This window comes from Salvia miltiorrhiza, chromosome 3 (assembly GCF_028751815.1).
Source record: "Salvia miltiorrhiza cultivar Shanhuang (shh) chromosome 3, IMPLAD_Smil_shh, whole genome shotgun sequence".
Lineage (NCBI taxonomy): Eukaryota > Viridiplantae > Streptophyta > Magnoliopsida > Lamiales > Lamiaceae > Salvia > Salvia miltiorrhiza.
In genome coordinates this window covers 56,372,527-56,436,497 of record NC_080389.1, presented here as the reverse complement: position 1 = coordinate 56,436,497, position 63,971 = coordinate 56,372,527, and the positions used below count along the sequence as shown (strand labels likewise).

Here is a 63,971-nt window from a genome sequence, read left to right as displayed (position 1 = left end):
TCGAGATCGATGAATCCGGGATTATTCTACAAGATCATATTGTGGAAAAAGTCCAGGGTTTCCCAGAGGATCTCAAAGAGAAGAAGCAGCTCCAAAGTTTTCTCGGGGTTGTCAATTTTGCAGGGATGTTTATCAAAAACCTTGCAGAACACAGAAAGGTTTTCAGTCCACTACTGAAGAAAGATGTTCCATTCATTTGGAAGGAGGAACATCGAGAGGGTATGAAGAAGTTGAAAGAGATCTGCAAAAATCTCCCAAAACTTTCAATACCACAAGACGAGGATGATTTGGTCCTCTACACCGACGCGAGTGATTTCTGGTGGGCAGCAGTGCTCACAAAGATCACCCCTTATGGAGAAGAACCTTGCAGATACTGTAGCGGTCTTTTCTCCGACAACGAGGCTGTGCGATGGCACATAAACGAGAAAGAGTTTTTTGCAGTCAGAAAGGCGTTCAAAAAATGGCCGCTATTCTTACTTGCTAAAAAATTTGTTTTGAAAGTAGATAACACTAACGTTAAAGCTTTCTTAACTAAAAAGATTGAATCTAAACCTGAAAAGGCTAGATTGATTAGATGGCAAGCAGAATGCCAATATTATGATTATGATATTGTCATTTTGAAATCTGATCAGAATGTTCTTGCAGATTTCCTTACAAGGGATGGAGCTCCCTGAAGTGGAGGCCATCGAGGCAATACAAGGGCAGCTCTTTGAAAGTCTAGAGCTGCTACAACAAGAGTGGCACAAGTGTGTGCTGCATACCAAACAGGCAGGAAAGATACAAGCGGCTGACGAAGCCAAAGTATCTAGCCAAATCGATGTCTGCTTCATGAAGATGTTCAATCTTCAGGAAGCAACCAACAAGCCGCTCTTGCGCGCTGTCCGTGAAAATCGGGCTAAAGCAATGCTTTCCGTACAGGGCGGATTACCTGTAGCAGGGGATTCAAGTACCCCTAGCACAAGTCCTGAGATAATGGTTTCACAGCCAGACTCTCGAGGAAAAGATGTTGTTAAGGGGTCACACCCTGAATCAACATGTCAACCCTCCACCTCTGGGGTAAAAGAGGGAGAGATCAATCTTAGGCCCATGACAGGCCAAGTTAAGATTGATACTGACTTTATTGAAATTTCTCATTCTTGGCAGATGTACCAGGACAGGTGGGAGAAACTTCTCACAAGGAAAGGCATTAATCCGGGAAATTGCCGGGTTGATGTTGCCGGAAAATATCCAAGGGTTTGGACGACTCCAGGAGCCAATCCAAACGATGTCAAGGAATGGTATGAGTTCGTGGCTTTGGCCTCAGTTTATACCACCGCCCCAGCCTTCACCGAAATCAAGGGTCTACCAAAATGGATCCAGAAAACGGTGTTCGACACATGGGAGAACAACGAGTCCCTCAAAAGGGGAGATGTTCTGGAATTGTACTGTTTCAGTGCAGCACCAGAGCCAGTCGGAAAAGGAATCCGTGAAGCCTTCCACTTCATTAAGCTTCGGAGACCTGATACGGGAGCCCTTAACAGGATCAAAGTTCCCGAATTCCAGGCCGCAATCGTCTCAACATTCACGGAGGATCAAATCTCCACTAGACGAGCATGGGGTCTATGGGTCTGTCTCACAGAGATGGACAAAATGAAGTCCAGATTCAAGTTCTATCAAAGCTCGGATCTGGGAACGTTCCTAGTTAATACAATGACAGGAACAACAACTCCTTTTGCCGAAGAATCCTTCGAGAAGAAACGGCAAATGATTTGGAAGAACAGGATTGCGGGGAGCCAGGAGACTCGTCGCAAGTTTTGCAATATGGCTCATCTAGGCCATTGGAACGATAAAATCTGCGACCAATGCTCATCGCAGAAGGAGCCAGAATTCGGCAAGGGATTCTTTCCAAAGCCGGATAAAAGGAGGTTCCGGTCTTATGAACATGACAAGCATCAGACTCCAAAGGGAAGGACACCTCGGGCACCAAAAAAGTAAGGTGGCCGACAAAACTTAGTGAATCATGTGATTCACAGCCAGGATCGCACCCACAAAAGAAACGACAAAAGTGGGTGGAAGAACAGGAGGACCACTCACCAAAACGCTCCAAGACAAAAGTGAGTGGAAAGAAAAGCAGCCGGCCCCTACCAGCATTATCACAAGGCGATAAATCAAGGGTCCAGCACCATGTGATGCCACTAACAAGTGTCGGCAATCAAGGCCGACAAAAGAAGGTGGATGTCATGTTCAAGCAAGCTGGCCACGAAGATGGAATCCGAGGCCACCAACCAAGCAATTATAGAGGGGATCACACCTCTATATAAACTCAAGTGCTGGAGAGAAGAAGATCATCGGGAAAATCACAACTCATTTTCACAAAACATTTTCTCTCTCTAGAAAAATTATCTTTGTATTTCTTTTAATTCTTGTTTTCAAAGTATTTTCGTTTTTAGTTTAGTTTCCTTTTATTTTTATGTACACAAGTATTAGCTACTATGAGTAGCTAAACAAGTTAGTCTCCTCCCTTGGGGAGTATTTTATGAAATAAATTAAATTTTATATAATTCCTCTATAAACGCTTAGTTTTTGTCCAACTATTCCGGGTTGAGTAAAAATATTTTCTTTATTTTTCCAACATATTATTTAGTCGGCACTTAGTGAAGGAAAAGGGTTGCAACCATCTCTTGCGAGTGTGTGGTTGGTGCGTGCCGGGTGGGCAGACGAGCCGTAAAACGCAACAAGACCGATTCCTGAAGAAGACCAGTCGACAAAGGTATAATGTTGGTTAAATTTAAGATTTATTTCGAAGTGTTACGGAAGCATGTTGGGCCTGATTAATTGTTAAACTGTTTTAGAAATCATAATAAAGGTATTTTGTCTTGGTTTGTATATGTTGGGGTTATTCTGCAATTTTGATTATTTTGGGGTAGTTTTAGAATTTTCAGAAAATAGTCATGGGAGAAACTAGAAGAATCATAAAGGTGGTGTATTATGGAGCAAAAACTAAAAGTGATGTTATATTCTAGAAAATTGGGAAAGTTGATGTATTTATTGGCCAATACCCCATATATATATGCAAAAGACCATAGTTTAATAAGGGGGGGATTAGAAAGCAGGTGGCTGAAATATTTAAAAGGTGATTGAAGTTTTTTGCTTTTGCAAATAATGCACACAAACTTTACAAAAGCAAAGCAGCTTTGATGAGAATATATGGCATATATATCTTTTTGTTTGCCATGCACTCATCATAACCGGCACCAATGTAAGTGGATATGAGCAATGGCAGTCGAAAGTAAACCCTGTGAGTTTTGATTTGTGGACTTAGGGTCCCCAAATTTGAACTTTGTGGACAGACAATGTGAATTTTGGTCCATATATATACCAACACAGAATTGGTGACTATTTGGTATCAAAAAATGAGAATACTTTTGCTCCCAAAATACTTTGAAACGTGCAAGGTGATCTTGCGGTCCCATGCATATAGCTACAGTAATGGCGCGTATAGCTCACCTTTACTCATTCAATTACAGTTCATCTTTTGCTAGTTAGAGTTTTTTAATTTCTAATTAAAATTAATAATATCCAACAAAAATAAAAATTACTAATAACAACTAAAAATTAATTAAAACAGATACACATCGTGCATCTGAATTAATGTAGCATAGTGTGACTCACGGCAATACACATTTGTGATCGATCATGTCATGTTTTTGTACGTGTTTAACATTGACAATAGTAGTAATATGATCAGGCAGCGATCTATGCTAAAATGAGGCAAAAGAAATATTTCATGTTAATCAATTAACACAACAATAATTACACCACTGAATAAATTTACATTTACTAATTAATTAATATTGTCTCAAAATTTGTAAAACATATGATACTACAAAACAAGAAGATTATAAAACCTTAAAAATAACTATATGTATATAATTTTTTTTTTTGAGAAATTACAAGAGATATCTATTATATAATCAAATAAGTCACATGCACCCAGGCGTAACCACTACCCACACAAAGGTGGAAAAATTAATCGCACGCGCGCGGAATCGCTTTTCACACAAAGGTGAGAAAATTAACCGCACGCATGTGGGATTAAGTCCAAGACCTCTCATAAAGAAGAGTCTTTGAGTGTCTGAACTTCGCCACTCGAACTAGGCTTTATTGGTATATATATATAGGGTTAGGTTCTACAAGAAAATAAACTTATACAAGAAAATGAGAAATATTGAACATGTCAGTAATGCGGTTGAACATACCAATAATTTTATTGAAGGTTTTGTATTTTTGGGGTTCGAAACCTGGATCATGAATCTGAATTTGAAATTTAATCTTAAAAATTGGCCGTTTGATGGATCATGATCAATGACTGATATTGTTTCTCCTTTCTTTGCAAACATTTATTTTCCTATTGAACTTCCTCATATATATATATATATATAGGTGGTCTTGGGTACACATGGATGTACCGTACAACCGGGTTACACCTTCACTTAAATTTTGACCTGCACCTTGATTTGAACCCATATCCTAATCCAATCCATATAAATAATACTATTTTGGGTACAGATCACCCCGGTTGTACGGTACACCCAGGTGTACCCAAGATTTTGTGATATATATATATATATATATATATATATATATATATATAAAAGGTCAGCTTCAATGGAGACCACTTCACTATATAGAGAATAGAGACCAAATCAAAGCCATTGATCTCACCAAAATCAATGAATCAGATTAATCTGAATTCTTCAAGTTTAGGAAATCTCGTAAATTCCTCATTTTCCAATTCTGGGAACCAACGAACATTATTATGAACTTACGAACATACTAATGTTCGTCGATGTGTTCGTATAAAAAATAAATGAACATACTAATGTTCGTCGATATGTTCGTATAAAAACAAATTAACATACAAATAAACATGCTTATGTCCGTAAGTTCATAATAATGTTCGTTGGTTCCCAGAATTGGAAAATGAGGAATTTACGGGATTTCCTAAACTTGAAGAATTCAGATGAATCTGATTCATTGATTTTGGTGAGATCAATGGCTCTGATTTGGTCTTCATTATCTATATAGGGGAGTGGTTGATAAACACTCATTTTGCATTGTTTTTAAGAGTGTTTAAGTGCTCAAAGTGCTAGAATTATGCTTGATTGTGATATCAATTGGTTTAAGTTTCATATTCTTTTGTGATATTGCTTTTGGGTATGGTTTTGGTTATTTTGCTTTAGGTTTGAGTGTTTTGAAAGCTACATATGGATGTTGAAGATCCAAATATTAAGTTATAAGTGTTCCGGATGCGAAAATAGAAGAAACGAGCTTGAAGAGCTCGAAAAAGGAAGAAACGGAGCAGCCGGCGACCGCCGGCCAAAGAAGAAAGTTTAGGCAGCATTCGACGACTAGCCGGCGACCGCCGCGCAGCCCGCCGAGAAATCGGCGTGGCCGGCGATCGGGCGGCGCCCGCCGTGAGCCCGCCGCAGCCAAAGGAAAAAGTGTGAAGAAGGCGGCGACCGCCGCCTACCCGCCGCGGGGTCGCCGTTCGTCCGTGTTTTTGCTTTTTTGTGCGTTTTTCAAGTTCTTTTCGAGTTCAAACTCTGTAGTTTACCCTGGTACTATATATAGGTATTCTTTTTACCTATTGAGGGTTCCCAGACCTAATTTTTTAGTGTTCTAGCTTTAGAATTTTATTGTTTTCTAGTTTTCAAGGCTTGGATCAAGATTGAAGATTCAAGCCGCTACAATCGTTCTTATTCAGTTTTTATATAATTCAGATTTTTCAATTGTGTTCTTATTAATTATGTTTATGCTTTCTTTTATTATGTCTGGCTAGTTTCGTTTAGCTGATTCTAGGGTTTGTAAATAGTTGATTGAATTTATGTGATTTATTTGTTAATACCTTTGTGCCTTCCAATTTATGATTCATAATTCCTGGTGCTTGTTTTCTTGTGAATTATCTAATCAATAGTTTGCATGTTTAGCTATTCGGTTTGAGACCTAGCGGAGATAACTGTTTAGCGGATTCAGGAATGTATGATATGATCTTAACCTTGAGACCTAGCGGAGATAAGTGGATCATAGGGAGCTATTCTTAGGAGCTTTTGGGAGTTAGTAGATTTTCTTGAGACCTAGCGGAGATAGAGAATTTACTAATCTACGATCGTTGCTGCTCTTGCGAGAGTGATTGATTAATTAAGTGATCTCTCATCATATCTGGATTAAACTGGTACATAGGATTACTAGATTAATTGCGTAGATTTAGTTAATGAATTTACTACCCTAGGATCAGTTGTTTTTAATATTTGATTCTTCTACGTGCTTTTATTTATTGCTATTTGCGTTTTAGTTTAAATCAATCAATCTCTACTTTCTGTTGCCTGTCTACTGTTATAGTCTGTTTAGGAGATAGCTAGAGTTGTTTCGTTGTGTCAGTCCCTGTGGATACGATACTCGATTGCTGTTTATACTACGATTACACCGTGTTAGTTGCGGTATTTTTATTGCTAATAAATTAGTGATCAGTGGTCTGCATTGAACTCTTCCCTATATATATATATATAGAGTTAATATATAAAACTATCCACTTTCATATTGTAAAGATAAAAATTGTCCACTAAGATAAAAATATTAAAATCTGGCCAGTTTTTGAGCGAAAAGACAAAAATGCCCCTGCCTCAAAAATTAAAATTTCTCTCGCTGTACTCTCTCTTTCTCTCTCTTTTTCTATCTCTCTTCTCTTTCTCTCTCTAGGTCTCTGCATTCTCTCTCTCTCTCTCTCATCTCTCATTCTCTTCTCTCTCTCTCCACTCTCTTTCTCTTTCCTCTCCCTCACGTTTTTCGACGGCGGCCAACAGTAGCAGCTCTCTGCCGCCCCGTCGCCGTCCTCTGATTCTCGGAGAGCAGCAACTACAAGGCTGCCACCACCGCGTCTGCCTCCAGTAGTATCATCTCCTCCGGCGGCGGAGATTACTCGCTGGACTACTCATCGGACTTCGATTCTCGGCCGCCGGAGGCCGAGGAGTCCCCACCGCATTCGTTGCTCTGCTACACCAGATCTCGCCTCCTCCTCCATCCTTCGAGATCTCCTCCAGCTCGCAACACCTCCTCCTCCGCATCGACGCCACCATCTTCACCTTCAAGTCAACAGCCCAACCAGCTCGTCTGTCGCCAGTCACCTCAGCGCCACCGATGTCTTTCACAGCGGCGAACAACCTGCACTTTCATTTTCTGTTTCTCTACTATCTTCTATCTTTTTTTTCTTTCTTCATCAGTCATTCTCATCTCTCTCTTCGTCTTAATGATCTCCTGGCATCTTAAAAGGTCTAGGTAATATACATTTTTTTATGAGATTCATTGAATGGACATTTAACTACATGATTGGTTTGTTTTGAGAATGGAATTGGCGAATGCTTAATTTAATTTGAAGTCAGAATGGTAAGTGATATAAGTGATAGAGATATTATTTTTAATCTCAAGTCTAAATGTTAGTTTTAAATTAATCTCAAGTTTGAATGTTAATTTTAATCGAAAAAAAAAGACATAAGTTATAGAGAAATTATTATGATTATCATTGTACTTGTATTGGTAATTTAATTAATAAACTTAACTGATATTTTGAGAGTGTATTGATCGATTGAAAGAGAAAAATAGATTTTGCATAATTGATTAATGATGTTGAATTCACAATTAGCTCTATGAATTCACATTTTAATGTTCTTCAATTCACAACAAGATCTATGAATTCACAACATAATATTCTTGAATTCACAACCAGATCTATGAATTCACAACTTAATGTTTTAGAATTAACGACCACATCTATGAATTCACAACTTAATATTCTTGAATTCACAACCAGATCTATTAATTCACAACTAAAACTCGAATTCACAATCAAAATAAATTACAGTTTTAATTGTGAATTCAAACTTTAAAAATTCAAACTCACAACTACTTGAATTCACAACCAAAATAAATTCTAGTTGTGAATTAAATTCAGGTTGTGAATTCGACTGATTGTGAATTCACAACCAACATAAATCTGACTGTGAATTAAATTTTGGTTGTGAATTCGTTTGTTGTGAATTCACAACCAAAAAATTCTAGTTGTGAATTAAATTTTGGTTGTGAATTCGACTGGTTGTGAATTAAATTTTGGCTGTGAATTCGACTAGTTGTGAATTCACAAACAAAAAATTTTGATTGTGAATTCGACTGGTTGTAAATTGAAAATTCACAACTAGTGTGAATTCACAACCAAAATTTTTTGGTTGTGAATTCACACTGGTTGTGAATTGCGGGATTTTTTAAAGGGGTGATGTAAAGTGGACATTTTTTTAATTTTTAATGTGAAGGGTATTTTGGTAACAGTGGACATTTTTTATGTTTTTTATTTTAGTGGACATTTTTTATCTTTACAATATGAAAGTGGCCATTTTAAAAATTCACTCTATATATATATATATATATATATATATATATATATATATATATATATGGGAGCGCTCCAATGAGACCCCCTATTTTTAGTGAGACCTAGACACGATCTCGTGCATTTATTTCATCAATCTTATGGCTGATATTGTAACTAGAGGGATAATTTTTTTCTCAGGGTTCGAATCCTGGAGGGAGCGAAATATTTTAAATTTCATTATTCATCAGTATATACTGCCTTGTTCATCGGTATATATTGTCTTGTTCATCAGTTTGTATGTCTTATTCATTATCAATTTTTTAAAATTTATTATTCATCAGTATATACTGCGTTGTGGCCTTTGTTCATCAGTATATACGTTTTATTCATTGTACTCAGTGTCTCACGAAAAATAGGGGGGTTTTACTGGAGGGCTGCGGTATAAACACTTCTTAACCTATAAAATACGAACTAACTAAAATGTATGAATTATATGTATAACACGTATGAATTTGTTGTGTAACTGTATGAATTGCGAAAAATAATTTTTTTTGCTACCTATGAGATTCGAACTCGAGATCATGAATTCATCCAATAAGGTGATGCATGAATCAACCGTAGATTTGAAAATGCTTTGCAACTGGTGTTAATGTTGAAAGTTTGTTGCTTTCGCAAACCCAAATATGTTATGTAGAATGATCAAACAATTTACTCAACAATCTATAGAAAAGCATAATGCAGCGGAAAAATAAAGTACGCACAATAGATTATTTTTATACTGCAATATTAATTAATTGCAGTTGTATGTTCATTATAAAAATCTCTTTTACAATGAAAATACATGAACCATTCAATATAATCCCTCTAATTGAATGGAGTTGAAAAGAAAAGAAATCTCTTCTAATCCTATCAACTAATGCTAGCAACAACTAGACTTTGATGAAGCTAATCTATAAACACAAACAATCAAACCTGCTGACTAGACCTAACAAACGAGTCTCCCACTTAAGAATTGTTAGACACACGTGTCTCTCACTCAATTTGTGTTGCGAACTAGATGTCGTGTTTGATGTTTGAACATTAGCTTCTGAGCTCCTGCACTTGTGTATCTTCTAGTTTCAACTGGTACCGAATGCAATGAGCTTTGCCCCTATTTATGGATGAGAAAATAAGCTTGATTGGCAAGAAAATGTGGTTGATACATTAGAGTTTCAAACGTGCTAAGGTTTAGCACTTGCTCCCCAAGTTTGGAGATTGGTAACCATATTAACCAACATCCTCTAAAACTAAGGAAGACCTAGTCTTCTCTCTTCTCTTTACTCTTGGTACCCGATCTTTACTTCTCTTCCAAATCTTGATTTGATACGTCACTCCTTGACTTAATCCATATTTGTTGATATGTCCTTGATTAATTTTCGGCACTTCCAATTGTTTGATTTTGATGAAGTTAAATTCCCTTAAAATACATGTAATATCATATTAATTCTCTTTATTTAATAATTAATGAAGAAGATAAAACCATAAAGGTATTAATTCATAAAATGAATTAATTAAATTATTAGAGTTAAAATAACTCTAACAAATTTTGTATCCCGATGCCATCGACAAATTTCATAGGTATAAAATAACATATAAAAATTGATTTAGATGCATTTGTTTTGAATGATACGATAAATTAATAACATACAAAATTGAGTATTTGAAAGATAAAATGTCAAACAAATTCTAAATTAATCAATCCATATCAAAATAAATGGTATATTAGCATGAAATATCTTTATCTATCCATCCTATCACCCAAAGTAAACATTCATGTAATGTTTGCATAACTCATTAATCGTTTTGAAATGTACAATTGACGAAGCCGTCATTTAACTTCATGCAAATAAATTTGTAGTCATGTATTCACAACCTATTTTAGTTAGTGGGTCCAGGGCCGAATCCACATGAAACTGATTGTAACGTTTATAGTCACAATGTCACTAAAATTAGTTTGGATTAATTGTACTTTCTACTATGACTACTCTTGTGGGTAAAACAATAACTAAACTGAACTGATACAGAAAAGTGATTTGGTCAAAAAACAAAGAGAACATGACTTGGATTCAAATCATTAACATGAACATTACTCGGTCATAGGTGCAATCACACTCACTACACGCATATGTAAATTGATTATATATAAGTCAAAAGCAATAACACCCTATTGTCACGCGTCAGGCACGTTAGAGCCCTCAATCCAATTTTTTTCCTTTTAGGGCTCGTTTGGTTTTCAGTAAAGGATTATGTAGGATAATTTGTAACTAGGATATTTAGCGTGGATAATGATAGATTATTAATACTGAGTTGGTGTTTGGTATCATGACTAAATACATAATATCCTGGTTTAAGTTAATCCTAGGGGGAGGTGGTATTATTAATCCTAAGAAATCTGGATTAATAATACTGGGTCGTGGGATTAAACCGGGTCATCCGTATTATTACTAAATAATACCAAACACTAGATTGATCTGTACTAAATTAGCTTATATAGTGTATTAGCCAATATCAAACACGCCCTTAGTGTATAAACCCAGAAATTATCAGTTAATGGATTTAACTATTATGTCCAAAATGCCCTCCACATTGGCCTCGTGCTCGATGGATCATACCTAGAAAGTATTAAGATTTAGAAAGACTCAATTCAGTTACACATATGGTCAAAGCCACCAACCGTGATTAATATTAGTTGTACTCTTCGGAGGCTATAATTCATTATGCCTTATGCCCAAAGTTTACTTGTGGTCAAGACTGCTTAACCAATTAGTAATCACTTAATTAGTATTAAGTTTTCCAACCTTTGGAAGCAAATCTAATGTATCGGTAACATAATCATGTAATTATTATGCCCAATTAGACCTCACGAGTTTTAAGTATTTATGATAAAATCATCTTGCCCAAATCATGCTAATAAACTCAACTAGACATAAATGAAATGAATCGAACAAAAGATATAGAAAGCTTACGAAGTCACAGTTCTTATGGCTAAAAGTGTCAAGTAAAACATGAACTGAAAACTAAATTACCATGCCAAAAGCAACAACAGGTAGTCTCTCAATATATTCGCATTTGGCTTGCAGCTGCGGTATTTATAGGTGCGGTCTTGGGCTCCTGAAGGCCCAGCCTAAAGGAGTAGGTTGGAGCAAAGAGTTTTTTTCTTCGCGATTAATCCATATCTTTAGGCTTAATTTCACATATTCGGATCTTGTGGGATAAGGTATAAGTTTAATCTTATTGGCCTCTTCTTGGATTACTGCATCATCTTTTGTCCGTATCAAGCGTCTATAAGTATAGTCTTACCACGTCCGCCTGTTGTGCTTGCTTCTGCCCCTGACCTTCCGTCCAATGTTATTGGATTATGCGATGTACTTTGGTCAACGGACTGGAACATTTGAGCAGTTTCACTTCTGGATTTGGCTTTCATGCCCGACTGCTTTATGCACAGAAATCCTTTGATTTGATGATCACACATCTCTCGCGAAATGCAGCAGCATTATGCCCTTATCTGCACTTGTTACGCCCAAAAAGCCCTCATATCTAGATTGTGTCCTCTAAGACACAAGATGTACATTGACAAAAATAAGGAAAAAGACTCATTTCAATTCAATAGGCCACATGTCCTTATTTGTACGTCTCATTTCAATAGGTTACTTGCTAAAATTGAGAAGCAATATATAACAAAAATACTCCCACATAACTTATTATTTACACCAAATGTCATTATGGCTCACAAATAATTATCTTTATTTTCACTTAAAAAGAATATTTTCTTTATTTCTTCAATTTTTTTTGACAATATACCTTTAAAAAAGTTATTTTATAGTATCTCCTATTGAATTGGGACAGAGGGAATAGTAGTCCCCTAGTCTACGAAAATTATTTCTCAATGAAGTGGACATGAGTTTTAAGATTAGTTGTGTATTTATCCAGTGGAGAAAAGAGAAAAAAATTGTTATAGTTAATAAATTTATGTGAGTCTATAGTGATAGTATGTTTAAATTTGTGAGAATTTTAAAAATAATAGTGAAATTATTTCTAAATTAAAATGTACTATACAAAAAGTTTTTGTGAACGAACGAGAAAAAATTAGTAAGAGTTTTTTAGTATGGATGAGTATGATGTTTGAAGGGACAAATTTACAACACATTTGAAAGGTTAGGCATTATTAAATGAGTAAAATTTTGAAATAGCCAAAATGAACCATAAAACACAAATTATGGCCACTCATTGAAAAAACATAAATTTTGGCCATTTTTATAGCTTTGAAACGTTTTTTGTTAGGTCCTGAGGGTCTTGAATAGGTGTATGGGGAGGGGGGGGAATACACCTATAGGCTATTTTTACTTAATCTACTGACCTCAATCAGAGGGATCTCAGTCAGAGATCAAAGTGAAACTTTGCATGCAAACAAGGACTCCTGTTTTACTGAAATCAGTTTTGACCAACAGGGTTGACGACTGATACTGAAAGCTCTTCAGTAATGAGTTATCAATTAAGTTGCTGGAACTTAACTGATCCAAGCAAGGGCTTCAGTCGTGTTTGCTAAAATAGAGATGATATCACTCTTCCTGACTATCAGAGGATAGTTCAGTCAGATCGATATCATACGCAGCGGAAATAAAACTTAGTTTCGTAATAGCCTCGGTGGAGCAAGTTGTTGGTTTAAGGTTTCTCTTTGCTGTTAGTCAGTGTTCAGTTTTATCAAATGAAATAGCACAAGTAAGAATGTAAAACGGAAAGCTGTAAACAACACAGAGACTTTTACGTGGTTCGGAAAAACCCTTTCCTACATCCACGGTTGGTTGATCAGACCAACAATCCACTCCGCAAGTGCTTCACTGGTGCACTGCAAACCGTACCCGTGTGCTTGCCTGGTGCACACAACCGTAAACTGAAGAAAACCCTTCTTCAGCACCCACACTTCACTCGCGTAGGATTTCCCTGCTAAGCACACCTCGTGCTCAGATTTTTCACTCAGAGTTCAGAGTACCTTCCTGAACTCCGAACCACTCAAACACTCTTATGGAGGGGAGGTTTGAACAAGTGCCAACTATACTTACAAAGAACAAGTTCTTTGAAGCAAGTTTGACCTTTGGCTTCTGGGTAAACAGATATATGCCTAGGGTCTAAGAGAATGTATGTAATCAGCAGTGACTGATTTTGGCTTTGGAATTCTCTTCTTCGATTCAAGCTTTGGGGCGGTTAAGCTTTAGGCTGAGTAGCAATTTTGGCAGAGCTTCAGCTTATATCGTTGAATCGGTGAAGGTTGAAGTGATCCTCGAGCGCTATTTGTAGGAGAACTCTTGAATAGATTCGTTGGCGTAAATCGTCCTCAAAATTTCTTCCGTTGGAGAGCAATTCGAATTTGGGCTGAGGCTTCAATCTTCGAGGTTCCTTGTCTGTGTGGAAACGGCTCTCTTTGATGGACAGGAGATGTGACGTCTCTGAAAAGTAACCACCAGATAGGAATGACCTCTGCAGAGATAAGATATTCTGAGATCTCTGCATTTAATGCGGATGTACTTGTGCGTGCGTGGCTTCCTCTGAACGTTGGAAGATCAGTCCTAGGAGGAATGTTCAACTGATACTTGACTTTAGTATCAGTCCTTTGCGCGCATTAAATAATCAGTCTTCAACTGATTCTTCAACTGATACTTCAGTTGGTATCTATAGTCTTCAGTCTTCAGTCTTCAGTCTTCAGTCTTCGACACCGCAAGCTAAACTAGAAACGAACTCTAACACTTGAGTTCAAAACGATTCTAGTCTATTACAGTTAAGTCCTATGAATTTTGGTATCATCAAAACAAGGGTTAGGATATTCCACAAGGTTCCCAACATTTTTGCCCTTAATTGGGCGGACTAGGTAGGGTCAGGAGCGCGGGTCGCGTGCTGGGTAGGACCAGGCACGCAGGTCGAGTTAGGCACTTATGGCACTATTAGTGCCAACGAAAATTTTATTTTTACTCCCCCTGCCCTGTCTACCCCCCAGACCCCCGACCCCACCCACCCCCAAGCCAAAAAAAAAAAAAAATTTACTCCACCTGCCCTGTCTACCCCCCAGACCCCCGACCCCACCCACCCCCACCCCACCCCCCCAAGCCAAATTTTTTTTTTACTCCTCCTAGATAAAAATAAATCAAATTTTACTTTTGTTATTTTATTTTATGGCACTATTAGTGCCATAAGTGCCAACGAAAATCCAAAATAAAATAAAGTAAAATGGTCTTTTTAGCACTTATGGCACTATTAGTGCCATAAGTGCCAAACATGCAGAACAAATATAGAAACAACAACATCATTTAAACCCTAAATGGATAATCTAAACCCTAAATGGAACATCTAAACACTAAATGGATAATCTAAACCCTAAATGGAATATCTAAACCCTAGGGGAAGTGTTTAAAAAGGTCCTTTTGGAACTTATGGCACTAATAGTGTCATAAGTGCAATAAAATAAAATAACAAAAGTAAAATTTGATTTATTTTTATGTAGGGGGAGTAAATTTTTTTTTTGGTTTGGGGTGGGTGGGGGGGTGGGGTGGGGGGTAGGCAGGACAGTGGGAGTAAATTTTTTTTTTTTTTTGGCTTGGGGGTGGGTGGTGGGTGGGGTCGGGGGTCTGGGCGGGTAGACAAGGCAGGGTAAGTAATTTTTTTTTTTTGGCTTGGGGGTGGGTGGGTGGGGGGGTGGATGGGGTCGGGGGTCTGGGGGGGTAGACAAGGTAGGGGAAGTAAATTTTTTTTTTGGCTTGGGGTGGGTGGGTGGGGTCGGGGGTCTGGGGGTAGACAAGGCAGGAGAAGTAATTTTTTTTTTTGGCTTGGGGGTGGGTGGGGTCGGGGGGTCTGGGGGCAGGGGAGTAAATAAAAAAAAATTGGCTTGGGGCGGGGGGCGGGGGGTGGGGGGTCAAGGAGTAGATAGGGCGCAGAGAATTAAAAAAATAAAAAAATAACTTTTTTTTTATTTAGGGGTATATTAGGCATATTGCCTAATTAATGGCCATAATTTGTATTTTTTCAATTAGTGGCCAAATATTGTGTTTGCATCTTCAATGTGGCCATTTGACACCATTGTTTCTTATTAAATTATTTTAAAGTTAGGCATTATTAAATTATTATGTTTAATTTACGTCAATATCCTAAAGTTGGGACTAAAAATTTGTGGTTTGGTGAGGCGACGGTACATGTGGCAGACGTGCTCCTTTGTTCTGCTGGCGTTGAGATTTTATGAGACTCATCTACAGTGGTCGTGTATCGAGATGAGTCTTCACTATTTGGCTTCTCACTTGCTCCTTCATTTTCAGTTGGGTGTTCTTCGGTTTTGGCTGTTTGGCTTGGCAAGCAATCCACGGCTGGAGCTCTCGGCATTGGGGCGGTGTTTTTCGCCGTCAGCTGCTTGGGCTGGTACACTCGGCCTTGTGCGGGTGGATGTAGTCTTTTTTTTGTTTTTTTTTTGTCTTGTTCGTTTCTATTTTTGTTGGTTAGAGTTGGGTTGTTTGGGGTCGATGGTTATAGGCCGGAGTTTCTGAAACAATCCTCCCGCTCTTCCGACATTTTCTTTTCGTCTTTTAGACGAGAACTCTTTTTTCTTTTTACGATTTTTCTCTTTAAATTTTCTATAGAAAGGTTTTAATGAAGCTCGGTCTTTAGTTTGCGTATGTGCTTTCAAAGGTTCTTTCTTGGGTTTATGTATATATATAATCACATTTTAATAAAACTTAGAATATGTAAAAATGTCACTTGCGAATAGCGTCAAGGAAGTACATTTTAATCCGTCACTGTTATCAATCAACATTACATATGAGTCATTGCACTAACTACGAATTTGATACTATACTAATATATTTTTTTCTTGTTTTAAATTAGGGGTTTCGATTACTTTTTTTTTTTTGATCAATAAAAAATTCATTAAAAAACTGGGGTGGTACTAGGAGTACCAAAAACATCAAACAAGTGGTGCGAACTCGTTAGAGCACCACAAGGTAAAAGAAACATTGAACTCGACAATATGGTAGATTTTGTTCCAGCTCCAAAGCCTCCCTTTGACCTCATTAACAAGATTGGACACCTCCCAATTCTTGTTCTCAAACCTACTCTCATTCCTATACTTCCAGATCAGCCAAACAGTCCCAATCCAAAGAGCTTTAAGGAAGTTCTTGTTTCTTTTACCTCTTCCTCCTCCAATGAAAGAAATGAAATGATCTTCGACTTTTTGTGGTTTAGCCGTTTCCATTCCAATCCATTGATGGATTTTGTCCCACACGCGATCGACTTTCGGACAATGGAGAAAAGAATGTTCAGCTGTTTCCTCCCTCCACACACATGCATTGCACCACTGTTCTTCGGCTGGGATGAGGACATTCCTTTTGAGAAGGTTTTCGCAGGTTGGCAGCCTGTTACAAATGCTTCTCCAAGCTGTCACTCTGGCTTTGTGAGGAGCCTGTGCCGTCCACATTTGGGCAGTAGCTTCAATGTGTCTCCCAAAATGATCACCTTCCGCCTTTGCGCACTCCTCATAGGCCGCTTTAGTCGAGAAGTTCCCCCCCGCTGCGTTCTTCCAGCTCCAGCCGTCCATAAGTTCTAGGCAAGGAGAAAGCGCCCCAATGACTGTCCTCAAATTTTCCTCCATCTCCTTCTCCCTCTCCCTCAGCTCCCTTCGCCACTTGAGATCCCACACCCATCCTTCCTCCGTCCATTCCCCAGCCTCCTGCACATTACCATCTTTAAAGAGACTAAGATTAAAAAGTCTAGGGAAGAGGATCTTGAGGTGGCTGTTCCCCACCCACGTCTCACCCCAAAAACTGACCTCTCTACCATTCCCCATAATCCTTTGAATATTGCCACTAAACCACTTTTCTTCCTCCCTCCCTGCTCTCCCAACAATTTTCGACCACCATCCCTTCATCCCGCCCCTTTTCTCCACCCTCCACTCCCCTCCCACCCCTCTTGACAAATCCCCGTACAAGGATTTAATCACCCTGACCCACAGCGCCTCCCTCTCGACCAAGTACCTCCACACCCATTTAAACACCAAGACCTTGTTAAACCATTCAATGTTTCGAAAGCCCAATCCCCCTTGAAGCTTGTCGACACACATGTCTTTCCATTTGAACCAAGCAATAGACCTAGACACGCCACTTCCCCCCCACAAAAATTTTCCAAAAACGGAGTTGAGGTCGTGAATTACCGATTTAGGAATGAAGGAAAAAGACAATTGAAACACTGGGATGGCTTGAAGGACCGACTTCACAAGAACGATACGCCCTGCCAAAGAAAGAGATTTCTTCTTCCAACCTCTGATTTTCCTCAACACTTTTTCCACCACGCAACTCCATTCCACACTGCTATTCATCCGTCCCCCAACCTTGATACCGAGATAATTGAAAGGAAGAGATCCCTCCTTACAGTTGAGATATCCTGCCCACCTCCTTAAACACGCATTCTCGACACCAACTGCCATCAAGTTGCTCTTGTCGAAGTTGATTTTGAGCCCTGAAAGGAATTGGAAGAGAAGAAGGATCCTTTTAATTAAAGTCACATTCCCCTCGTTAGCTGCCAACAGGAAGATTGTGTCATCTGCATATTGAAGATGCGACACAGAAATTTTATCCATCCCCAGAACAGCCGGAGCCACGAGCTGGAGATCAGTAGCTCTCTCCATCAGGGCATTTAACCCTTCGGCGACGACTAAAAAGAGAAAAGGGGACAACGGATCCCCCTGCCGAAGACCTCGTTCCATTTTGAAGACACCTGTGGATGATCCGTTCACCAGCACGCTGCCTGACGCCGAGTCGAGGCATCCCTTCACCCAATTCCGCCATTTCTGATTGAAGTTCATACGACCGAATAAAGCATCAAGAAAATCCCATTGAACGGAGTCGTAAGCTTTAGCAAAGTCGATCTTGAAGAAAATACGACCAATCTTCTTTTTCTTGGCTTCCGCAATTGCTTCGTTGAGAATAACCACTCCATCAAGAATGAACCGACCTTTGATAAAAGCGCACTGTTTGTCCGAGATAATAGACCCCATCACCATTTTCAGCCTCCCTGCAAGGATTTTTGCAATGATTTTGTATAAGCTATTGATCAGGGAGATCGGTCGGAACTCATCCAGCTTCTCTGCCCCTTCCTTCTTCGGAATAAGTACAATGAACGAAGTATTGCTTCCTTTGGGGATCCTCCCGTTCTCGAAAAACTCTTTCAGAACTTGGAGAAGATCATCCTTTACTGTCGACCATGCATTCTTCCAGAAGGATAACGTGAACCCATCTGGACCCGGACTTTTGTCGCCACCACAGCTCCACACCGCCTCCTTGATCTCCTTCAAATCGAACTCCCTACACAGCCAGTTGCTCTCCTCATCGGAGAGTTTTTTCTTGAGGAAATCATTGGGGAGGTTTGGCAGATTCCGTGTCCTTTTTTTGAAGAAGACTTCGAAGTGTTCCCGGACTTTGGATTTGACCTCCCCTGGATTAGACACCCACTGATTTCCAAAGTATAATCCCAAGATTTCATTCTTTTTCCTTCTCCCAAGAATCGCTCGGTGATAGAAACCCGTGTTAAGATCACCGCTTTTGAGCCACCGAACCTTGGCTTGCTGTTGCAAGACCCTTTGTTTGTCTTTCAGCTGTAGAAAAATATTCGCTTGGATTTCATTTCTTCGAATGATTTCAGACTCCTCAATCCCATGCTCTTCATCTTTCTGGTCAAGAGCTTGCAATTCAATCTTCAAAACCTGTATCCTTTCATCAATATTCCCAAAAGTGGATTTATTCCATTCTTTCAATTCCGTTTTCAGTTTCTTCAATTTTTCACTGACCACGAAGCATCTCCATCCCGTCATTCCGTTCGCCGTCCACGGGACGTGGTCTGCAGCGCACCATTTCGGATCATTGCCCTATTGTTTTGGTGTCAAAAGCAGAAGATTGGGGACCAAGGCCTTTCAGATTCCTCAATGTGTGGGGGTCACATCCGGAGTTTGAACAACAGGTTAGGAAAGTGTGTTTCGATTACTATCTTAAATGTTTCCACAAAATAATTGACATGCATATAAAGAAGTACGTCTAGGGCATTTTTTCAGTTTCTCCATACTAAAATTTGGAATGACCAATTTTTTTTATTTTTTTTTGATAAATTATACTCCCTCCGTCCCGCGAATTTTGAGTCAATTCTTTTCGATACGAAAATTAAGAAAATACTACTAGTATTTAGTGTGTTAAGTGTGGTAGATGAAAAAGTGAAAGTGTGAATAAAAGAGAATTTTTTTGCCAAAAAAAAGAAATGACTCAAGATTCGTGGGACGGCCGAAAAAGAAAAGTGACTCAAGATTCGTGGGACGGAGGGAGTAGTATTAAATAAAAAAATTTAAAGACTGCGTCACAGGGACTCGAATACAAGACTTTTGGTCTTAGATTTTAACCCCTTACCGCTAGGCCAAGACACCGCTCGACAAATTTTGAGCTTTTCAAAAAGTTGTTATTTTTTTTTTCTTCCTAAAGGCCCACTTAATTATTAAAGAATACTAAGTTTTTTGTACCAACTGTACTGCACTTTATGGTATCACGTGCTTTAAATGTTTAGTTAATAGGAGTAGTTGTTTATCAAAATATCTAGTAATTTTATTTTATTTTTTTGATATAAAAATATCTAGCAATTAATGACGAAAAAAAGTCTTACCTTAAAAGAAACAGTCAAATCTTCTTAAATTCTAATCAATCCTAATAAATGTTCGCCGTACTTTTATCAATGGACTAAAATTGTGGTTAAATGATGACTTTGGTCAGTATATGAAGTAAAATGAGCATGTACGTATATATACAATCCTATTAGGAACATAATTTATTTAAATGTGCCCGGTTTTTGTTTTATATTTTCCTTGAAAAATGTTAATACCACATCTAAATATTAGTAAAAGTATTTGAGAGAGAGACTTTAATTGGACAATTTTCAGGATCAAAAGTGAGTTTTGAACAAAATCACCAAAAAATCATGCACGCTATTTATCAGCATGTGCAATACACTTGCAACTATTAGACAAATTAAGAGGCTTTTTCTTGCTTGAATTTTTTAGTTAAATAAACGTCGTATCACAATGAGCTTGAATTTGAGACATTCAATTTCATAGTATTAATTATATATTTTCAAAAGATTTTTTTTTTCCTGTCTTTCTTTATTCTTTTGTTGCAGTATGGGAAATATAAGGATTAATTACTTTGCATTTTATTCCCAATTCAAAGATTAAAGGGGGACATTTAGGGGATGATAGAGAGGTGTAACATTTTTTTCTTAACGTAGATATAGTTTTAAAAGAAATTGTTATATGAGATTCCATTGAATAATCTTAATTCCAAGATCTACCTATCGATAGCAACTTTTAGAGCTGTATACCACAATTCACCGTTTTTAAACAATAAAATGACTAAGGCATATATCATCAAATCCAAATATATATTATATCATCAATTCATAATGGCAATCTCCCATGCATGGTAGTTTGCCTTATTTCCGAATATCAATTATTAATTCGGTTTTCTAGTAAGAGAATCTCCAAATGCCAAAAGTATATACTCCCTCACTTTTCAAATAAGTATCATCGCACGTTAATATACACATGCTAAACAAGTGAAGAATTTTACACTTGTTACCCTTAGTTTTTGTGTGGAAAATTGACCACCCAAAAATACATAATTCCCCTACTCTTCGAATAAGTGTCAGCTAAAATTAGAGCACACGTGATAAAGAAGACTAGAATTTTACAAATGTATATGACCTCCAATTATTGTGTGGGAAGCTGAAAAGATGTTTCATAACGATGATAACAGTAAAAAAGGGAAGTTTTGCATTGTTTTATAATAAATTTTTGAATTTTTTTTTGAAATTACAAGAGGTATCTGAATATTGAACACAAGACCTCTTACAAATAAAAGTCTTCGGATGCCTCAACTTTGCCACTAGAGCAAGGCCTCATCAACAATAAAATTATGATTTTTTTTAAAGTTGACAAAAAAAAAATCATTTTCAAATAGAACATTTATTTGAAAATAAAGGGAGTATTACATTCGCAATTTAATGAGGAATGAGGAGTAGTGTCTTTCCTCCGCAGGGTAATGAAATGAGACGAGGAAAGCAAGAAAAAGAAAGAAATTGTATGATTAGAGATTCGAAGGAAGATTCTTGGATGCCAATCAATCTCTTGTTAATTAGAAGTCAACTAATAATAGATCGAGTCAGATACTGTGCACTTAGTTTATAATTTAATAAACAAATTATTGACGTCCTATCATTAAAACAGAATTTTATGGCACATATCATTAGTTAATATATGGAGTATCAACAATTCGCGAGAGCATATATGTTTTGTCTTCCTTTGGATGAAAACTAGGGTTACTTTAATTAATTTGTAAATGAATAATAATTAATTAAGCATCAGTGGATACTTTAACATTTGGTGTAACATGTGGTGTAATTCTATACATCCAAGGGTAAGTCTACTTTAACATTTGGTGTAACATGTGATGTAATTCTATACATCCAAGGGTACGTCTACTTCGATGAAAAGAAGAAAAAAAAATATTTTTATTATTTTTTCATTATTTTTATATATTTACTATAATATAAAATTTTCTTCAAGTAAAGCAAAATATTTTTTCGAGTAACTCGTTTTCTCTTATTTTCTTTTCATTGTTGGATAATATTATCTTTAAGTAATAGTGTGAAAATATATTCCAATATTTTTCAATATTTTCATATCTAATAAACACATGATAAAAAAAAAAGAAAAAAAATACTTTTCTTATATTTTTTTATCCATTATTTCTCAATAAAAGTTTTATAATCAAAATAAACACACCCTAAGTAGCTATATATTTATAGCTTTTAGACACTATCCTGTAATAATTAGGGTTAATTATAGTTTATAGCCTTACCTTTCAGCAAGTTTCAGTTTATAGTCTCAACTTTTTATTTTTTGTATAGCCCGAACTTTGAGAAATTGTTTAATTATAGCCACAATCACATCAAAACTATTACATTAGCTCTTCTTTGTCGAAATTACATATGAATCAATGACCGATTTTCACGAAATTAGAGTCTAATGTATTCTATACGAAAAAAGATTTTCAACAATAGGTAGCCCATCGTCATCGGAACACTAATAAAGTCGGAATCGCCTCTAAAAGTTGACATCATTTTACTAACTTTATAGTGTGATTCCGACTACACTGGTGGCCCGATGACGATGTGCCACCTACTGTTGAAAACATATTTTCGTGTAGAATATATTAGACGACATTTTTATGGCAATTGATCATCATTATAGCTGTAATTATGATAAAGAATAGACTACTAATATAATTTTGTGCAATTGTGGCTATATATATTAAATAATTTCTCAAAGTTGAGACTATACAAAAAATAAATTAAAATTGAGGCTATAAACTAAAATTTGTTGAAAGTTCAAGCTATAAAGTATAATTAACCCTAATAACTATTCATTATTTCTCTTTCTTAATACTATTCTCAAGCATGAACCTTGAAAAAACAATGCATGACCATTGACCACACATCTTTCTTTTTAAAAAATTCTTTAATGCCTATCGCCCTATAGCCCCTGTCGGCGGCTATTGTTCCGTTCGAATTCAACCAAGTGACTTAACATTTATGGCAAAAACTAAACTAAAATTTCCAGCTCGACAAGACTTCATTATACATGAAATTGAAAACTCATATTTTTCATGTGCTATACGGAAAGAATGGGCTCACATTCATTAATACACACGATTAATTATTTACACTAAAACTCTTCACAGATTCCATTATCTTTCACTAAAGACAGATATTTAAATAATAGTGATGATTAATTAGTAGACAACATCAATAAAACAAGTAGTATCATGCCGTTGTAGTATACAGGATCGGAATAAGTTATGGTATATATTAATCCTTTTCTTATAGGTATTATAGTTATATTTCAATATGGTAATATTTTTATGTAATATAATTATGCTTTTTTTCATGACAATTGTTATTCATATATACAAAGATCTTATATAAAAAAAAAGTGTATATATGATCCAATTATGTATTACTTTCTTCGTCCCAGCTTTTAGTATCCAATTGAAAATGACACAGGTTTCAATAAAGTGATTATAAGAGTTTCACTTTATAAGAGTGTTAAAATAATTGAAGTGAAGTAAGAATCTCATTTACTTCTACTAAAAATAGAAATAGATACAAAAATGTGAGATAACAAAAAATGAAAATATGAATGCTAAAAGTTAGGACGGATGGTGTATATGATTTAGAATAAGCATTAGGTATACCGTATACATAATACTCCCTCCATCCCCCAAATAACTTCTTAATTTTTCTTTTCGACCCATCCACAAATAATTTCTCTTTCTATTTTGGGACACAATTTAATTTTGTGATTATTAACGAGAGTTGATTCCATCAATTTAGGGTATATGAGTATTTTTTATCATTTGATTTTACGTTTATTAGTTAATAATAGGTTGATAAATTCAAAGTCATAGTATAAATACTTTTTAAAAATTTTAATTTTTTAAATAAAAATTAAATATAATTCACAGTATTATAATAAATTTTATTTTTATTAAAAATATTTTTAAAATATACTATAAGCATGGGACACAGTGGTACACACTACATTAGCACAGAGGATCCGATCCCATTTGAGTTTTGCGACACCTATAGTTGCTGAGCAAATTTTGCTTTTTCTTCCTTTCGGTCTTTTGGCAATATCTTTGTGATCTCCACGTTCTTAATATGTAGATTCTTTTGCCTCTTATGATCAAAACTTTTCTATTTTGGTAGATTCTCTAGATTTTATTGATATTTTTATAAAGGTAGGCTAAACGATTTCGAAGTATAGTTGATTTGAATCACCAGTGCGTGAATTATTTTATATTTTTTCAAATAAAAAAAGAGGTAACACTTGGAGTTCTCATCTCACCCAAAGCTAAGGAGGTGAATGTGTCATTTTATAAAAGATTATTTCCTTCCTAACGTTTTAATTTTCTTTCTGGTGAGGAGCAATATATGCAGAGTAGGGAGAGAGTACAAATCAGAGGAACCACTCTCATCAGAGGAGCCGTATGGGTCAGAAGAACCATTTATACCAGAAGGATTTCATCCATCAGAGGAATGACTCTAGCCAGAGGAGTCATCCGCACCAGAGAAGTCATTCTTGACAGAGGAGCCCTCTCCTCCAGAGAAATCATCCGCGCCGGAAAAGTCACCATCGTCAGGGAAGTCATCGTCATCAGAAAAGTCAACTCCATCAGGGAAGTCATTACCGCCAGAGGAGATGCCCTTGCCAGAGAAGACGTGTTTACCAGAGGAGTTCTTCACGACAGAGAAGACGTGTTTACCAGAGGAATCCCTCATGCCAGAGATGTCAATATCACCAGAGAAGACGCCTTCGCCAGAGAAGACACTTCCATCAGAGGAGCCAATAAACGCGCGGGAAGGTCTCCCGCGTATTATCGAAATTACCAACGTACCCTTCCACCACGCAGGACGCATGCACCGAAGATGTTTTTACTATTCTACCCCTCCGCTTGTAAATCTATAAATAGGGCCCGAGCTCGTGTATTATTTTTTACGCTATCTCATATTTTTAATACAACAGTCATTTTTCTCTCTCGTATTAAGTTCCCGATCATTCTACTTCGCTCTTTCCGATCAGTTCCAATAGGTATAGTTTACTGTTTCATCGTGTAGTTTAGGTGTTGGTTTCATTAAACACCAACTGGCGCCGTCTGTGGGAAAGCTACTGAATTAAGACGTGAGATTACGGTCGCCGGCGTACGCAGATCTGTGAATTCAATCGGATTTGCGGGCGTTGACACCGATTGGTCCGAATAATCTGGATATCCAGCTATGTTTAATCGTTTAATTGCGTTTTCTGGTTTAATATGTGGTTAATCTGTTGAGTTCTGCGTTGATTTGTGTTTTGGGTGCATGGGGAAAGGTGGCGATGGGCGTAAAACATGAATCAGGGGAAATTTACGTTTATTCACCGTTTGTTTGGGGTAGTTATCTGCGAATAAGGGGTTCTCTTGTAGAATTGAGGTTCTCTTCGCCGATCTAATGTTTTGCATGAGGAAATTGTGATTGGGTGCTCTGTTCCGATTGTGTTCGTCGTTTCCTTATGGATCCCCGATATTTTGGGTTTATGTTGCTTGTATGTGGTTGTTTTGCGCATTAGTGCGATAATTGTGGGCGATCTTCATGTTTTATCTTGTTTGCGGTGAAGCGTGTGGTTATTACTGTTAATTCATGGGTTTGCATCGATAATACGCCGATTAGTACTTTGTTTCTGTTGTGCTCGGGTTCGCGTTGCTAACCCGTGAGTATTCTTTGTTTGCGATTGATAATTACCGTTACTTCCTATGTTTTGGTGACTAATCCTCGCTTTGTATCGCTGAATCGGGGGTGACAATCTGTTTTTGTTACGTTAAGTTTTGTGCCGGGGGCTTATAGACGTTTTTCGTTAAGGGAAGGGGTTTATGGGCGTTTTCCATATTTTTCGTGGTTGATCTTCGATTTCGATGATTGAATTGGAAGTTCTGTTCTGTTCCTGATATATTGAGGTTTCTTGCTGAGGATCTATGGGTTTTGTGGCTAGTCTTCGATCTCAAGAGTATTTGTGGTCGTCGATGCAAGGGATTTATCTCAGTAATATGATAATTAAACACTTTGTCTTTGTTGCGATGAAATTCGTATTGCTATTTTGTGAATGATCTTCACTTATGGGAAACGATTATTCATGATTCTCCATGTTTTCCTTGATTAATCTTCGAATTATTAGCTTCGTCTCTTACATAATTCTTTTTCTTATCATGTTTAATGCAATCGCGCTAACATATCTTCTGGTGGTAGCTCTGCTTGTATTTATCTCTGGGTATTTTGCGTCTGTTGAAGTTTTACTGAGGGCTCTGTTTTCTCAATCTATACTCTGGGTTTATTTCCCCGAGTGTAGAATTACTTGGAAGGGAATTTTTTAACGGTCTCTGCACCGGAAGCTGGGATTTCTTATTGGATTTCTTACATTGAGACTCCAATCGGTAATAAGGGGTTTATTCTTTCGTCGTTAGAATGGTTTCTCACTTTGTTTATGTGTAGGTACCATGGGATCATCAGATGCACACCGCAACCTAGAAAGGGAGTTCGACTCCGCTGCTCTCACCACTGAGATGCCACCTTCATTGTTCCCGGGCCTACAGGGCAATGCTACCTTCACCGCTCCACCAGGGTTTCAGGCTATCCCCGCCACGCCGTTGACAGGGTTAAATGCAAGTCTCCAGAGATCTGCTCTGGTGACTCCAGGATCTGACATGCCATGCTTAACTCCCGCGTCTGGAGCGGGACAAATCACGTTTGGATCGATGGAACAGATGATGGCGCTGCTTCACTACTCCGCTGTGCGTCAGGCGCTAGGAACTCCCATGTTGTCCACTGTTCCCACTGTAGCTCCACTGGTGGGAACGGCTACTCTGCAGGGCGCTGAGGCCCCACCTCCCGCTGCTCAGGAGGTAAACACTTTAGCAATCAACAAACAAGCTGCGATGCCTCTGGAAGTGCAAGGGGACCCGGCTGACAGGGAAGTGGAAAGAAGACCAGAGGGGAGTCGGGTCAGACTCAACAGTGTTGTGAGAAAGGAGAGGGTTGACGAGTCTGATAGTCAATCCGTCTCCTTGGTGTTCGAAGAAGAGAGACCGAGGGAGAAAGCTCGGCTAAAAAACCAAGTGTCTCAGCTGAAACATCAACTCCAGGATCTGGAGGAGTCACTGAGGGAGAAATCCCGAAGGGAGGACAGGGAACAAAGGTCAGGAAAATCGCACCGGGTGGAGAAGTCCCATCGATCGGAAAAATCGCGCTACACAGAGAGGTCAGAGGAAAGAGAGCCGGAGTATTCCTCTGGCAGACATGAATATAGAGTCCACAAGCGCCACGCTCATGAAGTACCCAGGGACAGAAGGGAGCAGGGGAGGCATAAGGGGGACAAGAGAGCTAAGACATCGAGGTTCCACCCGATCAACAACCGCAGTCCTTTCTCGGACGATATTTTGGCAGATACCTTACCTAGAAGTTACAAGCCCATCTCACTGGATTACGATGGCACTACCGATCCGGAGGTACACCTCAATCGGTTTGAAGGGTTGGTTACGTTGCACATGTACACGGAGGGCATTAAGTGCCGGATCTTCTCCACTACCCTTACTGGGCCAGCTCAGTTATGGTTTGGGACGCTGCCCCCAAATTCCATTCACTCTTTCGAAGAATTACAGACTCGTTTTTTGCGTCAGTTCGCGAGTTCACGGAGGGTAGGGAAGTCAGCCCTTTCGCTGATGGATATTAAGCAGGAGCAGGGAGAAACGCTTCGGGAGTACACAACAAGGTTTAACCTTGCCGCTCTGGAGGTGCCAGAGGTAGAATCGCAAATTAAAAACTGCGCCTATGTCAGAGGACTCAGGCCAGGGATCTTTTTTGACGAATTACAAATTCGACCAGCAAGGGATTTTGATGACATCATGGCAAGGCTGCCGGGTTATCTACAATTGGAGGATGCCAAAATGGCGAGGAAGGTGGAAAATGAGAAACACAAGGTCAAGAAAGCTGAGGAAGCACCCGAAAGACAAAGACATCAAGATAGGGCTCCATTCAGAGGGTTACCTCCGAGAGTACTCCCACCCCAGGGAGGAATGCCGCCCCAGCAACAGCGCACTGTGAATGAGGTTACGCGGTTTGCCGAATACACGCCCTTGATTAAACCACAAGAAGAAATTTTTCATCTGATAAAGGATCAGCCGTTCTTTAGGGCACCGGGGACCTACCGGACTGGGCCGCCGCAGGAAGGGCCTAACAATAAGTTGTGTGAATATCACAATGCCTTCGGGCATTACACTAAATATTGTGGACACCTTAAGCACCAATTGGAGTTATTGGTGCGCCAGGGATGTCTCGACCACTTCATTGACAGGGGAAATGAAGGTCAGAGGAGGACTGATCAGAGGGATCAGCGGGATCAGAGAGATCAGCGAGATCAGAGGGATCAAAGAAATAACCGGGATCAGCGACGAGAGCAAGGGAACAACAACAGAGATCGCAGGCTCGATGATAACCAGGATAATCGCAGAGAAGGGGCAGACAGACAAAATCTTCCTCCCCCCCCGTACAGAAGGGAAGTTCACATGATTTGTGGGGAAAACGGGATGCCCACGTCAAATAGGGCTAAAAAGCAAGTCGTCAGAGCAGTCAAAACAGGGTATTATCCTAAAAGGGTCATGGAAGTCACCACCGCGGCAGAGGAGACGGCAATCACTTTTGGAGCAGAGGATATACGCACATTAATGTATCCGCATGATGATGCGCTGGTCATCACGGCGGACATTGCCGGCTGTATTATTCACCGTATTTTCGTGGATTCGGGCAGCGCTGTAAACATCTTGTACAAAGAATGTCTCCAAAATATGGGAATTAACGCTCATGTTGAGCCGACAAATGCTCCTCTGTTTGGGTTTGGAGGAGAGATGGTCATGCCCCTGGGGTATGTAGAGTTGCCATTGATTCTTGGCAGTACAGTGGCGGGCAACAAAACAAGGATGGTACGTTTCTTAGTGGTGGATATGCCTAAACCCTCGTACAATGTCATACTCGGCCGGCCCGCCTTGACGGCGTTCAAAGCAGTTATCTCTTTGTTTCACCTAAAAATGAAGTTTCCAATCGAGGGTGGAAGAGTGGGAGAAGTTTGTGGCGATCAGACGACATCAAAAGCATGCCACGTGCAAATGCTCACACAGTCAGCAGGGTAGAAAAGGGAAAGATGGACAGAGGGGGCGAATGCCCGGAAGAGGGGGAAAGTGGGCGAGGTGCATGCCCCAGCAGAGGAGCGCCAAGAGTTGGCGGATTTATTAAAAGACAGAGACTCCACAGAGAAAACCGCGCTGGTGTCCACTAGCGATGTTTGCAATATGATAGAGTTATTTCCAGGGAAAGAGGGCTTCCAGACTAAGATTGGATCGGCCATGAGTGATCAAGTCAGAGAAGAGCTCATTGGTTGTCTCCGGCGAAATGCGGATGTGTTCGCTTTCAGCACCGCAGATTTGAAGGGAATCGATAGAGGGTTGGCGGAGCATTGCCTCAACGTGGACCCTAAGGTCAAGCCAGTAAAACAACGGACAAGGAATTTTGGGGCTGAAAAGGACGCTGCCATCAGAGAGCAGGTCTATGAACTATTGAAAGCTGGGCATATTGTGGAAGTGCAATACCCAGAGTGGATCTCAAACGCAGTGATGGTACCCAAGAAGACAAACACCTGGAGGATGTGTGTGGACTTCCGAGATTTAAACGCCGCTTGTCCGAAGGACCACTATCCTCTGCCGAGGATTGACCAATTGGTGGACTCCACTTCAGGATGTGCCTTATTATCCATGATGGATGCGTACCAAGGGTATCATCAGGTAAAGATGAACAGGGGAGACATCGCCAAAACGGCCTTTGCCGTCTGTTGTGGCGTATATGGGTGGAAGAGTATGCCGTTCGGTCTGAAGAATGCAGGAGCCACATATCAGCGGATGATGGAGAAAATTTTCAAAGAACAGCTTGCTAAGAATATCTCAGTATACGTAGACGATATGCTCGTACGGAGTAACAGGGCAGAGGACCATGTGGCGGATCTGGAAGAAATTTTCACAGTAGTCAGAGATCACAGACTCATGTTGAACCCAGCCAAGTGCACTTTTGGGGTCACAACAGGGAAATTCTTGGGGTATAAAGTCACACCAGCAGGGATTGAGGTCAACGCCGACAAGGTCAAAGCTATTTTGGAAATGACACCGCCTAGAGGAATCAAGGAGGTGCAGACTCTGAACGGGCGTATCACTGCCCTAAGCAGGTTTATATCGAGATCGGCAGAACGGAGCATGCCGTTTTTCAAAGTACTGAGGAAGGGAACAAAGTTTTTGTGGACAGAGGAATGCCGCGCGGCATTTGAGGATCTTAAAGTATACCTAGCGAAACTCCCAACCCTGACCAAGCCGGTCCCGGGAGAAACGTTGTATTTATACATAGCTATGGGGGAGGAGTCAATCAGCTCTGTGCTAATCAGAGAGGAAGGAAGTCATCAGAGACCTATCTATTTTGTCAGCAGAATTATTCAGGGCCCTGAGCTCAACTACACAGAGATCGAGAAGGCGGCTCTGGCGGTCATGATCACGGCAAGAAAGCTGAGGCCTTATTTCCTTTCACATCGAGTGGTGGTACGCACGTCTTTACCTTTTAAACAAGTTTTGGGGCGCACGGATTTGTCGGGAAGAATGGTCAAATGGGCTGTGGAACTAGGGGAATATGATGTAGAGTACGAGCCACGAACGGCGATCAAGGCGCAGGCATTGGCAGACTTCATACAAGAAACAACTCGTCGTCCCATACCAGAGTTCTGGGTGGCTTATGTGGATGGGTCAGTGACAAAAGAGGGGTGCGGAATCGGGGTTTATATTACTTCGCCAGGTTATGGGACATACCAGTTCGCCATCAAATTCACCTGTCGGTTATCTAACAATGAGGCGGAGTATGAGGCCGTGGTCAGAGGGGCTCATATCCTATCAGAGCTTAAAGCTGAGTGCGTTATTATAAAGACAGACTCCCAGCTGGTTGCACAACAGTTCTCGGGAAGTTATAATATCAAGGATCAGAGGATGAGGGCGTACCATACAAAGATCAACGGAATGAAAGAAAAGTTCATGGAATTCAAGCTCGAGCAGATTTCACGGGAGGAGAATACAAAAGCGGATCTACTAGCGCGAATGGCTAGCGCGGTGGAGCAAACTTGGAGTGATGAAATTATTCTACTCTGCGATACCAGAGAGATGGAAACTTCGCAGGTATTCTCGGTAGAGATCAGAGATGATTGGCGGGCTCCGATTATACACTTTCTGAAAACAGGGGAACGACTAAGCAGAGAATCCAACCAAAGGGCCCGCTATGAAAATTACTGCCTAATCAATGATCAACTCTTCAAAAGATCCTTTACTCAACCTCTGCTAAAATGTTTATCGCCAGAGGAAGCTAACTTTGCTCTGAAAGAGATTCATGCAGGTTGCTGCGGCGGGCACACCGGATTTCGAGACCTTGTACGCAAGATCATTCGGGCAGGTTTTTATTGGCCTCACATCAACCAGGAAGCCAGAGAATTTGTCCGCAAGTGTGAAGCTTGCCAGCGGCATGCCGGGAAAATCAACATACCAGGGGAGCCCATGGGTGTAATGTACGCTGCTTGTCCGTTTGATAAATGGGGCATTGATATAGTTGGGAAGCTGCCTACAACACCTGGAGGGAAATGCTTTCTCATTGTGGCAGTGGACTATTTTTCCAAATGGGTCGAAGCTGAGGCCGTGAGCAAGATCGATGAAGTTACAGTGGAACGTTTTATCTGGAGGAATATCTGTTGCAGATTCGGAGTGCCACGCATCATCGTGTCTGATAATGGGACTCAATTTACAGGGCAACGGGTTGCGGACTTCTGCGATCGCATGGATATCACACAGCGGTTTGTCTCGGTGGCTCATCCACAGGCAAATGGACAAGTGGAATTGGCTAATAGGACCATATGTGAGGGCATCAAGAAGAGGCTAAATCAGAGCAGAGGGAAGTGGGTGGAGGAGCTGGATACCGTTCTCTGGGCTTACCGAACTAGTCCAAAAACGACGACAGGGGAGGCACCATTCACACTGGTGTATGGATCCAATGCGGTGATACCAGCAGAGGCACGACTAGAATCATACCGGATCACCACGTATGACACTGAGCACAATGAGGAGCTCCGCCGAGCAGAGCTGGACTTGGTGGAGGCACAGAGGGAGGAAGCCCGGGTCAGAGCGGCCAAATACAAAGGCATTATCAAAGCAGGATATGACAAGAGAGTCAGAGTGAGGAAATTGGCCAAGGGTGATTTGGTTCTCAAACGAGCTGATGCGTTGAAGGCGGTGGGCAAGTTCGAGGCCAATTGGGAAGGGCCATACATCATCACAGAGGTCTTGGGAGGCGGTGCATACATATTGTCGGATTCAGACGGCAGAGCTCTCCCCAGGCCATGGAATATAAACACACTTAAAAAGTTCTATGTATAACTGCTTCTTAGCAGGAATAACCGCTTTGTAGACCGGATACTCTTTTTCCCCACAGGGGTTTTAACGAGGTCCGGGGCCATAATATCAATAAAACAGATATGTGGTTCTAAGGAATTCCCTGGTGTTGTGTTTGTTTATTTCAATTTTTGTTTTCTTACATTACATATGCTACTTAACATGTTCGTGCAGAAGCACTGCACATGTCACCAGAGGGGGGAATAGGGTGTATACCCATAATCCTCAATTTTTAAATTCAAAATGCAAACTGCTTCTTAGCAGGACAAGGGAGAAACAAATACAAAAACTGCTTCTTAGCAGGTCAAAGGGAAAGCAAGCATCAGGGATGGACGTCTCTTCTTCCATGACCCAACACTCTGAGTTCTTCTTCGTGGCTGGGACACGCTCACCTCTCAGATCTACTTCAACTTCACTTTGTGTCTGCAGAATACCAAGAAAAACAACAAGTCAGAATGCCAAAAAGAAAGAATACAGAGGAGGAACAAACCAAAGACCAGATCTGAGGAACCAACGCTCAGATCCGGAAACCCAACGCCCAGATCTGGGAAATCAACGGCTAGATCTGAGAAGCCTGGTTATAAAACACTCAAGCAAGGGAACTCCACTCGTTACAACCACAAAGTTAGAGATCTACACCAGAAGCACAGGGGAAAAGGCGGAGCCCTCAGGGATGTGAGTGTTTGGAGGGGAAATTCCCTTACTTAAGTGCCTTACAACCGATCTAGGGAGGCAAAACATCAACAGAATCCAGGGTTGGAAGGATCGGAAGAGGATATATATAGAGGCGATTCTGGGCTTAAGAAATGGGCTAAGGGATAATGGGCCCGCATGAGCTTATGGGCCGGAGAAGGGTGTAAGAAATAATTGGGCCAACATGTTCATAACAGAGTATTGCACATGTCACCAGAGGGGGGAGTAGGGTGTATACCCGTAGGTCCCAATTTTTAAATTCAAAAAGCGCTTCTCAGCAAGACTAGGGCAAATCAGAGGAATTACGCTCCACCAGAGCAGAAGGGTCACGCTCAACCAGAACAGAGAGGTTGCTGACAATCGTAAGCCGCGAAATTTGGTTGTGCCACTCGGGCCCTCCATGCTCCGCGCAGAGGTTGCTGACAATCGTAAGCCGCGAAAGTTGGTTGTGCCAGTCGGGCCTTCCATGCTCCGCGCAGAGATAGCACTTAATCGTAAGCCGCGAAAGTTGGTTGCACCCCCCGGGTTTTCCATGCTCCGCGCAGAGGTTGCTTTAACCGTAAGCCACGAAAGTTGGTGGCACCCCCCGGGTCCTCCATGCTCCGTGCAGGGTGTTCTTTCAATCGTAAGCCGCGAAAGTTGGTCGTGCCAACCGGGCCTTCCATGCTCCGCGCAGAGGTGGCACATAATCGTAAGCCGCGAAAGTTGGTTACACCCCTCGGGTCCTCCATGCTCCGCGCAGAGGTTGTCCTTAACTGTAAGTCACGAGAGGTGGTGTGCACCCCCCGGGTCTGCCAAGCCTCGTGCAGGGTGTTCACTTAACCGTAAGCCATGGAAGGTGGTGTGCATCCCCCGGGTCTGCCAAACTCCGTGCAGGGTGGACCTTTAACCGTAAGCCACGAAAGTTGGTCGCACCTCCCGGGTCTTCCATGCTCCGTGCAGGGGGTTACTATTCAATCGTAAGCCGCGAAAGTTGGTCGCGCCATCCGGGCCTTCCATGCTCCGCGCAGAGGTGGCACATAATCATAAGCCGCGAAAGTTGGTTACACCCCCCGGGTCCTCCATGCTCCGCGCAGAGGTTGTCCTTAACCGTAAGTCACGAGAGGTGGTATGCACCCCCCGGGTCTGCCAAGCCTCGTGCAGGGTGTTCATTTAATCGTAAGCCGTGAAAGTTGGTCGTGCCACCCGGGCCTTCCATGCTCCACGCAGAGGGTTACTATTTAATCGTAAGCCGTGAAAGTTGGTCGTGCCACCCGGGCCTTCCATGCTCCACGCAGAGGGTTACTATTTAATCGTAAGCCGTGAAAGTTGGTCGTGCCACCCGGGCCTTCCATGCTCCACGCAGAGGGTTACTATTTAATCGTAAGCCGCGAAAGTTGGTTGCACCCTCCGGGTCTTCCATGCTCCGCGCAGAGTGCTCAAGCTTGAATGGGAAGCAGCTTGGATGGGAAGCAGCGCGGATGGGAAGCACGAAATCGCCAGCAAAGAAATCAACCAAATCCTCGTCAGAGGAGGCGGTGAAATCCTTTCCAGAGGAATCAACCAAATCCTCGTCAGAGGAAGCGGTGAAATCTTTTCCAGAAGAATCAACCAAATCCTCGTCAGAGGAGGCGGTGAAATCCTTCCTAGAAGAGTTAACCAAATCCTCGCCAGAGGAGTCGTCACAATCCTCGCCAGAGGAGTCATCACAATCCTCGCCAGAGGAGTCATCTCAATCCTCGCCAGAGGAGTCATCTCAATCCTCGCCAGAGGAGTCGTCACAATCCTCGCCAGAGGAGTCGTCACAATCCTCGCCAGAGGAGTCATCTCAATCCTCGCCAGAGGAGTCGTCACAATCCTCGCCAGAGGAGTCATCACAATCCTCGCCAGAGGAGTCATCTCAATCCTCGCCAGAGGAGTCATCTCAATCCTCGCCAGAGGAGTCGTCATAATCTTCGCCAGAGGAGTCATCACGATCCTCGCCAGAGGAGTCATCTCAATCCGCAGAAGAGGAGTCATCACAAGAAATTAAAGCAATTCCAAGGGAGGGGATTAGAGAAGCATCAACAACAATCATAACAAACCAATTCAAATCAACAGGGGAAAGACGGAAATATAAACCCCACCTCAACAGGCAGCGAAAACAACACAAATAACAGAGATAAAAGAAGCAAGGAGGGGAACGAAATTTCATTAAAGCACGTTCAAGAAGCAAAGCTGTACATCAAAAACTGGCGGTAAGTGTTTAATTGATGCAAATTAAAGAGTTACAAAATTTTCTTTTGGTAAAGTCAGGAGAGAAAGGGGAAACATCAAGAGGGAGGAATAGGGGCAGCTTGGGCAACAGCAGAGGAGACGGGAGCAGAGGCAGAGGGAGCCCGGGAAGGAACACCACTTGCAGAAGCATGACCAGAAATGGTTTTCTCTGAGAACACGGGCAACAGGCCAGTTTCCTTCGCTTGGGGAAGACGAACTCCCAAATCCAACAACGTTGCAGCCTCCTGCACATACAGATCCTCATTCTGGTACAGGTTGAACAGCTGTTCCACCGCGGCAGAGGAAGAGGCAGAGTCGGTGAAGGCAGAAGCCGTTAAGTCAGAGGGCAGGGGAGGCTCCAGGCCGAACTGAGAAAATGTTCGAGAACTCTCGCCAGAGGGATCCCGCAGCCGGTTCACAAAGCGCGCCAGGGTAGCAGAGAACGCAGGCGCATATATGGGAGCAGAAGGTAGCAAGTCAGATCCAATCCCAAGAGAAAAATAGGGAATGGCTTTCTCTAGCACCGGGTACCACCACTCTGGCTTCTCTGGAGAATGCGCAGGGATCCCCATCCGCTTATTTATCTCCTCATCCTGGAGGTTATCCATCAAGGCTTTGAAATTCAAAGTGGCAAGTTGCTCCGGGGTGGCCCCCGCCATCTCCAATGCCTTGGAAGCTGTTTGCTCTATCACATAAGCAAAGAGGGGTCCAAAATCCGCCAAGTACTCGGGGGTCTTTTTGAAAGCCTCCAGAGTACCTTCCAGCATCAACCCCAGGAAATGTTGACCCCGCGGAGACAAGAAATACTCCAGGCGTTGATCTCGAGCCCCCAGAACGAACGCGCGGTTCTGAGCTTCCACAAGTATCCTCTTCCAACCCCGCCTGGCTTCCCTGTAGTCTCTTTCATAACCAGCTTTGAACCTGGCTAAGCTTTCGTGGCTCTCCTTTGTGGCTCTCGACAACTCGGAGGCCAAGGACGCTCTCTCCACCTCCACCTGAGCTAATTTATCTTTCAAATCAGCGATCTCCGCTTCAGCTTTACTCAGACGCTCTACTACCCCGGCGACATCATCATCACGCTTGGCGATGTCCGCCTGTTCCTTCTCCCGTTCTTTCTCAGCCGTCTCGTAGTCATGGAGGCACTTAACAGCCCCCCACATCCCTGACTCCACCTGCAAGAAGATAAAAGGGGTTCCGACAAAACCGTAAAAAGGTTAGTAATTTAAAAAATTCTTAATAAGGAGCATAAGATGCAGGATACCTGAAGAGCCAACCGGCAGAGCTGAGTAGCCAAAGCCGGTCGGGTCAGCTTCACCATTTTCTCTTGGTCCTTCGAGTGGACACGAGCTATCAAGGCGTCAATCAATTCCTGCCCCGATAAACTCGAAATCGGCCCAGGAACAAGATCCTCCGGTTCGTCAGTCGAGGGCACCACAGCTTTGCCCTTACCCTTTCCACCGGCAGAGGGGAGAGCCTTGGAACTACCAGTTGACTTCTTCGCTGGCCCTTTGCCCTTGTCCCCAGTAGGAGGAAGAATCTTCACACCACCAGCAGACCTCCTCGCTGGCTCTGAGGACTTGCCAACCTTTTTTAGGCCCTCCTGCCTCTCCTTCTCACCCACAGAGATCAGGGAACCTCTCTTCCTCTTCTTCGTAAGATCGGCAAGGGTGGCATCGGGAGCCGAATCAGGCGAAGGAACCCCATCGGTAATATCCACGACTTGGATATCTTCTTCACGGGAGCCAGCGGCATCACCAGCATTGGAGCGCCTACTTCTGTGAACAAGAGCCCCCACATCAACTTCCTCCGCATCAAAGGAGTGCGAGGCTTCCACATTCCCCTCTGGGATTTCAACTACAGGGGGAATGGGGATCAGTTGGGAACCAGCAGGCTGCTCCGAGGGACTTGTCCTGGAAGCAGAGCCGCTTGGGCCATGTGCTCCGCTGCTAGCAAGAGAAGGGGTGTCAGGCAAATTGTCCCCACATTTCGATCTCCAAGACATATCTGCAAACCAAAATTTCACATCATTAAAAGCAGGGTAACAAAAGCTAATGTGTTTTCTAATGTATATTTTTTACCTATTGATCTCGCTGGATACAGGGGAAACAGACCATTATATGCCAGAGAGGAATTGTTCTCGGCCAGGTACTTACAGTCTAGAGTTTGGGCCTTATTCATAGCATTAAGGTGAGTTATAATACTCCGGTCACGGGTAGAAGGGACTTCGGGAGAGGCTGGTTTATAAGTAGTGCGACTTGTATGCCATTCCAGCTCCGAAGCACCATAATCGCGCCAGTTGCCGAAAGGGGTGCGCACATAACAATAATATTCCAGGAAACCCTTATCCAAGGAATTCAGGGAGGAAAGAAAAGTAGTAGGATATTTAGGGTGAGAGGCAAAACTGTACAAGGGATTGCCTTGCATGCGAAGGGTCTGGGTTTGACAAAATAGCTTGGCGGTGTCCCCAACACCGTTGGCCCGACACAAAACATGGAAGGCATATAACCTCCGGATAGCAGAAGGAGCGACTTGAAAAAAGGGGATGTGAAAGTAATTACAAACGTCAACCAGCAAGGTAGGGGGAGGGAGCCTTAAACCAGCCTCTATTTGGGCTTTCCAAACAACTATCACTTTAGGATGGCGAAGGCTTTCGGGAGGCGTTGAATCCTTAGAGAAGGCCTCGAATTTTAAACCTTCAGGATGCCTACATTTGCTTCTCAATTTCTCCACCTCCGCGACACCAAGACGGGATGGAGGAACACGTTTGGGGGGTTGAGGGGTCTTCTTCCCCTTTCTCTTAGAGGAAGGGGGAGGGGGTGCAGTTTGAGATTCATTAGAAACAGAGGGGGAAGGAAGATTTTCAGGATCTTGCCGCGATGGGGAGGAAGATGAAGGGTCTTGGGCAGAAGGAGAGGGCGAGCGAGAGGGTTGAGGGGCGGAGGTACAGGCCATGATGGGAGATGCCAACCCTAGGGTTTCTAGCACGCTCAATCAGAGCACCAACAGTTATACCACTACACTACGATTAAATACAAAATTGCAGTGAAGAGGATACGCGAGTTACCTAGACCGGAAAAAGATGGACGGTAAAACCTGGAGCGGAAGGGTCGTGGGAGAATGCCGGAACAGTGAGGAAATCGCCGGAAAATGCAGAAAATTCGCTCGGAAAACTTGGAGAAGAAGAATAAGTGAAAAAAGGGGAGTTCGAATCGGCTAAGTAAGATTGTACGCGGGTAACCACCAGCACGCGGGATGAACGGCACGTGGCATACGGAAGAAATCAACGGATGGGAATTTATACGGAAAGGCGAAAGGACGCAAAGGTTAAAAAGTAACCTCGGGTACGGGGAAAATGCTGTAGACTGGGCAGACATTTAATGCGGATGACGTCATCCACGCGGGCGAGTCCTCTGACTAGTTGCACCTCTCCAGAGTGAACTAGCCAGACCAGGGAGCGGGAGTAACAAAAATGCCAGAGAACAATTTACAGGGCCTCTTTTTACTCTCATAATGTCAAAATGTCAAAATGCTTATGTCTTTATGATTTACAGGGGCCAAGGAAAATAACAAAGCTTTGATGCTGATAACACACCACTGGTTGAACACGAAGAATACCCGGTTCAACCAGACTAGAGGGGGGAGTGGTTGGTGAGGAGCAATATATGCAGAGTAGGGAGAGAGTACAAATCAGAGGAACCACTCTCATCAGAGGAGCCGTATGGGTCAGAAGAACCATTTATACCAGAAGGATTTCATCCATCAGAGGAATGACTCTAGCCAGAGGAGTCATCCGCACCAGAGAAGTCATTCTTGACAGAGGAGCCCTCTCCTCCAGAGAAATCATCCGCGCCGGAAAAGTCACCATCGTCAGGGAAGTCATCGTCATCAGAAAAGTCAACTCCATCAGGGAAGTCATTACCGCCAGAGGAGATGCCCTTGCCAGAGAAGACGTGTTTACCAGAGGAGTTCTTCACGACAGAGAAGACGTGTTTACCAGAGGAATCCCTCATGCCAGAGATGTCAATATCACCAGAGAAGACGCCTTCGCCAGAGAAGACACTTCCATCAGAGGAGCCAATAAACGCGCGGGAAGGTCTCCCGCGTATTATCGAAATTACCAACGTACCCTTCCACCACGCAGGACGCATGCACCGAAGATGTTTTTACTATTCTACCCCTCCGCTTGTAAATCTATAAATAGGGCCCGAGCTCGTGTATTATTTTTTACGCTATCTCATATTTTTAATACAACAGTCATTTTTCTCTCTCGTATTAAGTTCCCGATCATTCTACTTCGCTCTTTCCGATCAGTTCCAATAGGTATAGTTTACTGTTTCATCGTGTAGTTTTAGGTGTTGGTTTCATTAAACACCACTTTCTTTTTTGTCACATTTACAGACATTAATCTCAAGGAAGGAGGCTCAGTTTCCGATGTTTGTCAAGATAATTCTTATCTTAGAGTTATGATAGCTAGGTTGATTAGTATCCATTGTATATATGTTGAAAAAGAATTACCCCTATGTGTTTTACTGAACTACTATATCAACACAGTTCGTATTGTGAAATGGAAACTGCTCAACGCCACAAGCTGAAAATGAAATAATCCAAATAAATTGACTATTTAGTAGTATTAGAATATAGGAAATTAGTCTTGTCTAGTAGAAGCAGGGAGCATTAAAAAGCAGGGCAACACTTGTCGAGCGCCGAGATACGTGAGCAATGACGCTATGCTTCATCACACACTGACACACACGCACATACACACATATCATTATATATATATATACACACGCGCACACACTACTCATTACATACTTCCCTGATTGATGATTTTGATTCGTATGCAGCCAACGGCTTGTACATTCAAGCCCGTCGCCGCTTGCAGCTTCACCGCACAATCTTTACCATTAACAAGACTTAATTGTTAAATCTTGAATTTAAATTACTTTTGTTATGTGAAAACATCATTAATATATATAATTATATATGTTCCTCCCTACTCGGGAGGAGTAACAACTGCTTCGTCGACAGTTCCGAAGCCGGTGGAGTTGTCTGGTAAGTCTCTGCACCCCATTATCTCTCTCTATTCATCTTTTTTGCTCTTTTTTTTTTTTAATTTTATTTATTTCTTTTGATATAGTATAATATGCATATGATCTTGAGCACTGACTCAGGAGCAATATTTAATCTTAAGAACATATTTATCATTTGTTTGAGTTCCGTGTTTGTTTCAGATTGCTTCGTCAGCGGCTGCCCTTTCCTTTTTTAAGCATGTCACAGCTGTGCAGTTGAAATATGGAAACAATTTGATATACATATATGCATGTATGTATTTGATACTGTTGACGCACAAGCATAGCCCGATTACTTTATTACGGGTCTTGGTCATGCTTTATTTATTTTGGTTATTTTTTACTAGTTTCTGTTTGTTGTGAGCATTAAATCACTCTCCTTAGCTTCGTTTCTCCTCGGTAAAGATACAGCTGTAAAAACTCAAGGCAGGTTTTTTGATGACTGATGAGAATCCTGTGTCGAATGAAGTCTGTTTAAGTGGGGTTTGGGAGATTTTCATCGGAAAACTTTTGCAGAGCACGAGTTCATCTTTTCTTGTCTTGTCTAAGGTTGTAAGAAAGAACTAAGTTTCCATTCTTCTAACTCTCCTCTCCGTGATTGGTTTCTTTGATAGTTGATGTTTTGTGTCAACCATAGAAGTCTTGTTCTTTTCTTTAGGACTTTCGATGGTCAACTTAAATAGCGATTTAAACTTATTATATGACATGTTGATTGCCAACTTCTCAAGTATGCTTTGCTGATGTGCATTAGCTACTATGTGTGAAATAGGAAGGGAGAGATGGGGAATCTGTGGAGTGTGTTTTGTGGGGAATCCGACTGTGCAGGCGGAGACGGAGCATCTTGTGCTGCAGATTTGAGTTTTGTGACGCAACCGTCTTCTTGCATCAATCATGTCTTGATAATTTGTTTTGATGTCCTGCTCTTGGTCATGTTCTTCTTCACCATATTTTTCAAGAAACCATTCAAGTCTTCGAGCGTGGCTGCATCTTTTCGTAGCATTTCAAGTTTGCAGCTAGCAACAGCAATTTATAATGGTTTTCTGGGATTGGCCTATTTATCTTTCGGAGTCTGGATTTTGGAAGAGAAGCTGCGAAAATCGTATTCTGTTTTGCCCCTGCATTGGTGGATGCTATACATGTTTCACGGATTAGTATGGCTGCTGCTGGGGTTAACTGTCAGTCTCAAGGGGCAGCGTTTTTCAAGAGCTCCTTTGAGGCTTTTATCCGTTCTCGTGTTCCTTTTTGCTGGAATCACATGTGGATTATCGGTTTTCACTGCCATTCTTCGTAAAGAGATGTCAGTTAAGATAATTTTGGACATATTATCGTTTGTTGGGTCGAGTATGTTGATCTTATGCGTATACAAAGGTTACAGATATCAAGAGGATGATGACGAGAGTGGTGTTTGTGATCCGTTGCTCGGTGTTGCCAATGGGAGCAGTAAAACGTCGTCTGATGGAGAGGTGACGCCCTTTGCAGAAGCAGGAATTTTGAGCAATCTTACCTTTTGGTGGTTGAATCCATTGATGAAGAGAGGGAAAGAGAAAACTCTTGAGGATGAAGATATGCCCAAGCTGCGTGAGGATGACCGGGCAGAGTCGTGCTACTTTCTATTTATAGAGATATATAACAAGCAGAAAGAATCTAGTGTTTCCAGCCCTCCCTCCATCTGGAAGATCATTCTGCTGTGCCACTGGAAAGAGATCCTCGTGTCGGGGTTATTTGCGGGCTTGAAGGTGATCGCCGTCTCTGCTGGCCCCGTGCTGCTCAAAGCCTTTATCAATGTTGCAGAAGGCAATGCTAGCTCCGAATACGAGAAATACGTGCTGGTCGCAACACTTTTCCTAACGAAGATCACTGAATCCGTAGCACAACGACAGTGGTACTTTAGATCAAGGCTAATCGGTCTTAAGCTGAGATCACTACTCACTGCAGCCGTTTACCAGAAACAACTGAAATTATCGAACGCTGCTCGACTGGTTCATTCGAGTGGTGAGATAATGAGCTATGTAACTGTTGATGCTTACAGAATCGGAGAATTCCCTTTCTGGTTCCATCAGATATGGACGACATCTCTCCAACTCTGCCTCGCGGTCATCATCCTCTTCGATGCTGTCGGACTAGCAACGATTGCATCCATAGTGGTCATAGTTCTAACTGTTCTCTGCAACATGCCTCTTGCAAAGTTGCAGCATAAGTTCCAGTCGAGGATCATGGTGGCGCAGGACGGAAGGTTGAAGGCCATGAGCGAGGCTCTTGTGAATATGAAGGTGCTGAAATTATACGCTTGGGAGACTCATTTCAGGCACGTCGTAGAGAATCTGAGAAGGATCGAAGATAAATGCCTGTCGGCTGTTCAGCTGCGTAAAGCATACAATTCCTACCTTTTCTGGTCTTCTCCTGTATTAGTCTCTGCAGCTACCTTCGGTGCATGCTATGTCATTGGGGTTCCGTTGTCTTCTAGCAATGTCTTCACTTTTGTGGCGACACTACGCCTCGTTCAGGATCCTATCAGAACGATTCCTGATGTTCTTGCAGTGTTCATTCAAGCTAAGGTTGCATTTACCAGGATAGTGAAGTTTCTCGAGGCGCCTGAGCTGGAAACTGCAAACGTCCGGGCAAAGTCGCAAGTAGATGGTAAAGCATCCAGTGTTTGTTTTAAGTCGGCTGATCTGTCGTGGGATGAGGATCCGTTGAAGCCAACACTTCGTAATATCAATTTGGAAGTTAAACATGGTGACAAGATTGCTATTTGTGGAGAAGTGGGTTCCGGCAAGTCCACCCTTCTTGCTGCAGTTCTTAGAGAGGTTCCAATAACCCGAGGAACGGTGAGTTTCTTGCCTTCTCTTCATTCATTTTATAGTGAATAATGTTGATGATTTAGGTTGTTAGTGTCGAAGCACATCATGGGACTGTTTTAAGCTTAACTAATGCTGTAACATAAATTTGCAGGTTCAAGTACAAGGATCCATTGCCTATGTCTCACAATCAGCATGGATACAGACAGGGAGTATCCGAGACAACATTCTTTTCGGGTCAGCCTTGGACAGCAAGAGATATCAAGATACGCTGGAGAGATGTTCGCTCTCGAAGGATCTTGAGCTGCTACCTTATGGTGATCTCACTGAGATAGGGGAGAGAGGCATTAATCTTAGTGGTGGTCAGAAGCAGCGGATTCAACTTGCTCGAGCTCTCTACAAGAATGCCGATGTATATCTCTTGGATGACCCCTTTAGCGCTGTTGATGCACACACGGCCACAAGCCTGTTTAACGTAAGTGTATCTGTATATTTTTTGAACTTCTAACTTTCCCGACTGTTAACTAACATGCTCGGTTGGGACGGACAGGAATACATCGTGGGTGCCCTCTCGGGGAAGACAGTTTTACTGGTGACTCATCAAGTTGATTTTCTTCCAGCTTTTGATTCTGTGTTGGTGAGTTTGGATTCATTTGGACAGAGATGTTTCATTTTTCCTTTTATGAGAAATTAAGTATTTCCACTTTGGTTTTGACAGTTGATGTCGGATGGTGAGATTTTGTGTGCGGCTCCATATTCTCAATTGCTGGACTCGAGCAAAGAATTTCAGGATCTTATTCATGCTCACAGAGAGACTGCTGGTTCTGAAGGGCTCTCGGAGATGACTGAGACCCGAACGAGTGCAGCTTCCTTAAAAGAGATTCGTAAGAGTTACACTGAGCAGAACGTGCCAGCAGCCGGGGTTGATCAGTTGATAAAAAAAGAAGAGAGGGAGATCGGAGATACTGGATTTAAGCCGTATATCCTGTATCTAAAGCAGAACAAGGGATTCTTGACGTTCAGCGTGGCTACTCTCTGTCACATAGCGTTTGTTGTTGGTCAGATACTACAGAATTCTTGGATGGCAGCAAATGTTGATGATCCGAATGTCGACAGCTTGAGATTGATCCTCGTATATTTGATCATCGGGGTCGTATCAACACTGTTTCTTCTCTGTAGAACACTAACCACTGTTGCTATGGGCCTGCAGTCGTCAAGAGCATTGTTTTCGCAGCTGCTAATATCATTGTTCCGTGCACCAATGTCGTTTTATGACTCTACGCCATTGGGACGAATACTGAGCCGGGTAATCCAAGCTGGAACTGATCTTTTCACATGCTATGATATCCTTAAAACTAAATATGTGTGCATGATTTTTTTGGCACAGGTCTCTGCTGATTTGAGTATCGTTGATCTCGATCTCCCCTTCAACTTGATATTCACAGTTGGATCGACTACGAATTGTTATGCTAACCTTGCTGTTTTGGCCATTATAACATGGCAAGTTTTGTTTGTTTCCATACCAATGATCATTCTGGCTATTCGACTACAGGTAGCTGTTTCGTTTTTCACTACGGATACAGAGTTTATAGGCGTTGTCTATGTTTAAACAATTATTCTGATTCAAATTTTTATATCTACAGAGCTACTACTACTGCTCTGCGAAAGAGCTGATGAGGATCAATGGAACCACAAAATCTCTTGTAGCTAACCATCTTGCTGAATCTGTAGCTGGAGTCACTACGATACGAGCTTTTAACGAGGAAGATAGGTTTTTTGCAAAGAATCTTCAACTGATCGACACGAATGGCAGTCCTTACTTCAACTATTTTTCAGCAAATGAGTGGTTGATTCAAAGGCTGGAAACCATTAGTGCAACAGTTCTTTCCTTTGCAGGACTTTGTATGGTTTTACTTCCGACTGGAACTTTCAGCTCTGGTGCGTGATAGTACTAATTTAAAACATATGTTTCGTGGTTATCATCTTACTGCATTTCTTACATGACCTTCAATATTTGTTGCAGGATTCATTGGAATGGCTTTGTCATATGGTCTGTCACTAAACATGTCCCTGGTTTTCTCCATTAATAACCAGTGTATGTTGTCCAACTACATAATTTCTGTCGAAAGACTCGACCAGTATATGCACATACCGAGTGAGGCCCCGGAAGTGATAGAAGAGAGTCGACCACCAACCACGTGGCCAAGTGAGGGTAGAGTAGAGATTCAAGACCTGCAGGTAACCTTTCTTTGCCTTAGTTCTCAGGTATCATCAGCCTGTTTTAAAGGCATGCATAACGAGTCGTTTTGATTTAAACAGATCAGATATAGAGCAGATGCACCACTTGTTTTACGTGGGATTAGCTGCACGTTCGAGGGAGGACATAAAATTGGCATTGTTGGTCGAACTGGCAGTGGGAAAACTACTCTAATCAGTGCCCTCTTTCGTCTGGTGGAGCCAGTGGGAGGGAAGATCGTGGTAGATGGAGTCGACATCTCCACCATTGGGCTTCATGACCTAAGGTCTCACTTTGGGATCATACCTCAAGACCCTACTCTTTTCACTGGAACTGTGAGATTCAATTTGGATCCATTGGGCCAGCACAGTGACATGGAGATATGGGAGGTAAACTTTTCGAACAATTAGTCTCTTATGATCGATGAAAATTTGAGTGTAGTCTTTTCTAATCGTTGCATTTTGACGTTTTCCTTTTTGGCTCTTGTTTTCTTTGTCGAAATGTATAGATTCTAGGGAAATGTCAGCTCAAAGAGGTTGTTCAGGAGAAAGAAGAGGGGTTAAATGCATCTGGTAAGCTTCAAAAAACTGGATAATTGAATAGGGTTCATCAATCCTCATTAAGTTTATTACTCAACACTAGGGCTTATTAATCACAATTATGATTTAATAAAACTGATGCACTGGGGTGTTCCTCTTGAATGGATTCTAGTTGACAAACTAAATGTGATTACAGTTGTGGAAGATGGATCCAACTGGAGTATGGGGCAGCGTCAGTTGTTCTGTTTGGGGCGTGCCTTATTGAGACGGAGCAAGGTTTTGGTTCTAGACGAAGCAACTGCTTCGATTGACAATGCAACTGACACGATCTTGCAGAAAACTATAAGGACGGAGTTTGCAGATTGCACGGTCATCACGGTGGCTCACAGAATACCCACAGTGATGGACTCCACGAAGGTTCTCGCCATCAGTGATGGTGAGTGTTTCCAGCACTGAGACATGAGATTGAGTATGTGACATAATTTAATAAACAAGTGAATCTGTGATTTGATAAACAGGTAAGTTGGTGGAGTATGATGAACCGATGAAGCTGATGAAGAGAGAAGATTCATTGTTTGCTCAGCTTGTGAAGGAATATTGGTCGCATAATCAGGCTGCACAATCGCAATAAATCCAACTGATTAATTTGTTCATGATTATGAATCAAAATGATCCAACTTTAATCCTGACATGTAATCAAGTATTAGAATATGTAGAACTTGAGCTTTTGCGGAATGAAGTCTTTGAGTAAACCATGCAGATTTCAATTTCATTATACTCAAATGCAACGGACAAAAATATACACCAAATTGAAGGTTTGTATAACATTAATGATCAGAAATCATATAATTTTATTTAGATGAATATTCAAATCACAGTGATTTCATGGTCCTCCCAGTATGGCATTTTCGATATCTTCTCTACTGAGGGCATAGCTGAATCTTCTTTCGACATCTTTCTCAAGATTCCCTGCTCCACTCTTGAGATACCTGCACAACCAACATGTTCAACTAAATTACATAATATCAAGATTCAAGAATGTAAGTCAGATATTAAGCAACTAAAGGAGTAAACTTATCTCCTGAGTTTGATGAATACCCTTTCTAAAACTACAGCTTAGCTTTTTTAATGCTTGACAAGTACTATAAATTTTGTGCAACCCTAAAAAGCCACAACTTGATTGAAGATGCCAACATGTATTCTTATGAATGAGAGACTACTTATTTAACAAACTAAAAGATATCATTACCAGACAAATTATTCCAACAAACATTATCTCCACTAGTTTAACATGATCAAGTAGAAATATATTGTGAAGATAGATATTCAACAAGAACGTTTTTCCATAAGTCCATGTAGACCTCAAATCAGGGGCTGCAGATAGATCTCTATGGTAAAGATAAAGAACCTAATTTCTGTTTTAATAGAGAACGAAGTTAGTTCCCATCCATAAGTCAAAATCAACTCGAGTTCTATTTCAAAAAAATTAAAATTACATAGATCTCTATTGTAAAGAACTTGTAAGGAACATAACATTTGAATGTTATCAGATGAAAAGAATATTACCAATCCACTCTGTCAATAATGACTCAAGTGAAGGCAAAGTATTCAAATATCAAAAGGAGCTCTTGAATAAAACAACTCTTTGCTAAAATATGTGATATATCTCCAAATTTATGTAGAGACAAAGTTAATCAAAATAAGTATTTGGGATAGAGTTTTGCTTGGATCTAGTTCTTGGTGTTAAATGATCACCATTTCCTACAGCAGCCAAACTGCTACTCATTTGACTAAGGACAAGATCTTTAATGAAATGAATAGGCACATTGATATTGAATGTTAGTTTGTTCGTGACACTTTTGCTCATGTAGCATTTTTTTTCATGAAAAGATTCCTATTCACGACAGTCCTACAGATATGTTGAGTAGGGCTCCTTGAGAAGTTAAACTCAAATATTACTTGTTTTCATTAGTATTGCAGATCGCTGCATCATAGTGGTGGAGGTGGATCAAGAGCACCGTCTTCGATTTAATAAAATTTAAGTCAAACCGAAGATCTGTTACATGCTTTGAAACTTAAAATAATGATTTTTCTACAAAGAAAAATAGTTCAAACTAGCTTTGAGTGCTTAAAATATGTTGCATCTCTAAAGAAAAGTTCAAAGTGACTTCAACTTCACCATCTTATTCTACTGCATTTTCTATTGCATGGTATGTTTCGATTTCGATCTTTCTTTTTAACTCTCAATTATTAGTTCCTACTTACTAAAAATCCCTCTCTTCCCTAGAGGCTTATCACCATCATTTTTATATACTGGAATGTCTACCTTCCTGTAGGCTGGCTTACCAAGTTATCATCAAAAAAATTCTCCCTCGATCCATACACTCATTAGTAGTTGAACCACATAAATACTTATTTCGCTTACTCTCGGTTTATTATAACATATATACCCTTTAAAACAAAGAAAGACTAACAAAATATCATGCATACATAAAATCACTTGATACCCAAAAACATACTCCAACAAATAAGTTTTACTAGTTAGAACAAGAAACAAAATGCAAACCACCAATTTCAGTCACATGACAATCAAACAGCCCCTAAAAAATCTTGAATAATACTCAGCAGACAAACTTGAGGAAAAAATCAATCTTTAGAAGCACAAACCTTATGTACAAATCAGTGACATCAAGCGAGAGCTGTGCATGCCAATCAGGCTTCTCCACAAACCAAACAGCTCTATCATCTCTGCTCTGATAAAAACCTAAACTCCTCAGCCACGCCTCCACGCACGGCAAACTGTGAGAATACAACGCTTTCTTTTTATCCGGCAATTTTTGCAGCCACTCGTCCGCAGCCTCTGCAACTCCCGCCTCTTCTTCCGACGATTTGCGCCGAAAAAGGGACCTTCTAGAAATCGACGCTGAGGAGGAGAAATGTGGACAGGGTCCGAATTTTCTGAAAATTGAAGGGCTTGTTGATGAATATAACCTTGGGCTAGAGAGTGGTGGATGCGGGAGAATTGAAAATTTGAAGGCAGAAATTGAGGGCATTTTTATCTATTTTTGGGTCCCTTTCCCTTTTCTGGTTTTAATTGCTTTTCAGAGATGAGATTGAAAGTGGAAAATGGTGAGGAAACGTAGACTGTTTTAGAGTTGAAGACCCCATGCATAGAATTGGAAAAGTGGAGAAGATGAAGATAGGGTTTAGTGCGTCGTCGTTTTGCTTTTTCAACTAATCACACATTATCATAAGTCGAAACTGCCCCTAAAAAGCGCACAAAATATTTAAAACATTCGCCCGCCACTTCTTATTGTTTTCCCGCCCGCAGCGCATATTAGATTTCCCCCTCCGATCTTATCCCATTTTTTCTCCTGTCGCTCACTTTGATGCCGGAACATTACACATCCGGCGCACGTTAGTCTTGCCACCGCCAAATGAACCCTCCGTCAATGTTGCTGGCGGATCGGCAGCCACTGGATTTCTCGGAAACTCAACGTTTAGTCCTCCTCATTGACCTAGATCCAATTCTCACACTCCAAAACCCTTCCTCCTACTTCTCCGCCGTCATATCCGCCGCAAACCGCCTCCTCCGTTTTCCTCCGCTTTCCGCCACCCTCTCTGCCTTCAAACTCTTCTTCTCCTCCCTCTCTCCGCTGCGTTCTGCCGCAGCTCTCCCCCGCCTACTCTCTACACGTTCCCTCTCCTTCAATCTCCCTCCGGAGACTCTAGATTCCCTCTCCACCACATTAAATTGCATATCTAGCCTCACTGATCTGCCGAATTCAACGTGCTGCCCCCGTGCATCGTATGCCGCCAGCTCGTTGCTTCAGTTAGTTCATGACTATGCGTGGGAGAGTGAGCTGGATAGACTTTCAGGTGAGGGTGGATTTACAGATGGAGGTTTTGTGAAAATTCCTTCTAATTTGATTATTCTGTTTTCGCCAATTGGCCAATCAGTTAATTCTTTAGTTGATTATCTGGAGATGCGTGAGTTTAATGATGCATTTTGCGTTGTTCGAGAAGCATTTTCTGTTCGGGATATCCATTTGTGCTGGGTTGATGTCAAGATTGATGAATCTGAAATTGATAAGAAAAATGGATGCGGGGAAAGATTAGTGGCGATGAGGGATGAGATCAGGAAAATTGGATGGGGTTTTTGTTCTAGTGATTTGATTGTCTTGTGCTCGGTTTTGTTGCCTCTAGCGCTGATCTATCCCCAAATTGGGGTGTCGTTCAACTTTGTTGATTTTGGTGGTATTGGTAGAAGAAAATATAGTGGAGAATTGAATCTTGAGATATTGGATGTGAAAGGGAAGCCTTTAGAATGTAAGTTCTGTGAACTTGAGCTTGTGATCCTAAAGAGTCTGTCTTGTACTGTTGAAACTGATGATATTTTTAATGGCATGGAATCTAGAGATTCACAGAGTTTCTACAGTCGAAATGCATTTTGGAATCAATTTGGTGAAGGAACGATGAAGCTACATGTTAAGAATGTTCATAGCTATAACACGCATGAGAAGGCTGGAGGCTCATCAGATATCATTTTGGTACGTGAGTGTTTTCAGGAGTCGCAAAGAAACAAGAAGAAGAGTGGTGCTGACTTCTTCTCAGACAGGGTTCTTGAGATGCTGCACGAAGAAATGGGCGGATTGACTTACAGAAATCATTTGCCCACCTGGCAAATGTTTTTGAGTTTTCTTCATATGAATGGTTATTGGGCCTCGATTTCCCTCTCGAGTAGTAATGGAGATACATTAATGGGTAGTCTCAAGCCTTTTACAGCTCATTTGGCTGTACTCCACATCTCAGATGCTGATTCTCTGAGAGGTAGAAGTGGATTTGATGGCACCACCCGTGATGCCTGCATTGAGGAAATGAATGACTCAAACGCATGTTCAGGCTCCCAAACAGATGCCTCAACGTCTGGTAACTGTAAACAGTATGGAGATGGAAAAAGGAAAAGGAACCAAAGGCATCTCTATCAGGAGATGACATGGAGTTCTTTTCGTAAAGAAGGTTTTGAAGGATCAAATTTCGACTTGTTTGAGCTTTATACTGCCAGATATTTGGAAAAATCCAAGAAGCTGAAGTTCCTTAAATGCTGGATGAAACAAATTAGCAAAGTCGAAGAATGTTTGTTAAAAGCAATGCCTGGAACCAAGTGCATTGAGGAAACTTCTGGTTGTAATGTTTTATCGCCCAAGTCTTCTCCAGTGCAAGAGGAAGTTGTGCCTGTTTCGAAAGTAGAGACTCTAGATGCATTTTTGAACATTCTCTCTAAACGAATCCATCATGGTCTGGAGTCGGGTATGGACTTGCAGAAGCTGGCTGAGCGAGTTGTCAAATCCTCCATTCATTGGCTGCATAAAAAGCGTGAGAGTGAAATTAACACCGAAGCTCAACAATCGGCAGGAACTTCAGATGATCCTAATATTGAGGATGTAGGTGAGAAGTTAATTAAACTCCTACTTAGATCACCTAAGGAAATGAAGAAGGTACACCAGGATCCAAGTTCCTCTTCATCATCAGAAGCTATAGTTCGAGAGTATCCTTTCTGTGATTTTTTTGGTTTGAGGCAGTAAAATGTATTTTACTCTAGTTTTCCTTTTCTAAAAAAAATTCTTAGTCCTTGGTTGTCCCTTGATTTGCACAAGATATGAGCTGCAGATTCTACTTCGAATGGAGATTCTGCGACCAGATGTTGCAGCGGTGATGAGTGACTCAAGAAAACAGAAGCTACTGCAGCAGATATGCTCCCAGTTAGAGATCATTCAGTTCCTCGTGGCTGGTGGAATTCATGGTCATGTTAGCTTATACGATTATGTTGAGCGTACTATCAAAGCAAGGTAAACACTCTTCTCCAATCATCAATACGTCCATGTAGCAATTTATGTATTTAGCCTTTTCTTTTAATGTAGCTAAGCATGAATAAAAGATGCAGAACTCAAGTAAACTTTCTTGAAAGTACAAGAATTGTGATACAAGCAATAAAGCATTCTGGATTAATCTATTTTCTGCTCTTTTGGTTACTCATATTGTTTGTTTGTGAGTGAGCGTCATCCCCCTTTTGCGGTTGTAACTGGTTAACCAATTTCTTCTGTGCTACGAATAAGTCCTGCATCAAGAAATATGAAACTGCGGTCTTATTATTATAATTTTTATGATAAACTTTTGATCTACGAGCCTTCATTCCTGAATGGTATTCAATATACAAGACTAGCAATATCAGCGACCTTGTGAAAATGTGGTCGCATGTCACAAAGGAAATCTAATTTAAAAAAATTAAAAGGTCTCAATTGAGCGGTATTCAATGAATAAACATGAAGGGAGGAGTTTGGTTTGAGTTCTAACATCCATATTTTGTACAGGTATTCAGCCAAACTAGAAGATGTTGTGAAAGGCATATACAGTGAAATGGACTTGCTGCCATTTGGTGAGGAAGATGAAGCTCCGAGCCTCCTGTTTAACAGTGAGGATAGCAATCAATCATGGAGAGATAAGTACGACAGAAAAGACAAGGCCGAGGCCAACAGCCTCAACCATTCAGTCTCCACTGAAGGAGAGCCCTCACATGATAGTCTACAAGAGAGTGGAATAGATGATTATACACGCAGCCTTAATGAAGCTCGCGAGAGAAGGGAGAGGGCTCGAAGATTTGCACCCTTTGTAAGCAAGGCTCTTGATCTGCAGAGAGTCTGGGCACCTCAGCAACAACCCAAGGCAACGAAATGTAAGTATGATCCTCGTCCCAGCAAATCAAAACGGAAGGATAAGCAAAATCACAGCTACAGTGTGGTTTGTGAGACTCCAATGACTGGAAATAAACGCGCTTGCTCTAGAGCTGGAACTCATGATCTTGGCAGCTCGTCGTCTTCTACTGTTTCCAAGGCTTTGTTTCAAGACTGATGATGATTCCCTTCAATCGAGTTATACAGAAACTAACACTGATGTTAGAAAAACTAATGGCCAATAAGTTGGTGAACAAGCATTTGTTTTCATTACTGTCATGTAGATATCTTATTTACTTGCACAGTTTTTTTTACCATGTATTCAGCACTTTAAACGTTGTAACTGATGTATAATGTATTCATACTCCTTACTTTTCACACCTTAAATCGAAAAATCGTGGTGTCACCATGTTTGTCGCTTTCACGTAGGAGTGAATGGCGTTATTCCAACTCTTTTTGTTTTTGTTATTCCGAAGAGAATGCATTATTGAAAGTCTTCCGATCAAACAATAATTCATTTGTTATCTATTTTATTGGAGCATGTAGACAATGAAGACTTTATGACGAATATACTTGTATTCACTAGTGTAACATCCCAATTTACCCCAATATACAAATGAAATAAAATTCTTGGAATGTTCGCCCAACAACTGGAACCGGACCGGTCGGAACCTCATCGCCGGAGGAAATGTTGGAAGAAGAAGACATTTTTTAAAAAAAGAAGAGAAATAGATGAAGAGAGAAATGAGTAAAATATGGCATAAAGATGTATGAAAAATGAGTATTTATAAAAGAAAATTAGAAATAAAGTGTTGGTGCCATTAAAAAAATAATTGTAAATTGCTCAGAATAGTCCATAACCTCAACATTTCAAATTATTTTTTTATTGGGCCGTGCAAATGACACATTGCTCTCTCTCTCTCTCCTCGCGCATCGAGCCAGGGCCGCGCTTCAATCCGAGGCCCCAACAACGGTATGCGGCTCGAGTGAGCCGGGCTTGCGCTCGCTCCACGAGCCGTGCTGCTGATGCTGTTAGCATATATGTAAAATTTTGTGAATATTCAAATCCCAATTAAATTATCAATCTCTAATTAAAATTTTAATTAGAATGAACGCATCATGCATATTCAAATACAAGAGGGTGTGCTTCTAACATACTTCATCTATTCGCGATATCGTTTCCATATTTGCCATTTCGGTCCGTCCGCGATATCATTTTCACTTCCATTTATAGAAGTAGGGTCCACAAACATCCACTTACAACAATAGTGGGACCCAAACTTCACTCACTACAATATCCACTACTATATATATCTACTATTATTCATCACTTTTTTTAAAACTCGCACGGTTCATAATGTGAAACGATATCACGGACGGAGAAAGTATATAAGATGAAATAAAATACTAATAATTGATTATCAGATAAACAGTTTACATTTGAATGCATCAAAACAATATTATTAGTTGACTTCATCAACCCTCCAATTGCATTGGCAGACATTCACTAGTCAAAATATTCCCAATCCCATAATTAGAGTTTACTTTTATATTACTTGTAGATTATAAAAAAATATCCTAAAGAGTAAAATACTAAAGTTTTCAACCCATCTTATAACTTATTTCTATAAATAACATACCTTAACTAAATGTATACTCGCATAAATCAAACATAATGGAAAGTAGACGCCAATTCCTATCTCCACTCCTCCTCCTCCTCTTCCAAGCCCTCCTCCGCACCTCAGCGAGAGGCGGCATCGCCGTCTACTGGGGCCAAAACGGTAACGAAGGCACTCTCGCCGACACCTGCGCCACCGGCAGATTCGCCTACATCAACATCGCCTTCCTCAACAAATTCGGCGGCGGCCAAACCCCCGAACTCAACCTCGCCGGCCACTGCAACCCCGCCACTAACTCCTGCCGCGTCGTCAGCGACGGCATCCGTGCCTGTCAGAGCCGTGGCATCAAGGTCATGCTCTCCATCGGCGGCGGCATCGGAAACTACTCTCTCTCGTCCAGAGACGACGCCCGAGCTTTCTCCGTTTATCTGTGGAACAATTTCCTCGGCGGCGGCGGATCAGCCTCCCGCCCCCTTGGCGACGCCGTTTTGGACGGCGTGGACTTGGATATCGAGCTCGGATCGCCGCTGCACTACGACGATCTGGTAAAATATCTGAAACGATTGGGGAAACATGGGAGAAAAGTGTACGTCACCGGCGCTCCGCAGTGCCCCTTCCCCGATCGGTTGATGGGGGCGGCACTGAACACGAGCCTCTTCGATTACGTTTGGGTGCAGTTCTACAATAATCCTCCATGCCAGTACACGTCGGGAAACCCGAAGAATTTGGAGAATTCGTGGATGCGGTGGACGCGATCGGTTAAAGCGGGGAAGATATTTCTAGGGCTGCCGGCGGCACCGCAGGCCGCCGGTAGCGGATTCATTCCGGCGGATGTGCTTACTTCGGAGATTCTTCCGGTGATACGGAGGTCGAAGAAGTATGGCGGAGTGATGCTGTGGTCCAAGTATTGGGATGATCAGAGTGGTTACAGCTCCGCCATTGTTAAAAGTGTGTGAACTTGTTTGGTTGCGCCATTTGCACTTCACAAATAATTAGTATTTGAATTTGGTCTAAATTTTTCATTTTGTTGTGTTGAATGTGATCACCTCGCCGGTGTGTATATGGACTAGTTTTACCTTCAACTCAGTGTGAGAATGGTATTATTCAAAGAGGTGGTCTTAGGTACAATTGGACGTACCGTATAATTGGGTTGCATCCGCATTCAAAATAGTGTCATTTACACGATTTGGGTCAGGATGCGGTTTTGGGACAGGGTACCGATTAGGGTCTGAGTGCAGGTGTAACCCAATTGTATGGTACACCTTGTTATATCCAAGTTTTTGTGTTATTGAATTTGATTACCCGAACTAATTATAAAAATTTTAAGACTGATTTTTAAACTATGTTTGCTTTGCATCATTTTTTTTGAGAACCTTTGCATCATTGATAAGATGTATAATTGAGCATTTTTATCTTTAAGTTGTGATTTTTTCAATAGGATATAAATCAAACAAAATGAACTCAAATGATAAAAATAATAAGAGTGTCGGGACATTCTAAAGTTCTAATCCATCTAAATAACAAAAAAATTAATTTTATTATTTTTATTTGGGAAAAGGTGTAGATAGGCCCTTTAAGTGGTAGCCCTTATAGCGTATAACTCTCCTTACTCACTGTGTGTGCAACTAAACTCCCGAACTCAAAAAAACCGTGCAATTAAGCCCATCTGACCAAACCGCGTTATCCACCGTTAGTCAAACTTTTTTTTTTTTTTTAATTTTATAATACTCTCTCACCTGTTCTTTCCATAACTGAGCAATCTCTCTTTCTCTCTCCTCTGTAAATTCGTCTCTCTCTCTCTCTCCCCTGTAAATCTCACTCTCTCTCTTCGCCTCTCCTCTCCTCTTCAAGCTTTTCCTCCACCCCCTCCGTTCAATTACTATGTCGCCACCCCATGAGCATTCCCCGCATTGGTTGCAAATTTGTCGTCAGGGGTGGCCTCTTCTTGGTGTACCTCCGCAACAAGGAGGAACCCTGGAACCCCATCATCGCCGGCGTCTCCACCGGCGACCTCCTCCAGATGCGCTGCGGCTTTGAATAAGAAGAGCGACGTCAACACAAAGATTTTCGAAAGCTTCGTTTCCCCACCTCTCCCACTTTTGACTTCAATTCATCATAGCTCTTTTTCTTCAAATTTATTTATTTTATCTAATTAGATTTTTAGTGATATGGGGTTTTTTTTTTTATTTCATAAGAAAAAGATTGAAGTTGAAGATGGTGTATTTTCAAATCAATGAGAGAAAAAAAAAATATCCCGTCATCCTCTCCCTTCCACTTTGACCTCTAAGCACCAAACCCCCAAAATAAGAGGGGGCGATCGGGGTTGAGGTTGAGGTGCTCGAGATTGGGAATAAGGGCGAGGTCGGGGTGATGATGCTGGTGAGGTTGTTGTTGGAGAGAGAGAGCAGCTTGAGGGACTGGAGCTTCTCGAGGCCTCGGCTGATCTTGCCGGAGAGGCCGAGGCAGAGCTCGGAGACGCGGGCGTTGTCGGCTGATTTGGTGTTGAGTATCATGGTAGTGGTTGTAGAAATGGCACGGGGATCGAATCCGATGATGCTGACAGGGATTGAGGAAGGATTACCAGTGGGCCCCATATTTTAATTAAAAAATAAAAAAAATTATGGATGACTAACGGTGGATAACGCCGTTTGGTCAGAGGGGCCTAATTGCACGATTTTGAGTTTGGGGGTTTAGTTGCACACACAGTGAGTAAGGGGGGTTATACGCTATAAGGGCTACCACTTAAAGGGCCTATCTGCACATTTTCCCTTATTATTTATCAAGATTAATCCTAAAAAGTAAAAGTAATTTCAATAATGATTTTTTTTAGCGTCTAGAAGTTGAGAAGTAAAGTTTAAATTATTGAAAGGATGATAATTATTGGAAGGTTCGGTAACTACAGTTAGTTTTAAGCCAAACCTAGCGCGTGTGTGGCATGAGCAGCATGCTGGCCTCCATTGGCGTGGAGTAAATGGTCTGTGTTTTATTTTGGATTCTAATTATAAATGGTTTTTCATATAAGTGATAAAAATTAATCATAGAAAAGTATAAGTTCTATCATTTTTAATCAATTTATTGTTTAATTTTCGTATCCAAAATTTTTGTATCACTTATAATATAATAGAGAACTTATAATCATGAAATCAACTTGATCATCAGATTATAAGTTCATAACTGTAGCTCATTTTTGTTTTGGTCCGAACAAATTGACTAATTATTTTTAATTTTATTCTAGTTAGTAAGAGCGGTCTTGAAGTAAAAAAATAGACCCTGGAAGCAAAAAAGGGTATCCTGAGTAATTGCAATAATCGAGTTCATTGATATTCCTGGTATATAGTAGATGCTATCACACATACAATCATACTAAATTTGATGAAATTATTTGATCTTAAAGAAGATCTTCTATAATTTCGCACGTGAGGGTGATATCTTGGTCCTCGGGAGAGCCGCCAACTCCAAATATCGTCCATATATGATCCATACTAAATCTGACCAATTGTCCATCTTACCTCCTCTACATTTGTTGGATCCTGGTGGGATACTAAACTGGTGTATGAAGGGGGGGAGGGGGGGGAGGAATACACCAGTGGGCTATTTTTCTTCGAAAATCAAAACTGAAACTGATGTGAATAGTGAATGGAATATCAGTTTAAGAAAAGGTTCAAGGCTGAGACTGATAATGAGTCAATCAGTTAACTTCAGTGTGAAGAACTGGTCGACAAACTGAAGTTCAGTTTAAGATACAACCTTTCAGTTTTGAAATCATAGTAGTGTTAGAAATCTTACTGACTGTCTTCAGACTTGTCAGTTAGACTGATAACATTTTAGCGGAAGCGATTTGAAATAGCCTTTAGTGAATAGAGTATCAGTTTTAGGGTTTATCCTTTATATTATCAATATTCAGTATATGTCATAATGAGTACACAGATAAGAATTGAAAACTGAAAGTAATAAATAACACAAGTATTTTTACGTGGTTCGGAATACTGATTCCTACGTCCACAGTCAGTAGATCACACCGACAATCGATTAGGCTCGTGCTTGCGAGTGCACATCAAACCTTACAACTGAAAAATTCTTTTCAGTGCCAACACATTGGGTTGGACTTTCTCTTCCTTAGCTTATTGCAGTAAACCACACTGGTGCTAAGTAAATCACACGTCTAGCTTGCGGGTGCTAAACAACCTAGTGTTCAGACAACTGTCGCGAACACTCTCTCAAACACTTTTTTCTCACTCTTGAAAAGGAGTTCGAATTCCAACTAGGATTACTGAGAACACTATCTCAGTAATCAATTTCTAAGCTAAAGATTTAAGTGTATATGCCTAAGAAAACTAAGAGAATGTATGTTATCAGGTAGACTGATAGTTACAACAGTGGGTATTCTCTTATTTGATTCAAACTGAATGAAGTGTAAATGCTGAGTCTTGAGTTCGACAGAGCTTCAGCTTATGCGTTGAATCGATAAAGAATGAGATTGATCCTTGAGCTCTATTTATAGGTAGCGTCTTGGGAAAGTCCGTTGGAGAAGGTTTGTCTTCAATTTTCTGCCGTTGTGACTCAGATTTAAATTAGGGCTAAGGTCCTCAGTCTTCGTCCTCTATAATCTGAAAGAAGGTACCATCATTTCTTCAGTAGGTGAGGGTGCTGCAGAGTAAAGCAACACGAAAGGGGAAACTCCGTATTCTGAAGGACGATTCTGCAGATCTTCGCATTAAATGCAGTTGTACCTGCTTACTTTCTATGTGGCTTCCTTCAAAGCAAATAAGACATCCTTAAACTAAGAAACAGTTTGGGACAGAGAATAAGTCCGAGGTTTTGACTGATACTTTATTTCAGTATCAGTGTCCGCTTTATCTGACATGGCAAGTATCAGTGTTTTCCTAACACTGATATTCCAGTATGCGTGTCCTTCAGTATGAGTCAGCAGTCTTGAGTCTTGGTCTTCAGTTTTGACTAGAACTTCAGTCTCCAGTCTTCGATCTTCAATCTTCGGAACTTCGGTCTTTAGTCTTCAGTTCTTTGGCTCTTCAATCTTCAGACTTCAGTTCTTCGACTCTCCAGTCTTCATACTTCAGTTATTCAATTTTCAGTCTTCGATCTTCAGTTTAACTAAAAACATGAACTCTAACACTTGAGGATATTTCTATTAATTTTCCAATGATATTCTTGACAGCCATGTTTTGGTCCTCTTCCTAATTGCCACAACATGTGCGTTCTTGTTAGCAAGAATTGACTCCATATATAATGTCAAGGTATTGATAGTGCGGTGTGAAATGTGAATGAGATCATCTTAAATTGCGGGCGGCGGAGAAGATTTTCGTGCATCATTCACAAACGAGAATGCTTCAAATTGGCCAATCAAAGGAAATCATTATAATGGGTTTGAAGACAGTGATATCGCATCTTTTATTTTTATTTAAATAATCCTTTTTTAGTGTTTTTTTACTAAAAAAAAAAACCTTATGTAGTGGTATTTTAATAAACTATTTTTTTATTTTTTATTTTTAAGTTTGTTACACCAAAAAAAGGAAAAAGACTCTAGGCCCTAGGTGACTCGAACCCCCGACTTATTGATTGAAGAAAAAACGTCTTACCAACAGATTATGCTTCATCGTCAAGTATTTTAATAAACCATTAAACCCTAATATATTTTTCTGCATAGAGTATAAGCACTCTTATATTATTATTAATTGAGGGGGGATACATCTTTTTATTAAGTCAAGAGATCAACTCTTACAATATCTTTCAACTAAACCGAAAAGCACTCAGATTGTTTTGTGTCATTTAATCAAATCCTTACATAACTAGATTGCAAAATATGCTCATATTGAATAGAATGTTGCCTCATGTTTAAATGGACGATGGACCATAGAGCGATAGACTTGGATACTATAAGATTATAATTAAATTTCATTACTCTCTCTAGTGTCAGAATTTTGGATTGGGTTAAATTTCAATACCATCAAATTAGTGATGACTTTAGTGACAATTCAAAAATTAATCTGTCCAATTTGTAATTCAGATCAAATCTATTAATGTATATGTGGCTGACATATCATCATTCGTATTAGGATTATTAATTTAAAATACATGAATTTCGCTTTCATTTTGATTTTGCACGTGACTTTTAAATAATATTTTCGTGATACACAAATTTTACATTATTTGTAATTTTATCCTGATTTCACTTTTCGGCAAAATTTAAATTGACTTAAAAAATAATTGCATGAATTTCGCTTTCATTTTGATTTTGCACTTGACTTTTAAATAATATTTTCATGCTACACAAATTTTACATTATTTGTAATTTTATCCTGAATTCACTTTCCCACAAAATTTAAATTGGCTTAAAAAATAATTGCATGATTTGGAAAACGTAAAATGACTTCGTTGGTTTTAAAAAAAAATGTGCATGACATTGTGTCTTATTAGATATTATGGAAAGATATATTAGCGAAATAGTTAGTGAGTTAGTTGTGCTGATGTGGCATTAGTTAGTTAGATAAGTTAAGTTGTTAAAACAGCTTTTGTAAACAGATTTTGTAACTGCTCTATAAATAGAGCTCGAATAGTGGAATGGAGTTGAGTTTTTTCTCATCATTTTCATGTCTCAGTTTACATTCAATATGGTATCGAGCTCATAATTTTTCGATCCAAATTTTTTTCTCTATGATGATTCCGCATTCTCTTCAAATCTCCATTCCACATCATGACGTCAAATACACAAAATTCATCTCCACTTCCTCAAATGCATCTAATCAGCCTCACATTAGATAGAAACAACTACAATTTTTGGAAAATTCAAGTCATTTCAACCGCTCGTGCCTACGGATTTGAAGATATTTTTCTTCAACACAAAGCACCTGCACAATTTCTGGAATCTCAGTCTACAGAAAGTGTCTCAAATCCATACTACATTACCTGGCTGCGCAGAGACCAGTTCATGTTTAGCTGGCTTTTATCTTCCATATCTCCACAAATGTTGGGGTATATTGGACGCTGCTCAACCGCTGCTCAGATCTGGAGCACGTTTGAAACCTTGTTTCATATAATAAGCTTTTTAGTCCTCCTACTACTGAGGCTTCTTGATGCAGCCCAAGGTTCGTCGTTGAAGAAGCAAGAGTTGGCAAGAAGCTTTTTGGAGATGGTGGAGTTGGCACGTTGGATAGCCCATGTTTATGTTTATTTTTGATTTATTTGCTTTTGGGCCGAAGTTGGAAGACCTTATTTATTTTATTTTCAGCTTTGTTATTTTAGAGCCCAATAGTCTAGCTTATTGGGTATTTTCGAATTTTAAGAGTAAGGGCCTTGTTTGGCTCATTAGGGTTTTATTTAAAGTTGTTTCCTTATTAGACTAGGTTTAATTTTTGCCTATATATAGGGCTTTTATGTGTTGGCCGAATTTGAACATTATTATTTATCAAAACTGTGAGTTTTTATTTCTCTCTTGAGAGTTTCGAATTCCTCTTGAATATTCCAAGAGAATTCATCTATCGGCGTAACGACGAGTCAACCAACCCTCGTCGGGTGTCATTCATCGTCCCCTAGTTGCTGCGTCAACGTCACGTTGGGGTATAGGGATTCCATCGCCTATATCATTTTGTGGGTTAGATTAAGAGGTTTTGGGATCTTCCATCATCTATCGTTCGTTAGTTCGTTCTTCAGTCTTCCGCTAGCGTGTTCGTTTGAACGATCCGGCAAGGATCGTATCATTAATGCGCTCCAACAAACACTATTTCAATTTGAACCCTTACCAATTCCACTTGTAGGCATTATCTTTCTTTGACATATCTTTCTTTCAATTTGAACCCTGTTCTACTGAGGCTTCTCCATCAAACACTATTTCACTCACATTCTCTTACCAAATTCCACTACCAACTCCTCTACTCTCTCCTGACACATCACTTTCTAATACCTCGAGTAGTCTCCAGTTATCTCTACTTCTCAATCTACTGCTCCTCATAGATCACCACACTAGTCTCCTCATATATCCCCACATCAGTCACCACATATATCTCCACATCCATCTTCCACATCTTCTGCCAGTCCAACACCTTCACCTTCACCATCTCCACCACCACCTCCTCCTCCTCCCCAAAATACGCATCACATGGCCACAAGATCCAAAGCAGGTATCTTTAAACCAAAAGTTTATATAGCCACTTCCAGCCTTCCTCCCACAAAGATATTTATTTCCACACTAAATTCTGGTTCTGGTTCAGTTGGTGTTCATATCACATCTGATCTTTCATCTGCTAAGTTCACAGAGCCTCTCTCTGATTCAGAAGCCCTTGCAAATCCTCTCTGGTACAAAGTGATGTGTGTATTTTAGCTACTTAGTTTGGTGTGTGTTTCGCCATGATTTTATATGATTTTACATTGTTTGTGACATTTTGGCGCATGAATTAGATGGAATGGAGATGGATGCTAGTAGATATCAAGAAATAGTGGAAGTCGAGTTTTTGATGAAGAAAGCGTTGATTTATGAAGGAGCTTAGAGATTGAGCTTGGAAACAATTATTCTTTTTTTTTATTAAGCTCAAAATTCATGTTTTAATTATGTGTTAGGGGTCGAAGCCCAATTGTGGGGGTGATTAGGTGGCCTTACTAAGGGATTCTTAATTCCCTAAATTTTATCTCCCCACTTAGCCGCCTTTTTAGACTAGATATATATACTAGTTGACTTTGTTTTAGGAGGCACTTTTTGATTCCTTAATTGTTAGCTTTTCACGTTTTGCTATAGCTTTACATAGGTTGATTACTCTTAGTTTACTTGAATTGTGTGGCTGGAATTAAGCAAGACAGACGAGTTTTTTGTGATTCCATTGTGGTGATCGAGTTTAATTTAATTCTATTTTATTTAGTTTAATTTTTCGTAGTCATTTAATTGCAATTATTTGTTTACTGTGTTTGATTATTTTCATGTTTACTTTTATTTATTTGATTGTTTTTATTTCAATTATGAGTAGCTAAACCTTTAATTCGGCGAGAATAATGAAACACTAATTTATCAATCTGTGAGACCTAATTGGTTTTAAAATTGGTTCCTATTGATTTCGATTTATTCCTAGGGTTTAAAGATAATTCTGATTTTATTTAAGTCTGATCAACTAATTAGATTAAATTGGATTATAGTCAATTAGCACCTCCAATCCGTAATTATTGGAATATGGCTGATTAGTGATAAAGCTACCGTGATCGTAGTAGGAATAAATTGGTGGATTAATTATTACTAGCGTATCTAGGATAATTGATCTAAATTGGGTTCCTTTATCTTAATGCTATTAGAATATTAAATCTAGATCTGGCGTCTCCAGCTAGGTTATATTTTAATAAGGAAAATAAGCAGGTCTGACGTCTCCAGCTGTTTATCAAAACAATAAGTAGGAATTGGGATACGTCTGTTGCGTTTCACGGTATCCTATAATTGGTTGGTTGATAGGG

At 40.7% G+C, this 63,971-nt stretch overlaps 4 protein-coding genes across 6 annotated transcripts; 3 read left to right on the top strand and 1 right to left on the bottom strand.

Moving 5' to 3' along the window:
* Nucleotides 1-39,903: 39,903 nt before the first annotated feature.
* Nucleotides 39,904-46,926, top strand: LOC131014596 (ABC transporter C family member 10). Of its 3 annotated transcripts, none has more exons than XM_057942611.1 (13): nucleotides 40,330-40,584; nucleotides 40,764-40,854; nucleotides 41,371-43,429; nucleotides 43,554-43,874; nucleotides 43,950-44,036; nucleotides 44,118-44,705; nucleotides 44,787-44,951; nucleotides 45,043-45,337; nucleotides 45,423-45,637; nucleotides 45,719-46,024; nucleotides 46,144-46,207; nucleotides 46,371-46,610; nucleotides 46,693-46,926. In XM_057942611.1, coding segments are annotated over exons 2-13 (4,455 nt in total). In that variant the 5' UTR covers nucleotides 40,330-40,584; nucleotides 40,764-40,852; the 3' UTR covers nucleotides 46,806-46,926. The 3 variants fall into 3 exon arrangements, with proteins under 3 accessions (XP_057798596.1, XP_057798594.1, XP_057798595.1); XM_057942612.1 differs by having other exon boundaries at nucleotides 40,764-41,150; XM_057942613.1 differs by lacking the exon at nucleotides 40,764-40,854 and having other exon boundaries at nucleotides 39,904-40,584.
* Nucleotides 46,917-49,421, bottom strand: LOC131014600 (uncharacterized). The gene is made up of 2 exons (XM_057942619.1): nucleotides 48,842-49,421; nucleotides 46,917-47,163 (listed from the first exon to the last, which is right to left on the bottom strand). Exons 1-2 carry the CDS (start codon nucleotides 49,225-49,227, stop codon nucleotides 47,058-47,060), a joined length of 492 nt encoding a protein of 163 aa, XP_057798602.1. The 5' UTR covers nucleotides 49,228-49,421; the 3' UTR covers nucleotides 46,917-47,057.
* A 70-nt stretch (nucleotides 49,422-49,491) lies between these two features.
* Nucleotides 49,492-53,329, top strand: LOC131014597 (uncharacterized). The gene is made up of 3 exons (XM_057942614.1): nucleotides 49,492-51,722; nucleotides 51,832-52,023; nucleotides 52,546-53,329. The coding sequence occupies exons 1-3, from the start codon at nucleotides 49,612-49,614 to the stop codon at nucleotides 53,081-53,083; spliced, it is 2,841 nt and encodes a 946-aa protein (XP_057798597.1). The 5' UTR covers nucleotides 49,492-49,611; the 3' UTR covers nucleotides 53,084-53,329.
* Nucleotides 53,330-54,443: 1,114 nt separating this feature from the next.
* On the top strand, nucleotides 54,444-55,633 carry LOC131014598 (acidic endochitinase). The gene has a single exon (XM_057942615.1). It carries the CDS (start codon nucleotides 54,581-54,583, stop codon nucleotides 55,478-55,480), a length of 900 nt encoding a protein of 299 aa, XP_057798598.1. The 5' UTR covers nucleotides 54,444-54,580; the 3' UTR covers nucleotides 55,481-55,633.
* Nucleotides 55,634-63,971: the final 8,338 nt, after the last annotated feature.

Bases quoted from the DNA above. Each gene is read 5' to 3' on its own strand.
- LOC131014596 (XM_057942611.1), top strand. The intron at 45,338-45,422 runs GTGCGTGATAGT...TATTTGTTGCAG, and splicing joins GACTGGAACTTTCAGCTCTG to GATTCATTGGAATGGCTTTG. The intron at 46,025-46,143 runs GTAAACTTTTCG...CGAAATGTATAG, and splicing joins GTGACATGGAGATATGGGAG to ATTCTAGGGAAATGTCAGCT.
- LOC131014600 (XM_057942619.1), bottom strand. From the start codon at position 49,227: ATGCCCTCAATTTCTGCCTTCAAATTTTCAATTCTCCCGCATCCACCA. The intron at 47,164-48,841 runs GTTTGTGCTTCT...TTGGTTGTGCAG, and splicing joins GTCACTGATTTGTACATAAG to GTATCTCAAGAGTGGAGCAG.
- LOC131014597 (XM_057942614.1), top strand. From the start codon at position 49,612: ATGAACCCTCCGTCAATGTTGCTGGCGGATCGGCAGCCACTGGATTTC. The intron at 51,723-51,831 runs GTATCCTTTCTG...GATTTGCACAAG, and splicing joins TCAGAAGCTATAGTTCGAGA to ATATGAGCTGCAGATTCTAC. The intron at 52,024-52,545 runs GTAAACACTCTT...TATTTTGTACAG, and splicing joins GAGCGTACTATCAAAGCAAG to GTATTCAGCCAAACTAGAAG.
- LOC131014598 (XM_057942615.1), top strand. From the start codon at position 54,581: ATGGAAAGTAGACGCCAATTCCTATCTCCACTCCTCCTCCTCCTCTTC.